Below are 72,089 nucleotides of genomic sequence, written 5' to 3' on the forward strand. Positions count from 1 at the left end.
CTATGTAGAATAAATGTATAGTTGTATATAATGTTATTCAGGAATTTAATTTTGATGAACTATTTATTAGTGTTGACCATGTGATGAACTTTCATAGTGAGCGCCTTGAAGAGTAGGAGTATGTCATATATTTTATAATTTTTTTTTAATCTTTGTCAGGATCACTGGACTGGAATGTTGGGTATGATTCCAAGGTCTGTTTTCAAACTTTAAATTTCCTTTGTGCATTGAGCTTATCTATGTGATCTTTTCTTTTCTTTTTCTTCTTTTTTTTTTTTTTTTAAGACAGAGCAAATTAGAAGAATGGCCATGCCCTTTCATCTACCGAAGGGTTTGGAATTCAATTTTGGCAGAATTCTCTTAAGCCGGTGGATGCATAGGTCAAAGTCCTTAGAATTATTGCAGAGGCAAACATGAAACTGAAAACCAACACATCAGGGAGGGGCTCTTATTTAAATGCATCTGAATTCAATAGATATAGAAAAATTAAAATACCTTTATCAGAAATATTGACCAGTAGATCTCTTATAGTGCCCTAAATGGTTTATAATTCAGTTAGGTGAGTTAAAAAAATATTCACTGAACTAGAGATCAAATTCTAACAGGAGACTCATGGTAAAACCTGTTAGCATCACAACTCACACAAGACACTATTTGATTTAATGCACCATACACCCCAGACTCCACTCATGGAAAACGATGCTAAATTCCAAGCCGTTGATCTTTCTAGCATTCAGGGAATCTGTGAGTCTTTTGTATTGGCGACTTTGGACTTAGAGATTAGGACTAAGTCTGCGAAAGTGCTGTGGATTGTGAATTACTTGGTATGTCCCAATCTCGCTCCATATTTTGACAGCATAGGCATGTCAGTTTCATGGTGGTTCTTTTTTTTTTTTTTTTTTTTTTTTCTTTTTGCGGTATGCGGGCCTCTCACTGTTGTGGCCTCTCCCGTTGCGGAGCACAGGCTCCGGATGCGCAGGCCCAGCGGCCATGGCTCACGGGCCCAGCCGCTCCGCGGCATATGGGATCCTCCCAGACCGGGGCACGAACCCGTATCCCCTGCATCGGCAGGCGGACTCTCAACCACTGCGCCACCAGGGAGGCCCTCATGGTGGTTCTTGTACCCTCACTATTTCATTCCAGGTCTGAGAAGAACACCTTCTACGACTCAAGGGCCTTTCCCTGACAGAGAACCAGTTTGGTGTTCTTCAAACCAAGTGGCAAATCCTCGGAACGTTTTTCCATCTGCAAAGCTAGAGGTAGAGAGAAGGGTGGAACGGAGTGAGGTCAGGGAGTGACCCAGAAAGGAGAGCAGAAGAGAGGCGTGGGAGCATCTTGTCCTTCCCTCAGTCCCTGTGAGCTGCCATTTCCATCGTGAAATTAGCATGTGTTCAAGACATATGAAATTAGGCAGAGGTTTTGGGTCAGGAATTAAAGAAATGCAATGTACAGAACCTTGTAACATCACTTTTTCTTGGAGGAGGTGTACTTTTGGAGATAAGGGCTCAATGACTGTGCTGCAGGAGAACACTTGTATTTAACAGTCTCAGGATTTGAGGAATAGTAGAAGGAGGAGACAGGGCTCAGTTAAATTTGTGCACAATCCATGGCTAATTTTGCAGGCCAATTTTAAGTAGGTGTTTATGGCCCTAATGATAATGGAGGAGTGTTTGCAAGCTTCCCTTGTCACTTTAGATGTGAAATCTATCATGAGGAAAATGTACCTTTTCAAAGGAAAAAAGTCTGCATTGTCTATTTATTTCATATCCACATGGTCTTTAATAGTTAAACGTCAACACAGGAAATTGCATTTCTCAGTTTGCAGGGGGATTTATTATAATTAATTTTTCTTTTCTCTTCAAAACGCTTTGTGTATCCTGTTTATTTGGCTTAAGAGCTTAGAGCATTATACCACTGATAGATTCGAAACCTAAATCATTGCAGGCTACTTACATCTCAAGTACTCCATTTTTTTAATGGTTCTCTCTGAAATTTCTGAACAGCACCTAAGAAGTCTAACAACAATAAGCCATTCTTCCCTCTCTTTCAATTATCCAGCCTATGGAATATCTGTGCATAAAACTTCAGCTTTAGACTTTGTCTAAACCTCTTAAAAATCAGTTTAAAATTATTGTGGGTGCCAGTGCTCAATGCAGTGTTACAAATAAAATTCATTTTGACTCTTTAGCTCCATAATGTTGGGGAACAATTTCAGCACAGAATTGGACACCATGAGAGATGAATTTTGAATAACACATAACGTAACATTAACACAATATGATCTGTGTTAAATAGACCTTGGCTATCACAAGAGTGAAAGACAAACCAGATAATCACAAGGGGATGTGTTTTTTGCAAGATTTTGTGGTTTTCCATTCAAAACCAAAAATGAAGAATAAATTTCATGTTACTTACTCATGGATTCTGTCAACTTGGCCATCGTTGAAATTTCTTCTTTGTGCTTTTCCTGGAGGTGAGAAGAAAAGATCATTATGTATGAAGCACATCTTAAATGTGAGGCAACACAATGGGTCTGTAACAACAGCTCTCTCTCTCCCTTTCTCTTATGTTAGAATTTGGTCACCAATGATGAAATGAATTTTAAAATCTCACATTTTTGCTATATGATCAGTCAGTCACTGAAAAGAGATTTTTAGAATCCTAAAAAAACTTGCCCGTGCTCTTGGAAATGAGCATCTGTCACATTGATCTTGGATATATATAATTGGTAACACAGGACCAGTTTTCAAAACCTCCTTGACACTGGAGTTTTGACATCCATATGCCAGTCTTTTGCTCTCTATTTTCTCTCTATTTTCTCCTGTTGAAGCATTTTTGGTATTTTTGGAGCTGGTATTTTTGTAGTCATTTGGTCTCATTTTTTCCTAAAAGCTAAATAGATTTTGTACATTTTTCTTTGTCTTACTTTTTTTGAATTCCTGGAGTTTTTTTGAAAGTCATCGCTTTTGATGGGTTTATGACCTTATCTATTTTGGGCTGAAAACATTTTGTTTCAACTGGGATGTAGGTTATAACCCACTGAGTCTGAGAGCAAGAATGATACATACATAAATTGAATCTGTCCTAATTAGAAGATTTCTTCAGAGCTATTAGGAATAATGGTCATCTCTTCTGAAAGTTCTCTTCAATTTCTTTAATTTCCTTAGGCTCCTAACATGTGTAGTAACTGAAACATTGACTGCTATTATTTTACTTTTTTTTTTACAGTCATTTCTTTTCTGATGATGAAACTAACACATGCTCATTATTTAAAAACTCAGAAAATATTGAAAAATTATAAATCAGAAAATATAGTTCTCTCATGATGCCACCTCACAGAGAAAACTGCAGTAATATTTTGGTGAAAATCTTTCTATTACCATTTCTATACCTGTAAATATATACAGATATGGAAATATAATCCCCTTTTTATAAATACAAATATCTATACTATACATATGATGTTGTAAGCTACTCTCACTTAACTCCGTATCATACATCTTTTATGTCAATAAAGGTAGAATACATCATCATTGTTTAGTGACTGCACAGCATTCATCATGAATTACACCATAATTTCCTCAACCAGATTCCACTGAATTTGTTTCAGATTGTCACTATTTTATAAAACGCTGTGATGAGCATCCTTGAACTCACATATTTGTGCCCTTGTCCTATCAACACTGAGGATAAATATTAGAGTTAGGTATGATTTGGTTAAAATGTATGACTATTAAGAATTTTGACACGTATTGCTCAATTGTCCCCTGCAAACTTTGGCTCTGACAATGTTCAAAAACATTTGTTCCTGTATATTCTTGCCAACTTGCCAGTGGCTTTAGCACTCCTCCTCAATCTTTGCCAAACTGATAAGCAAAAAGTGGTATCTTGTGCTTTTATACTGTCAATTTTCTTTCTCCGACCTTCTGTTTATGAACGACTGTAGCATGCTTTCACATGGAGTAGGTATGTCATTGACTCTGTCATGTAGCTGTCCTCTAGCTCCTGTGCCATCAACACTCTGGTTCTTAGAAGCCAAAGGTGGCATTTATTTTCCCCCATGGCCACAGTTTAGTGTTGAGTTCTTCACAGCTGCTTGGCTAGCGCTAGAGTCAACGTGTCATGGCTTGGGTGATGAAGTACAATTAGCATCATTATTCATTCTTCTAGAGCCACCATTCCCAAACTAAAAGGATCTGTGTTGAGTGTCAATAAACAACTTTGCACACCACAAGTACACTTGACTTGCACAAGCCCTGCAATAACGCAGTGAAACCAGGGCACTGCCTCTTACTTAAACTAATAATTGCCCTTGAGAACAGAAGGAGCTAAGAAACCATAATCTACAACCCTACTGTGGTGGCATTAACCTATGATGTTTAGCCTGCCATGTGATTTATTTCAAGATGTAAAGAAAAAGCACAGCTACTGGAGAGTCTAAGAGCGTTGGGTGGCAGAGACAAGACTGGCAGACTGGAACATCTCACAGCAACGCGGGTTCACAGGTGCGTGCACAGAGGCTGCTTCAAAGACGAGTCTACCCTAGTGGTTGACGGCAATTCATGCATAGATGCAACTCCGTGGTGAGAACTCAGTGAAATTCATCCTTGACCTGTAGGAAACTTGTTCTATCTCTGCTTGCCCTGTCCTTGACTCTCCACTTCACCTCTTAGCCTAGTTCTGCTGCTGGTTTGGCCTCTCTAGTTACACCATCTCTCCTTGTATCCTGGTCTATGATTTGCTTTCCCTTTGTTCCCTGTGCTCCATCAAGTCTTACTCTGGATCACTCACCTCTTCTGCTTGGCCCTCTTCTAATGGCCCCAGTGGTGAGAGTCCACAAACCACAAGCACCCAGATTCCAGGCATTATATCCTTACAAAGCCCTGTCAAGTTTGTCTGTCTTCTTGTGTGTGTGTCACTGTGTTATCTCTTATGACCCACGGACCCTGCCACTTTTTGTACTCCAGTCTTGCTGGTGGGTGCTCCTTGCAGCTATTTTTATCCAGATGTGTTGGATATCCTGGAGAAATCAAATACTGCTTGTGTCAGCATTTTCCTCTTCCCTGTGCCAGATTGAAACTTCTGACATTGAGAGGGGAGGAGCCCTTAAAAGTCCTAAATTTAGCTCTCCCAGTTTGACTCATCTATGGCACAACTTATGGTGGAAATCATGACATATGTTTCTGTGTAAGTGGTTTAGTCATTCGAGGAGATGCCTTTAAACTCCTTATGTCCTTCCCTCATTATCGGAAAGTTGAGGTTTGCAATTACATGACATGTATACTCGATAAAGGATTTACATTTCATTCAAGCAAATTCTCCTCCTTTTTCTAAAGCCAAGAGCTTCCTCCAAAGTAAAATTCCTGGTTATGGGATTTACAATACTGGAAGAGATTTGGAATGACAGCATGTTAAACCTGGAAGAGAATATTTTAAGGAATGTCAAGTCCAACTCCACAGTGATGCACTTGATGAAACTGAAGCCCATGCCAAGAAAGGAAGTTCCACCAAGCTGGTCTCTTCTCCTTGTCAACCTCTACTCCCCGAGAACCTCAAGGTCTACCATACAGGGATATATTGTGACAAGACTCCTTATACAACAATCCTGGTGCTGTGTTGGAGTTTCTCAGATTTGCCTTCTCTGTGTTCTTTCTTGGAGCAGTCTCATTCACAACAATGGTTCCAATATCCACAAATGGCTGATGGCTTCCAAATTTGTACATCCAGCTCTGACGTCTACATTGAAATATCGTCGACTGGACAGCACCACACAGATGTCTAGTGCATGTTTCAAAGCAACGTGTTCACGGTTACTCTGCATTCCCACACACTTTCCACCAGCCAACCCTCAGCCCCTCACACCTGGGCGATTTCTTCCATTCTCTCTTTGGTTTATGGGATCACAACCCACATTATACCTAAGCCAGAAATCTGGGAACTCCCCACCTCCTTTTTCTTCCTCACCCCCGATATTTCACTTAGCTTAAATTTGACCTCCTTTCACTGCCGTCTCTTAAAGGGAATGTTGATATTGCTTCCCTGTGTCTCCAGCCTTAGCTGCAACACTGAAGGTTTATCTTGAAACAATCCTGGGGGATCTATCTAAAATGCAGGCTTGACCCAGGCACCCCTGCTTGAAATATGTCAGTTCTTCTCTAGCAAGTAAGCATGCAATCCTTGTCTTTTAACCAGGGCAGGCTGTCTGGATGGTTCTGTCTTTACCTGTCACACCCTAGTTGTAGGTACCTTCCTGCCTTGGCAATCACCCAGTTTCCCTTTCCTCCTTGTGCTCCCAAATTTATCCCTAAGAACTTCCCTGGGTGCCAGTCAATCTCTGCAGTTTCCCCCTACTCCTCCTGACCATCTTTTCTGAGTTTTGTTTCTAAGCATGCTCATACGTGATCGTGTATCACTGCATAATTTATTATTTGTGTAAGGGATTCTGAGACCTTTGGAAAAGTCAAGTCCACATCCCAGTAGCCTCTTCCAGAGGCTCCCATTGGCACAACCATCATGGTGGGAGGAAGTGTATGGTAGACCAGAAGTCTCTGCCACAGAAGCACCCTAGGATCCTAAGCAAGGCATTTTACATTTTGGCCACAGTTTCCTGGCCTGTTCATTTCAGACATGGTTTGCTCTTTGCTGAGGTGCTCCTAGAAGTAGTCAGCTATGTGAAGAGGACACCTGTACACACTTAGCTGGGGAGAGAGTGTGAGTATTGGTGATATTTTAAGATGAAAAAGACAGATATGCTTGCTTTGAGTCCTTAAGCAATATCTTTGCTCTGGGAGCCAAAGGCTTTGACAGTTGACATAATCAACTGGTTTACTCATTGTAAAACTAAAACAATACAGGAATCTTACTGTCTTGGAGAAAAGAGCCTATTTGGTCTGAAAATGTATTGTTCTTATTTACTGTGTCTGCGCTGCTTGGATGTTATTATTTTGAGAATGTGAGTGAGTGAGAAGTGTAGAGGTTGGGGACTTTAAAAGGTTTTCGTGTTGGTTTTACTTCCTATCCTCTTACTATATTAACCTCTGGAAGCTTCAGTTTGCTTATCTGTAAAGTGGGGATAAGTAGTATCTATCTGTGTTTCTTCATTCACAGGCCCATTGTAAAGAGCAAATGAGAAAATGTGTATTAATGCACCCAAGTGTTATATCCGTGTGTGTGTGTGTGTGTGTGTGTGTGTGATCATTATTCCCTTTGGCTACCATGTGGGGGTCAGGTGTTATAATCTGTTCTTGTTATTAGAAGACAAATACTGACCTCTGGCATTTGTACCAAATACAACAGAGCAATTTTCCCTGAAACTAATAAGACCCAAGGCTGCCTACTTTCCAGGAGACCACTCATCATAAATGTCAACAGCTGGTGGCCATGCACCCCACACCCCATTTCTAACACCCTCCACCAGAACACAAGGTTCCAGAACCTTGGCACACCTCTTGGAAGAGCTGGGTTCTTTTGCTCTAAGAGGAATTCCACTTACAGTTGTGCTGTCATACATTTAATGGAATAACAGAAACATTTAGAGTTTGGGGGAATCATGATGATATGTTTGAGCAAACTATGTCCACAGATGCTGAAAAAAATCCCGATTGTCTTGTTAAAATCATACCAAACTCCTTGGGGAGAGTATTGACCCTCAGGGCCCGTGGGTATTTAATTTTCTTACTGTATGACTGTGTTCTCTCTACCCTACCTGGGAATATAAATAAAAGCTCAGCAGTTTGCTTGGGATGTGTGTTGTGTGTGTGGAGATTTATACCCATACTTCTGTTTCAGTGAGGGTGAATGTGGCTTTCTACTGGAACCATGCCAGATACATACTTCTCTCTGAAATGACAGACGGGCTTTTAATGAGGGCAATTATAACAGAGTTTGGCTGTAGCTCAAAGCTACAAGTAAGACACTGTGTGTGTATTGGGTGGGGGGGGTTGATTCATGAATGCCAAGTTTTAGAGAGGGTGGAGGAGGGGATTTGCTGCTGCATGGGGCTCCCTTGCACACAGAGGACAACAGTTGGTGCAGCTGAGTGAGGTCTGCGGGTTGAACAGTGCGACTGCATTACTTTCTGGAACCCAGAAGTAGGCTTTTAAGGATGAGGGGGAAACTCGTCATAGCTGATATATTTCAAACCAGTCATATTTGCATTTTGGATATTTTTATCTCTCTAAAAATGTACGCTTATATTCATCAGAAAACTGTGATTTTTTTAAAGTTACAACCACTTAAAGGAACATTTATATAAAGTGGGAAATGATAATGTTATCTTATGAGTTTGTATACTCATTGGACCTCACCTCCAGGTTAAAACAGGGGCCACACATCTCCCACCTTATTCTTAGGTTTCTCAATAAATGTGCCAGCTGTGGCCTCCATCCACAGCTTCCCTTTTCCACTTTCCTGACATGATGCCATAGCAGGTCACCGGAGGGCTGATGTAAAAGGGAAATGTCCCCATCCTCAGGTAACGAATCAAGTAAGTGTTCTTATAATGTGGTACCACATATTGCCTTGAGTTGCTACAGAAAAATATCGGTCAGAGGATTTAAGAAACACGAATTAGCTTTTTGCCTAATAAAAAACTCATGGAAATGAGTAGTCAGCATGCGGCTGTGGTTTGGGACAATAACATAGTAGTCTCTCACATTTATTTAACATTTATTACACCCTGGCACTATGTTAAGTGCATGGCTAGACTATCTCATTTAATTTCCACCATGACCCTATGAAATAAAGGCTATTACCCCCAACTTTGGGGATGGAGACATTGAGGCACAGAGAGGTTCAGCAAACTGCCCTGGGTCACAGAGCTGGGAAGGAGTGGAGTTGAATGTCAAACACAGAAGTTCTGACTCATGGAACCAGAGTTAGAGGAAGAGCTTTGCTGTGTCAAGAAGGGTCGAAGAGGGAATTCCCTGGCAGCCCAGTGGTTTGGACGTTGCCCTCTCACTGCCAAGGGCCTCAGTTCAACCCCTGGTCGGGAAACTAAGATCCTGCAAGCCTCACAGAGTGGCCCCCCAAAAAAGGGGGGATGGGGTCTAAGAGTGATGGGGGAGGGGAGACATGAGGCAGAATATTCCAGGTGGAGAAACAGAGGTGGGGAAACTTGGTACCCGAGGAAGAGCAGATCGCAGGTAGACTGAGGTCAAGAGCAAGAAGAGTAGCAGAGGGCCAGCTTAGAAAATTAGGGTGTAAACTGTGGAGGACCAAGGTGGGCAGGCTGAGTCGCTCAGGAGGGAGACCGGGGCTGGAGTTGGGGTGATGTGTGAAGCTGTGGGAGGAGGAGGCTGGTGCCAAGGCCTGAACCTTGGAGAAACCCAGAGAGCTCCCTCTTAGAAGCCAAGGGACAAGGTGGTTTGAGGAATTAATAAATTGTCCATTAGAGTGCGGTACAATTTTACATGGGACAGTTAGTTTTTATCCTTGATTTACTCAGTGAAAGGCTCCTAGGGTGATCTAAAGATAGGATATGGGGTAAAACAATTTGTAGGGGCGTGTTCGAAGGAGGAGGTGAAATTCATACTGGGCAGGCCACGCAGGAGGCTTTTGGAGATATGGCCTCCCCTGCACAAGGTGAGAGCCCCTGTCTCCCCTAGACACCCTTTCTAAGGTCCCTTGTATACAAGTCACCCTGTGGGGTTCCCTAGGATGCTTCACTGCAGCCATGTTGACCAGACTAGGGAGGGTTCTACTGCGTGGAGGCATTAGGATGTCTTACAAAAATAAATTAAATGAATTCAAGGTTGTGCTTGTACTCATATCATCTCAGTTCCCCTGTGCCCTTAGTCTTAGGTGGGAGGAGAGGATTTGGAACATCACCCTGGATTCTTTCTTGGAAGTATGCTGAGCACATGAACTTCTTTCGAGAGGGACAGGTTGTGGGGCTAAGGGTTAGAAACTGCTGGATCCCATGGCTGCAGAATTTCTCCAAACCTCTGCATGTGTCCTCCCCTGCTCGAAACCCCGTGGGCTACACTCTAGACTTCCTGCATGTACCTCCCAGCAATGTTTCGTGAATGCCCAGTGTGACAGGTTTCTTGGAATATTGATGAGTGACTCATTCCTCCTTTCCTAGAGCTCCTGGACATATCATAAAATATAAGACAAGCATTATCACCCACGTCATATCAAGAAGTTTCCTTTAAAGAGAATACTGAGCCAGCCTGCAGAGAGGCACCGAGGACACCTGGGCAGCTGAAACACACGGACACCGTTCTCATTGCTGCCAACTCAGGTAGGCACTCCTGTCCCAGGACGCACCTGTGCTAGGTTCACTCCAGCTTCCCAGGACTCAACTGCGAAGTACTGAATCTTGGAAGCAGCCTGGAATTCTCTCTTGGTCTCATTTCACTCAATCTATTGCCTCCCTTCTGGGCCAGCATCTCTCTGAGGCTCTTGTCACCTCCAGAGCTATCTTCCAGGAATCCTAGCCCTTATAGGGACCGATGCCTCTCCCATTCACTTTCATCAGAGGCATCAGCTTTGCTAAACCGTCTCTGTTCACAAGCGGAAAGGGAGAAGTTTCCATAATTATTTCCTTTCTTTTCCTTTCAGCCACCATACAAGTTCTGAGCCCAGTGAGTCCTCTAATCGCTGCTCTGCACTCCCAACTCTGCCCCATTTCGTGGTAAGTCAGGACACTTCCCTTGGAGACCTGGCTTCCACCTACCTCTCCAGGCCCAATCTTCATCACTCCTTGCTTCTAAACTATGTTCCAGCCAAATGAGCCCCTTTCGGCACCAGAACGCATTGCATTGCTCCATCCCTCCTCCCATCTTCTTTGCCTGCACACTGAACTCCTATTTGTCTTTGAGGATCAGTTCAGATTTGACCTCTTGTTTGACATTGTACCCAGCTACCCGTTTCCTAGTGACTGTTCTCTCTGTACCCCAGCACCTTCACATACTTCTGTCATAGGACTTCTCCTTCTCAGAGCCATGACTTCCAGAGGCAACAATGATGACAACTTCAGGAACAACTGGAAAACTGAAAGGAATTCATCCCCTGGTTTCCAAAGAAGAGAAAGCAAAATCTCCAAACAAAACTAAAGAATGAATAGAATGGAACAGGATAGAAAGCCCAGAGATAAACCCATACACATATGGTCACCTTATCTTTGATAAAGGAGGCAAGAATATACAGTGGAGAAAAGATAGCCTCCTCAATAAGTGGTGCAGGGAAAACTGGACAGCTACATGTAAAAGAATGAAATTAGAACACTCCCTATCACCATACACAAAAATAAACTCAAAATGGATTAAAGACCTAAATGTAAGGCCAGACACCATCAAACTCTTAGAGGAAAACATAGGCAGAATGCTCTATGACATAAGGCACAGCAAGATCCTTTTTGACCCACCTCCTAGAGAAATGGAAATAAAAACAAAAATAAACAAATGGGACCTAATGAAACTTCAAAGCTTTTGCACAGCAAAGAAAACCATAAACAAGACGAAAAGACAACCCTCAGAATGGGAGAAAATATTTGCAAATGAAGCAACTGACAAAGGATTAATCTCCAAAATTTACAAGCAGCTCATGCAGCTCAATATCAAAAAAACCAACAACCCAATCCAAAAATGGGCAGAAGACCTAAATAGACATTTCTCCAAAGAAGATATACAGACTGCCAACAAACACATGAAAGAATGCTCAACATCATTAATCATTATGCAAATGAAAACTACAACGAGATATCATCTCACACTGGTCAGAATAGCCATCAAAAAAATCTAGAAACAATAAATGCTGGAGAGGGTGTGGAGAAAAGGGAACCCTCTTGCACTGTTGGTGGGAATGTAAATTGATACAGCCACTATGGAGAACAGTACGGAAGTTCCTTAAAAAACTAAAAATAGAACTACCATACAACCCAGCAATCCCACTACTGGGCATATACCCTGAGAAAACTATAATTCAAGAAGAGTCATGTACCAAAATGTTCATTGCAGCTCTATTTACAATAGCCAGGACATGGAAGCAACCGAAGTGTCCATCAACAGATGAATAGATAAAGAAGATGTGGCACATATATACAATGGACTATTAATCAGCCATAAAAAGGAACAAAACTGAGTTATTTGTAGTGAGGTGGATGGACCTAGAGACTGGCATACAGAGTGAAGTAAGTCAGAAAGAGAAAGACAAATACCGTATGCTAACACATATATATGGAATCTAAAAAAAAAAAATGTCATGAAGAACCTAGGGGCAAGACGGGAATAAAGATCCATACCTACTAGAGAATGGACTTGAGGATATGGGGAGGGGGAAGGGTAAGCTGGGACAAAGTGAGAGAGTGGCATGGACATATATACACTACCAAACGTAAAATAGATAGCTAGTGGGAAGCAGCCGCATAGCACAGGAAGATCAACTCGGTGCTTTGTGACCACCTAGAGGGGTGGGATAGGGAAGGTGGGAGGGAGGGAGATGCAAGAGGGAAGAGATATGGGGACATACGTATATGTATAGCTGATTCACTTTGTTATAAAGCAGAAACTAACACACCATTGTAAAGCAATTATACCCCAACAAAGATGTTAAAAAAATAAAATAAATTACTGTTGTTTAAAAAAAAAAAGAAGAATGAATAGAATGAATAAGGTTTCCTTGAGCAGTTGTGAGTTTCCTGACATGGGATGCTGAGTCATCATTTGTCCTGAAAGCTCCAGAAGGATTTCTGCTCCACGAAGTGGTGCAATAGAATGACCTGTAAGAGCCCTTCTAAAATTGTTTCAAAGGGGAAAAAAATCCTTAATTTCTTTTGCTTTTGTTTGTATGGAGTTGTTTTTGTTATCTGATCAGAGGTGGGTGATGGAGGTGGTGGTGGAGGTGAAGTGGGAGAAATGACAGGAACAGACTGGAAAAACAACTGGTCCCTGGTTACTCTGCCATGTAAGGGATGTTTAGAAAAATTCACCTCACCCAGCAGGTTGAATCCTCTTTTAAAGACTAGCTCAAGTCCAATGGTGAGATACATATGGTCCCTAGAATGTCTTACGTTTGGCTAATGACTGAATGTTGTATTGGGGAGCCCTGTACAAAGGTACTGTGGCAGCTCTCCAGGCCCATTTCCCAGAGAAAACAATTTTTCTCCAGTTTCCAGTTTACCCAGATAAAACAGTTGCTCAGAGTTCATGACTTCCCTGCCTTTTAACTTCTACCTATAGTTTCCATTGGCAGGAATGAGATAGCTTCCTTCGCTAGGGCTGTGCTGTGTTGCCATGAGGCAATTTGCCATGTTCTCCCTCAAGAACTGGCTGGGTTGTAGCGAAGATCAAGGGATTCATTCATTCATTCATCCAACCATTCATGTATTCATTTATGCTCAGCTTTGTGAGGTACAATCATGAACAGCCTTTGGGAGGGCCATGATCAAGTTTTTTGAAAGGAGATTAATTCAATGGTGAAATTTAGGACTAGGCTGCCCAATATTGGATAACCCATGTGGAAATTCCCCAGTGATATGGGGAGCCCAGTGGATCATAGTAACAGTTCCTTCCCAAGCCAGGCCACTCTTGGGCACTGTTGGTGTCCAGGGAAGTGGTGTGGATGCTTCTTTTCAAAACAGACACCATCCCTGCTGGACTGGGTCTTAGGGGAGCCAAATGGGTAGCTGAGAGCCCCAGCTATTGGAGTCACCAGGAGTCAGCCTGTTACTTACACATGTGTGAGAAAGGATGCAGGGGAAAAGGAGATGCGATACTTCAATCTCTCATCTGTGTCAATACTAAGATACTAAGTCGGAGGAATATTTTAAAAATGTTATTTTGCAAAATGCAATTTCATAACCAAATGTGACATTTACAGGGGTGGAGAATGCAGGAACATTTGCTGACAAAAATCATATCATATTCTTGTGCTTCTTGCCCATTTTCAGCTTGGACTTCTGTTTGGGCAGAGGAGGGAAAGGAGAGATGGTAACCCCTTCATTAAGTACCTCATGGCTGATTCTAGGCAGCACACATCTCTGAGAAGAAAGGAAAACAAGAAAACACTAATTTATCCTTTGTCTTTTGTTCTTTGTCCTCCTTTTTTTTTTCTCTCTATTTACAATTAATCATCCAAATTGAGCTTCTGGGAAAATGGCATATGTGTACTTTTCTCTATTCTTCCCACTAAGTACAACTAAAAAACCATGAATATTACAATCATACCTCAGAGATATAGTGGGTTAGGTTCCAGACCACCGCAATAAAGTAAATATCATAATAAAGTGAATCGCACAATTGTTTGGGTTTCCCAGTGCATATGAAAGTTATGTTTACACAATAATCTGTTAAGTGTGCAATAACACCAGGTCTAAAAAAATACACATACCTTAAGTAAAAAAATATTTTATTGCTAAAAATGCTAACCATCACCTGAGCCTTCAGTAAGTTGTAATCTTTGTGCTGGTGGAGGGTTTGAAATATTGTGAGAATTACCAAAATGTGACATAGAGACAGGAAGTTAGTAAATGCTGATGAAAAAAATGGTGTCAATAGACTTGCTTGACGTAGGGTTGCCCCAAACCTTCAATTTGTAAAAAATGCAGTGAAGCACAATAAAACGAGGTCTGTCTGTATATATATCAATACATATAACAAACATAAAAAGTGGAGAGAGGATGGCAGAGTAACCAGGGACCCTGAGCCTGAAGAACAACATGGTGGTGAGTTTCCTGTGTTTTGTTTTTGTTTTTCCTTTTTGCTTCTTATGTCCTAGACCAGACACTATAGAGGCTGGCAACTTGGAAATGTCAGTAGATACAGACAGAAATGCCACCCCCCAAAAGTCTGCCTTCTCTAGCCAAAGGACTATGAAAGAGGTAGTCTAGAAAGACAGAAAACTTTTAGATAATAACAGCTGTACTCCAGCCAAAACTACATGGAAAAAAAACTGTGACATCACACTGAGAGCAGAGGATGAGTGGGGAGGCTAGACTCCTACCCTTGCCAGGCTGTAGCAAGGCACCCCAAACCTCCTGCCAGGGGGGTATCAGAGAACACAGAGTGAGAAACCCAGATTTTCATTCTTTCTGAGGGGTAATAGCTTCCCCCTAGAGACCACATGGGGAGCCTGGACTTCTCCCCAGACTCAGCAGTAGTGAAGCAGCCCTCCCCATCCCCACTGAGGTAGCATTAGGAGAATCCTAGTACAGAGTCAGGACTTCCACTACTACTCATCAATAACAATGCCACTTCCACAAAGTGTAGTGGAGACTACAGGGGAAGCATCAATGAGGTACCCCTCTTGTCCAGGGTGGTATCACTGGAGACTCATTGGGGAGCTTAAACTCTCATTCCCACCCAGTAGTAACAAGGATCCTCCCTCATCCTTATGTCAGTGGAGACTGACATCATACTAGGTAGTAATTAGGTGAAACCCCACAACCACCAGAGTGGTGTCAGAGGAGAACTGCTGTAATATGGGATGTAAATAAGATCCAGAGTCTTACAGTCCTTCTGATGCCGAGGTTTCAATTAAAAAATTCACTTGTCACAATAAGAAAGAGAAAGAGCTCAGACTGAATGAGAAAAGACAAATACCAACATTGACATGATACAGATTTCAGAATTATCTGAGAATTTTAAAGCAGCCATCATACAAAGGATTCAACAAGCAATTACAAACATGATGAAACAAATTTTTAAAAAATCTTAGCAAAGAATGGTAAACTTCAGCAAAAAATTTTAGCAAGTGTAGAGAAGAACCAAATGGAAATACTAGGACTAAAAATTACAGTTCCTGCAAAAAATGCTCAGTGAGTGGGCTCAGCAGTAGAGTGAAGGGGACAGAGGAAAAAAGCAGTGAACTTGAAGACAGAATAATATAAATTATTTAATCAGAACAATAGAGAGAAAATAGACTGAAAAAGGCATGAGCAGAGGCTTGGGAACCTGTGGGGCTATAATAAAGATCCAAGAATTATGCCGTAGAGTACCAGAAGAAGAGCAGAAAGAGGCTGGGACTAAAAGAGTATTCAAATCTTCCCAAGTTAAAAAATAACCTACAAATTCAAGAAGCTTAGTAAATCCAGTACAGGATAAATCCAAATAAACCCACACAAAGACACATCATAATCAAACTTCTGAAAACTAGAGAAAATCTTTTTTTAAAAACATCTTTATTGGAGAATAATTGCTTTACAAAGGTGTGTTAGTTTCTGCTTTATAACAAAGTAAATCAGTTATACATATACATATGTTCCCATATCTCCTCCCTCTTGCATCTCCCTCCCTCCCACCCTCCCCATCCCACCCCTCTAGGTGGTCACAAAGCACCGAGTTGATCTTCCTGTGCTATGCGGCTGCTTCCCACTAGCTATCTATTTTACATTTGGTAGTGTATATATGTCCATGCCATTTTCTCAATCTTGAGAGAATCCAGAGAAAGGACACATTACTTACAGGGGAAAAAGAATTCAAATGACAGCGGATTTCTCATCAGAAACTATGGAAGCCAGAAGGCAGTAGAACAATGTTTTTCAGTTACTGAAAGCAAAGAATCATCAGCCCAGAATTCTATACCAGCAAAAACATCCTTCATGAATTAAGAGGAAATCAAGCCATTCTTAGATGAAGGAAAACAAAGAGAAGTTGTCAAAAGCAGACTCACTCTAAACGAATGATGAAGGAGGTTATCTAAACAAAGAGAAAATGATAAAAGAAGGATTTCTGGTACACCCTAAACTGAGAAAAGACATAGAAAGAGCAAATATGGAGGTAAACACAGTAGACTTTGTTTCCCATAATGGTATAAATATGTTGAAAGTAAAAAAGATGGAAAAAGATATAACACACAAACATGAATGAAAAGGAAGCTGGTATGGCTTTATATTAGCATATAGAATAGGCTTCAGAGCACAGAAAATACCAGGGATGAAGAAAAATATTACATAGTGACAAAGGGTCAACCAACCAAGAACATGTAGCAATCTTAAATGAATATACATCAAACAACAGAGATGTAAAATATGTAAAGCAAAAACTGATAGAACTGGAAGGATGAATATGCAAATCCACAAGTATAGTTGAAAACTTCAACTCCTTAACAGTTATTGGAACAACTAGAGAGAAAATCAGCAGAAATATAGAGGAACTCAGCAACACCATTGACCAATAGGATCTAATCAACATTCATAGCGTACTCTACCCAACAACAGCAGAATGTACATTCTTTTAAGGTGCCCACAGAATGTATACCAAGATGCAACATATCTTGGGCCATAAAACAAACCTTAACAAACTTAAAAGAACTGAAATCACATGGACTATGTTCTCTGACCAAAAGAGAATGAAACTAAAAAAAAAATTTTTCCTCTGTTTTTGTCTTTTCTATGCATTTTTTCTTTTCTTCTCTTCACGCCACCAACTTCTTCTTCTGCCACTCAGGCCTGCCCTCATTCTAAGTGTTGCAGTGAGGATGCAGTTAATGAAAAGATTTTGGAGTGGGATGTGGCTTTCATGTTCTAGGGCTTTAGAGGAAAGAGAGAAATGGAATTTTCATTCTCGTAAGCCTCTCTATTGGAGAGGCTCTCCTTTTGGAGAATGAATATGAGCTTCACCTTGTTTTGTTCTAACTATCCCTGGGACCTTTCTATACAGAACCAGAGGAGAGAAGAGGATGGTTGAGATTCCTAGTCTGTGTCACTGAAAATGGGTTTGCATCATTTGTGCAGTTTAAGCCATTTTGAGACAAAAAAAAAATGTGGAGCAGAAAAAAATAGCTTTCTTTATGCCTTATGGGACCTAAAAATTCGACCGTAAATTTCCAATTCAAAAGGCAGAAGCCGAGAGTGACTGCATCTGCTGGGGACCCTCTCTCCCTGTGGACCAGTCATTGCATAATTTTGTGCTGTGTTCACATGGGCCTCTCAGTGCTGCTGAGCTAGGAAACCCAGTCCTGCACCCAAATAGTGAATCTTTCTCTAAACCATGTATTCCCACTAATGGGCTTCCCACTGACAATTCAGTGATCCCCAATTGTTTGATATTTATCCATAGGAAAAGAAAATGACTCCTGCCACTATTAGTTACAAGGTGGGCTGTTTGGCCCAGCACAGCCAGGAGCCTCAGTTTCTGACAGGCAGCAGATGCTCAGGCTCCCTGTCCCAGAGGACAGCAGAAGGCAAGGGGGAGGGGTGGAGGTAGGATTCAGGGAGCTCAAGGCAAAAATTCTTTCCTAAGTCTGGAACCTCTTTGGGGCTGGGCATTGGGCAGATGGTGTTTGCTTTCTCCATCAGTCAGGGAGTCACGGCCAGAAGCATGGGGGATGGGGGCATCCAAACATCATTTTTGAAGCTCTTCAGGCTCCCTGCATTTTAAAATCACTCAAGTTTGCTTTCTAAATATCACAGAGGCAATTCTATACAATATTGTGGCATTCACTGGATCACGTTCTCTGGTGTAGGGGTGGGGATAGAATTACTCAACTTAGAGCAGTAACCAGCTTAAACGTTTTCAATTCCTTCCTGTGGCCTGGACCCTTTCCCCGGGAAGCCCTGCTAGCATTTTTCTTGCCCTCTCCCTAATTCATTCTTTCACGTCCTGAGCTCAGGGTGATTTTGTGCTTCTGGCTCCTATGTGGGAATCTACCCTTTCTGTTCCTGACTCCCTATCTCTACTGAGATCAGCAAGGGAGCCTGTGGAGCAGGTGGTATTCAAACCAATGTGGAGAATGTCCTTGTTCCCAGGATATTCATGCTAAGATACTTAGGGGTGAAGTATCTTGACATCTACAACTAATTCTCAAATGGTCCAAAAGAGAGAGAGGGAATCCACAAATAAGGCAAATGTGAAGGGTGAAGGGTACAAGGACGTGTACTGTATTGTTACTTTTGTGACTTCTGTTCGTCCAAAAGTTTTCAAAATTAAAGCAAAAATGGGAAAGACCAGCATGGTGACAATAATCCACCTCTCTTCAGTCTTAGGTCTGATCAATGGTCTCTGCACTGGGGGAGGTGTCTGGCTAGGGTGCTGCTATGGATAAATATGACGGTTACTTGATTTCCTTCCAGTGTGAGATCACCTTATATGGTTCATCAGTCCATACTCTGAATAGGAGTACCATTGAGTGGCATCTTAAATGCTTCAGATTCTTTGCCTGTGGGCTCTTTCTAAGCCTAGAGGTGATTAGGCTCCATTGCAGACATACTGACTTGAACTCTCTAGGGGTAGAAACAAAGAACAAGTAGTATTTATTTAAACCATTGTTTGTGGGGACACCTACTTTTAAGATGATAAGACAAGGGCTTCTTTGTCTCCTTCAGAAAACAGCACAGAGACAAAGAAACTAAAAAGAATTGTATTATTTTTTTTGTGAAACTAGGAAATGTCTATAGTCTCAAACTATGTATAAAGGATATGCACCATATGCAGCAGAAATTGGATCACACAACAAAGCAAAGGAAACCTAGACCATAAAATGGAAGATAAAGAACAATAAAAATATTTTAAAGATTTGAAGGCTTAATGTAAAATAATAACTCATATATGAAAGATCAAAATATAGCTCTAGGTAATTATCATGGAAAAATCTCCAAGATATATAGTTAAGCAAATCCTTAATCTTAAGTGAATCCTTAATTCTTTCTCATCTGTAAAGTGGAGGTAGTGTGACACCCAGTTTATGGGACTCTTGTGAGGGATGAAAAGCCCTTAGAAGGGTGGCAGGCAGAAGATGAAGACTAAGTAAGTATTTGTTATATTATAAAATTGGTATTTATTTACTCACAGTTGCCTCAGTCACTACCCTAGATTGCAACTCTGGTGTTTTAGTTTGCTAGGGCTGCAGTAACAAAGCAGTGCAGACTGAGTGGCTTTAACCACAGAAATTGATTTCCTCACTGTTCTGGAAGGCAGAAGTCTGACATCAAGGTGTCAGCAGGGTTGGTTTCCTCTGAGGCCTCTCTCCTTGGCTTGTAGATATTCCTCTTCTTGTTTCCCCACATAATCTGCCTTCTGTACCTGTCTGTGTCCTAATTTCCTCTTCTTATAAAGACACCAGTCATACTGGATTAGCACTCACCCTAAGGACCTCATTTTAAATTAACTACCTCTTTTAAGACCTTACTTCCAAATATGATCCCATTCTGAGGTATTGCAAGTTAGTGTTTCAGCTTGTGAATTCTGAGGGGACACAATTCAGCCCTTAACATCTGGAGCTTAAGGTTTACAGCCTGGTGAGCTCCGCACGTCAGCAGGTAGAAGTATGTTTAGCATATTTCAGTTTGTCCATAACTATCTCTTGAACGAATGGGAGTGCTTCTTCCCTCCGGTCTCTTGCTACATCTGGTATATTCAGTTTCTTCATAACCATCCCTTGAAAGCACAAGAGTGCCTCCTACCCACGTCTCTTGCTCTGTCCTATGTCCATGAAGCACAGGGCAGCCATGAACCCTGAGCAGAGGAGGCATTTGAGGAACGAGCTGAGGGCTTGTGAAGGGTCCACCAGCTTCACTGAGGAGCTGGTGCTGCTGGGCTCTTTGGTGGCTTAGAGACTGGGAAGGATAGGGAGGCACAGAGAACCCTGAGCTTTTGGTAGTGTGGCTGCAGGTCAGCCCACGGTCAGCAGGTGGTTCAGCCCTCCAGCAGGACAGATCTCCGTTCTCATCAAAGGAACAAACCAAGTTCAATCCTTGGCTCTCCTCTCCTGGACTGAGGCTTGGAAGACAGCCCTTCTTGGAAGCAGCTTCTGATCTTACGTAAGGTGTTGGAATCACCAGTGGTTGGAATTTCTCCTGTGAGTGCTGTGGAAAAGGGCTATATTTTACTCATTTATGATCAGGTAAACCTCACTCTATACTACTGTTAAATTCTCCAAAGGTTGGTTGTGAATTTTAAATCCAAGTTTACCTTAAATGCACAGGGGTCAGGTTTGGGGGTTGGGTCACTATTTAAAGCAAAAAACAGTCAGTGTACCTCTTTTGGCAAAAGGAAGCCTTCTAATTTGTGTTTTTTGTTTGTACATGTGGCCTTTATACATGTATACAAACACACAGCTACACCACACACACCACACACACACACACACCACCCACAGACACACCACACACATACACACACACCACACACACACACACCACACACACACACACACACCACACACACACACACCACACACCACACACACACACACCACACACACACCACACACATACACACAACACACACCACACACACACACCACACACACACACACCACACATACACACACCACACACACACCACACACACACACCACACACACACACCACACACACACACCACACACACCACACACACACACCACACACACACACCACACACACACCACACACACCACACACACACACCACACACACACCACACACACACACCACACACACACACACACCACACACACACCACACACACACCACACACACACACACCACACACATACACACAACACACACCACACACACCACACACACACCACACACACACCACACACACACACACCACACACATACACACAACACACACCACACACACCACACACAAACCACACACACCACACACACACCACACACACACACACACACACACCACACACACCACACACATACACACACCACACACACACACACACACCACACACATACACACAACACACACCACACACACACCACACACACACCACACACACCACACACACACACCACACACACACACCACACACACACACCACACACACACCACACACACACACACCACACACACACACACCACACACACACCACACACATCACACACATACACACAACACACACCACACACACACACCACACACACACACCACACACACACACACCACACACACCACACACACACCACACACACACACCACACACACCACACACACACCAGACACACTCACACCACACACCCCCCACACACCACATACTACACACCACACATACACACATCACACCCCACACACACAGACATACACTCACACACACACCAGACACACTCACACCACACACACATACACACACACACGCATCACCCACACCACACACACACCACACATACACACAACACACAACACACACACAACACACACCACACACACACACCACACACATACACACCATACACACACCCCCACACACCACATACTACACACCACACATACACACACACACCAGACACACTCACACCACACACACACACACACCACACATACACACACCACACACCACACACACACAACACACACCACACACACACACCACACACATACACACCATACACACACCCCCACACACCACATACTACACACCACACATACACACACACACCAGACACACTCACACCACACACACACACCACACACACACACATACACTCACACACCACACATACACACACCACACACATACACACCACACACACATACACTCACACACGCATCACCCACACACACACACACATTTTTGCCTTACCTCTGTAAGGACCTAGTATCTAAATCAGGTCTAAAACAGGAAGGCTTTATTAAGTAGTTCAAACTGCAGAAAAAATTATGATCCTAGTTTAAGCCAAAATACCACAAAAAACCTAAAGACAGCATCTGTCAGCTTTGGGGATCCTGCTTTACTCTGGGCACCAATCTGTACATTTTGACTTTGAAATAGAAGCTACAGGGACTGTAGTTACCAGGTATGGATGGTCAGGGGAATGTGAAATATTAGGTTTTCTCCTCTTATATTTGTGCTGTTTGGTAGGGTGATTTAGTTGAACATACTTTGGTGGTTTTGTGAAAGAGTATAAGCCCCTAAAAATGTAAGTTGCTGAGTCATTCTCATAGACAGCCTCGGGGTTTAATTGGAAAGTTAGGGCAGGCATCTTGACTGGCATGTGACATTCTTTGTTGCCACTATTAAAAAAAAGCAGAATTGAGGCAAAGATGAAGCGGTCAGATTTACACAAGAATAACCACAGCTGGGAGATTTTCCAGGATGTAGAACAGACTCTTAAAAAGGAAAAAAGATTCTGACAAGGTGAGCTCAAGACAGCGAACAGCAGAGCAGTCCCCTTGAGGAATTCAGATACTTGACATTAAGAGCTGGGAAGAAATTGTTGCTGAATCAATCCAGGAAAACTGAGGGGTGAGGCAAAACATGTTTTGAATTCTTTTCTTCAAAAAATGTGTTTTATTTTGTATTATTTGAGTCATTAATATTTTAGAGAAATAATTCTTTATCTCTTAGGTTCTCTTCATTTAAATTAGTTAGAGTTTACTGATTTTGAATTAATACTCTTTTAGGTTCAAAGGTTTTGAAATTCAGAGATGATTATGGCTGGACTGTGCCTTCAAAAGTAAACAAGACAGTGATATCTGATGATGAGCAGAAACTGAATGGCTCTTTGGCCGTATGCTATGCCCTCAGCTTCTTCATTTTGATGGCTGTATCACCAGTAGTACCAGCTTGGATTTACTGAAGACCTGGTTTAGACTGGGTGCAGAGAAAGAGCCTGTGTCTATTTTATAATTGTGTCCTTGAGAGTTTATTCTTCAGAAAAAGTACATCTGGTGCCCGACATTCTTATTTTTAATGTTTTGGACTCAATTTTGCTTTATTCACAATGTGTGGTTAACATCTAAAATCAATTTTTGTGCATAAAGAAATGACATTATTAAAATATTATTAAAATAGGTTTTCACAGGCACTTGGCTATTTGTGACAAAATGCATAATTAGCAGGATTTAGGAGCTAATGGGTTTATAAGCCCATTATACATAAAAGCTCCCCTTCTAAAATAATGTTCAGCTTGTACTTACATGACTTGCTGTGACTTGTGTAAGAAACAAATTGTTCTATAGATTACCAAAGTCTTATTGTTTTGTATTATTTCTTGAAGCAATTAAAAAATGTGGAGCTTGGTATTTTTTGTGGCAGGGCAGCAGAGAGGGAAGAGCTTACACTATATTGGCAATTTGGAGCTTGAGCTTAAACTGCTTGAAATGACTGGACTCTCAGAGAAATCCTTTGAAAATGTGGGCTTTTTATGGCCAGTGTGTCATCGGGCATCACAAGCCAGGCTGTAGGGCTGAGGCTGGTGTGAAAGCCATCTGCGTCGATGCATCAATCCACACCTGATGTTTGATATAGGCATGGAAAGGAACCTTCCACTCTTTAACAGTTTTTCTTTTTAAAATGTCAGCATTCAAATTAAATATTTACTCGCCATTGTTCAACACATTGCAAGATGAGTCAGGGAAGAGATAAAACCTAAACGGAAGTAAACAACAATTTACCCAGACTTGTAAGTTCTGTCTGTGGTTAGGTACATTAAAATACGAAGATTTAAAAACATGACTGGGCAGGACAAAGACAAATACCATTGGACATTGCTTATATGTGGAATCGAGAATATGACACAAATAACTTATCTAAGAAAGAGAAACAGACTCATAGACATAGAGAACAGACTTGTGGTTGCCAAAGCGGGGGGGAGGGATGGACTGGGAGTTTGGGATGAGCAGATGCAAACTATTATATAGAGAATGGATCAACAACAAGGTCCTACTGTGTAGAACAGAGAACTGTATTCAATATCCTGTGATAAACCATAATGGAAAATAACATGAAAAAGAATGTATGTATATGTATAACTGAATCACTTTGCTGTACAGCAGAAATTAACACAACATTGTAAATCAACTATACTTCAATACAATAAATTAAAAAATAAGTAATAATCCTGTAGTCCTATTTGAATTAAAGATATCATTAACTCATGAGAAAAATATGACTGGGGTTCAGGGGTGGGAGGGTGTCAGGCCCTTCTGCTGAGGTCATGTGATTGAATTGCCCTAATTTGGACTATCACAGGAGTGTCTCTAAAAAGGCACTAGTTTCCAGCAAATATATGCCTTACCAATGTCCCCTCTCAAAATGGAGATGACACTTTATTTTACTTCTACTGAAGTGATGGTACCAAGGAATGATTTTGGGGTCTTTAGCACACCCATGATTCCATCAGCCTACAGTCTCCCCCAAATAAACAAACAGAAAAGTCAAGCACACAAAAAGACATTCTCTAGGCCCATGAAGCTTCAAGGATGTTGGTTTCCTTGTGTTCATTTCTTAGAACTAGATCCTAAGTGTCTCCTGGATAGAGAGCCCTAGCCCTAACCCCAAACTTAACTTGGGCAAGAGAACTCGATGGGAGTGCAGGAAAAGCTGGAGTCACCTTTGACCAGGTGATTTGCATATAATTTGAATATTTGAATTCAGATACATGTTCAAACTGTTGTTTTTGTGCCAGGTGAAAGAGAACTGTATCTTCCATGTGATACTGAAATAGCTAAGACATATTCTACTTCAGCTGACATGAAAAATAGAAGTGACCGTGGTACAGAAAAAAAAGTGGAAGAGGCCTCATGCAAACATGGTCAGATAACTGGATGTTGTTTTTTGATACCCACATGCTACTCATGTCTACCTGCAGTTCTTGGCCATTTTGCAGGGGACAAGAAGAGAAGAAGAGAGAGAAAGGCACAGGGTCGGGGAGGAGCAATGCGTCTGACCTTTCAGAACTCGCATTTCTCCTTCCATGGAATGCGAATTTCAGCTCCTCTGCTGGAAAGCCAGAAGTAGAACCATCAACCTCAGCTGACCAATTTAATCATTCTATAAGTGTGGGAGCCAGCTTAGAAAGAATTTGAGAGTTAGCTGGGACTTCCCTTTAAAGAGCTATGCTGTTGCTGACACTTTAACATACAATAACTGAGGACCTTGGCCCCATTCCTTGTTTCTTAGGTCTTAATGGTAGGTCTTATAATTTAGTGATTGAGTTAAAAACCAAGGGTCTATGTTGAAGGGAGTGATGAGTTTTATGTTGAGAGTAAGTGAATTTTTTCAAGCTAGGACTTATTTCAACAATGGATTTTTTCAACACCTTAGAGATGAACCAGTGAATATCCTCCAATTTGATCAAGTCCCAGTCCCTCCTTTTTGCAGCCTGATGAGATTAGAAGAACCATATGCCGGAAGTGTGAGCTCTAATTTTTCATGATTAAAGAACTGGAAGGAAAACAAAAAACCTCTCCAACTCAACTGTGTGAAAGACAAAGTTTGCAACATGCAAATTCTCCAAATTGAGGGTCTAACCAATTCCCCTTCTTAGGGGGCTTATCCTCACAATCTTTGAGCTTCAAAGTAGGGGAAATGGTCAGGAAACTTCTCTCTCTGCTTGGTTGGTATTTGCATACCACAAAGCAAGCTAACACAAACTGGGGTTTAGAGTTTTCTTCCTAACTCCACATAGCGCTCACTGCTCTGACTCTGAACATGTCAAAGGACAAAGAAGTAAAATGCTCTTACTGTTGCTCTTCTGGTTCTCGTCCTTCCTGTTAGGTCTAAAGGCAAGGTTTCCTCTGCTATTCCACTCCCACTCTAAGGTAATTTGTTAAAACTTGAAGTTGTCTTATTGAGAGTAAACCAGAAGACATACGCAGTGTTTCCAATTAGTTACCTAGAAGCATATTCGTAACAACCCCTCACAAATATAAAACATCACGCCCTGACTAGCTCAGTAGACCAGGAATCCTACCCAGACCAGATCTGACCATTTTACAAGGGAAGGAATGGATGTACACGGAGCCTGAATGGCTCCAGGCACAGAGACAGGTCAAGAGCCCAGGGTTTGTGACAACTACTCATCAAGTGTGTGTTTGTTTGTTTGTTTTTGCCACAGCATAACCTGACTTGTGTCATTGACACACTTGTTCATTTCCCAAGTGGTGTGTTAGTTTGGCTGGGCTCCAGTTCCTGGCTATTCACTCATCACTAATGGGGGTGGTGCTGTGAGAGTACTTCATAGAGGTAATCAGTTGACTTGATCCTACATTACCTGTTTGGGCCTGACTCGATCAGTTGAAAGGCCCAAACGGGAGGGTTGAGACTTCCTTGAGAGAAGAAATTCTCCCTGTGGATGATAGCTTCAGCTGCTGCCTGAGAGCTTCTGTCTTCCCTTCTTGACAGCCTGCCCTAGAGATTTCTGACATGACCAACCAGCCTCTTAATCATGGAAGCCAATGCCTTCCAATAAATCTCTTAATGTATATCTCCTGCTGGTCCTGGTTCTCTGGTTGAACCTTGACGGATACACCAAGAGAGCAATTGTAGTTAAAAACTGGATCTGATGGGGAATTCCCTGGTTGTCCAGTGGTTAGAACCCTGTGCTTCCATTGCATGGGGCATGGGTTTGTTCCCTGGTTGGGGAACTAAGATCCCGCAAGCTGTGTGGCAGCACAGCCCCCAAAAAACAAAAGTGGATCTGATGTGCTGAGGGCATCTCATGAGGTTTCCGTATATGGATGGAAAGAGAAAGAAAAGCCTTGAATGGCCACAGGCCACTTATTCTTACTTCATGGAACCAGAAGCCTGATTGTTCATATGCTTTTGTGCAACTCTTGTTTCAGAAGAAGACCTGGCCCTGCTGGGACCTTGAGGTCTGGATTGCATTCTGATATAGAGACTGATGGACATTGGTTCACACCTACCGGGCACTGGTGGGAAGAGAGAGAGAGGGCAAGAGACGTGTAGATCAGGAACCCTGACAGAAAGGAGTTGGAATGATCAATTGGTGATTCTTAGGGAAACAGAGCATCAGCAGATTTACCTGCCACCAGGTCATGGTCAAGATGAGAGGTCACAAGATGAGCTTAAGACAGCCAACGGCTGCCAGAAAGACAAGGGAAGATGGAGAACAGGAAGCCAGACTTTGGGTGTGGACATTTAGGAATAAGCAATGAAGATAACTGGGTGTTTTCAGTGGAAAACGATGCATTATTTAGAGCACACCCTTCTGGGTTTTCTGATTTGAGCTGTTCATTGCCGTGGAGATACTTTTGTAATTTGTAAATGGTAGAGAACTGATTGCAATGCAATTATAATTACCAATCAAACAATTCTTGTATATAGACCTACAAATAAAGTCTGCCAGGTGGAGGTTCAATCAATCTCTTTCCTGATGGGAAAAAACAATTCAACATTACTTTCCTCCATATAAATTTGTGGTTTGACTGCTTTGAACCTGTTGTAACATCTGTATGATTTCCTTGTTTAATTAATGAGTTAAATGCAATATTCGGTCTGTGTTCATTTTATGTTTGAGGGAAGCTGAAAGGTCACCAGGCCCCAGAAAGGCCCATGCAGTCATGCTTGAAGCACAGACAATGTAAATAAAAGTAAACTTTTTAATTTTTCTTTTTAAATTAGGGTAACATTCAGATCCTGTATCCTTCCCTTTGAGATTAACATCAAGAGATGCTTGTATAGTTTTTGGAAGAAGAGTTAAATGCGCCCTCTGTGTTTCATATTTTTAGACACATTTGTTTATGTAGGTGTGATTTCTATCTTACCTGCTTCCAAAAACCACGTTTGAAGTGGAACAGAGGGTAAAAGGAGAAAAAATAATAGATTGTCTAGCAGGCCAGACCTCACCTTACAAAGAGCAATGTCATCTGCAGAACCACAGAGCAGATGGTGAAAAAACATATGATAAAAATAACAGAAGGCTACATGGTAAATACATCATAACAACAGGCAGGCAGCTAATGAGACCGATGAACAGAAAGTAAAAGATGAGGAGGGAGGGCATCACCCAAGGTCACCAGGTCTGAAATATTAAGGTACGTTGCAGGTTGGATCTATGTCAACAGTCTCCGAAGAGCCAAGTGTGGTTTCACTTTCAAGAACACTTGGCCTTCCACTTGCAGGTGGCGGGGCGGGGGGGCGCAGAAGAGTGCAGGCGTGGGGCAACAGACATTGCTAATTCTCCCCTCTGAATGGATACACTGGAGCAGGGATAGGGACCATCCCTGCCCTAAGACATCATTGGAACATTGGAGCACAAGTCTCCCACTTGGCCGGTGTCCTGTCCGCCATGCTGTCTCCGGCACCATGGTGATGGTGGGGATGGCAATGACAAGGGTCAATGAGCACTCTGTAAACAATGCAATCAATGGAGCAGAGAGGGGCACTTTCTACTATTTTCTTAATATATGTCGTTGGGCTGAGAGAGATAATTACTGCACATTTCAAGGTGAATGGTATGAGATCAGTGAGTATGGAGATTTATACTATCCGGAATGTAATTCTAAAAAACTTTCCTAAAGGTCTTTTTAAGGAAAATATCACAGAATTAAATTGAATACGTGTCAATAAAAATATTGTGTGCCTCAGGAGGTAAATTACACATTCTATCAAGAAAAGCATTTGGGAAACTGAGATAATATATTAACATTCTATCTAGGGACAGCTGTTAAGAGAAGGATCTAGACTAAAGCTGAACTCCAGACAAAAGAGGAAGAACATCTCCCTGGGATATGTGGGGAAAATATAGACAGAACTGGAAAAGTCCAGAGGTAGCAGCAGTGTATGTGTTTTGAGCCAGGGAAGAGGGAGTTGGACATAAATGGTGGTTGGAAAATTAAGAGGACCAGCCTCAGAGCCCTGGAAATGTACCAGTCAGGGGACAATCTCTGTGTGGATCCACGTAGCTCAAACCCCGTGTCATATCCTAAGAGTAGTTACACTGGGCTCCCACCATGGGCAGGAGTGGGGTGAGTAAGAAAGAGGACCTGGCAATTTTCAAATAGAACTAAAATGTTCCTCAGAATTCATAGTACAGAAAATGCTTGGAAGTCTTTTATGTGAGTGACAGTTTTAAAAAACATGGTTCTCAAGCTGTGTGCTTGCTATCTCACTCATAGTTTAGAAGAGGGAAAAAGGAAAGTAGGTACCAATGAGGTCTTTTGCAGGTTGTGCAACAAATTCACAGTGGCCCTGGGATGGGGGAGGGGGGAACCAGACTTTGCAGATCCCTGAGCTGAGCACGAGGCAGTGAATTGTTTCTTGGGATTATCAAAGCAGCCTGAGTCAGTCCCCTGGAGGGTCTGGGAGTAAATAATGAATCACATATTGTGAGGGCAGGGAAGGAATATGGTTTCCTGAGTGTGATGAGCTACTATTGACACAGGCCTGCTATTGACATATCTGGAGCCTACAAAGCACGTTCTCCATACTGGTGACCCCTCTTCTGATCTTAGTCATGGCTAACATTTATTGAGCACCTACTATGTGCCAGGCATTTCTTTCCATGTATTAATTCATAGAAACAATCCAGGAGGTGTTTTTACAAACTAGAGTGGAAAAACTCATCAGGTAAGTTAGCTACAGTTTGTGTTTTCAACGTATAACCGTTTTCCTGAGTTGTCAGGTTCAATAATTCGTGGATCTGCTTAAGCAGGGTTCTGATGGGAACATTTGCCTCAGGCTTTCACATGTTTGTATAATTTGAGTTTAGCTTACTCTGCTCATTTTAAGTCCTGTCAGGAGTTGGAAGAATTTATAGATATGATGCAGGGGGTTGGTGACTTGTAGTGATTTGAAGGAAGTAAATAGGTTCTATCTTTCCCTTTGTAGCTTCTCCCACCATTCAGATAACATGGCACCTTTATCCTTCTATATGTTTTAAATCTATGATGTTGTTCACACTTACAAATAAGGCAGCAAAGTCCTATTTAGGACTCTTTAAAGGATGAGCTGGGAAAGCCAACTCATCTTCTTCCATGAGCATGCTGGTTGACCAGATGGCTGTGGCACCTTTGCTAGGCACTAAGTCATAAAGTCTGGGTTCCAGGACATGGCAATTTAAACGAGGGACTGAATTCTCCTGAGGTCAGACTTGAGGGGTGAGGTGTTATGGATAGCAGGAGTTGAAAAGCAAAGCACCAGAACAGGCAGAGGCAAGCCAGGCAGCCAATGGTACAGATCTCTGGGAGAATATTGGGAAGAAAAAAAGCGAGATCACAGTTCTCCAAAGGGAGCTTCTTACATAGCAATGTCTTACATCCTGGAAGCATGGGAGGTGGGAGCCCTCACTAGATGCTGAGTTATCCCTTTTCTGTTGCTCATGTGTGTTGCAATAACTAGGAGGCCACACAACTGATGGAGTTTCTCAGGCCTACGGAAACACGGGAGGTCATGTGGCATTATAAGTCTGCTTAGATAACTTAAAAATTTAAGAATAATGTCAGCAATAGCCACCTTTAAACAGATATCTCAGGAGTGGAACAGACCATTTAAGCATCTGTTTTACTTGCGGCCCAGTATTTATCTCTTTGGCTCAGGCCCAAGTACCTAGCTGGCAAGGACCCAAACCTATCCCCAGAGTTGCCTCTTGAGATCTAAAAACTCCAGACGGCCAGAATTGAAAGCTGTCTCTCTGGGTTTCAGAGGTCTGTTAGAATAATTCTGAGCTATTCCAGATAGTGCATTAGAAAATGGAAGCAATTCAAGAATTATTTGTCTTGTTTTGTTTTCAAAATCAGCTCTTGGGAAGTGATTTAAATGAGTTATAAATCATTTCAGGGAGAACGCATACACAGTACAGTGTATGCCTGCATGTTTTGGTTTCTTATTATCAGATGTTTATATTTGATGAAGAAATATGTAAATTCTGGAGTGACCCTTCAAGGGTCCAATCTAAAAGGTGATCCAAAGGTGGTCTGATGAGGCCATTGTCCACTGTGGTTCTTTGTGTCCCTACATGCACTTCACCTGGTGCTTGGCTGGGTTCTGCTTCTGGCACTACAGCTTGGCCTGGGCACTCATGAGAGCCTCGTAGTAGGAACTGGGGAATTCTTTGTCGATCTCGTAGACTCAGACACCATTTCCACTGGGGGATGCACCATTATCTCTGTCACTCCAGATTTTTTTTGTCAAGCTCAAGGCTTCTTTCTACTTTGCCAGCTCTTCTTTCTCATCCACTGCCTTCCATTCCCCATTTTTATTTCCCCTTCTGTCCTTGAGGGCTCCAGTGTCTGGCACTGGCTGTCCACTGGCACATGAGTTTAATAACAGTGGAGGGGAGAGTCCTGAGTGGATGAGAACTAACACAGGGAAGGGCAGGGTGGGTGGACTCAGCCAAGCTGTGGGTCCTGGGCTGAGGACATAGCTTGGGGGACCTCACAGCCATGATTGTCATTGGATGTAAGTTGTGTATATTCCTCTGACCCTGCTGTTCTGCTCTGCTCTGCCTTGTGTCATAACCTCAGACGAATGCAGGAGCTCAAACCAAAGTCTGGGGCTGAGAGTTCTGGGTGGATGGGAATTGAGAGGTGAAATGCAAGGCTGATGTGGACCCTGTGCACTCCCACTCACCTTCCTAGCAGAATGTCCAGGTGGAGGGCCAGGTGAGGGCCAGGTGAGCGTCAGAGGCCAATTCTACCCTTGATAAGAGGACAGGGGTCTGGGCACAATCACATGCTGGGCTCTGAGACTTTTTCCTGAATAACAGCAGGATTTATACTCTTGGATATTCTTCACATGTGACTCATGGCTCCATCCTCAAATCTGGAAGAAGTCATTCAAAGAACAATGTGCTGGACTTCCCTGGTGGTGCAGTGGTTAAGAATCTGCCTGCCAGTGCAGGGGACATGGGTTTGAGCCCTGATCTGGAAAGATCCCGTACACCGCGGAGCAACTGAGCCTGTGCGACGGAACTACTGAGCCCATGCACCTAGAGCCCATGCTCTGCAACAAGAGAAGCCAACGCAATGAGAAGCCCGCACACTGCAATGAAGAGTAGCCCCCGCTCACCACAACTAGAAAAAGCCTGTGCACAGCAACAAAGACCCAATGCAGCCAAAAAAAAAAAAAAAACCCAACCCCACCCCCCCCCAAAAAAACAATGTGTTTCTGCAGACAGATGAGTAAACTGGCAGACAGATGGGGGGACTGTAGATAAACAGAGATGGAAAAAGGTGATCCTGTAGAGTAAAATGTGTCCAAAGCAACAGACGTTTGGTGTTTGGATATAATTCTGACTCACAAAGTTTAACCACCTGTTTCTTCTTGTATTGTTTAAAGAAAAGCTTTTTAAAAAGCTATTAAGAGACATCAAAATGATTCTTGGGCATTAGGCCACTGTTAAAATGTTTTGATGGATTTAGAATAAATAAGTTGGAAACATATGGATTTCACTTTTCTTAAATTGAATGTGTGAATTTTAAAATAAAAGTAAAATTCCCCATGAAAATAGAGTTTAGCTTTTTTTTTTTATTGGGTGGGGGGAGTTTATTAAGCAAAGGTTTACATGCAAATCAAAATAAATATTTGTAAGGCATGGACACCCTAAGGGCTTCTTTTAGGCACAACCCAGGCCTAGAAGTCTCATCAAGGCTACCTGGATGTGAAAGGGACCTGGAGAAAATATGTGGATAAACCTAAGTAAGAAGATTGTCTGGAGTCTGGACCTGTGGACCTCAAAGGGCAAGTCTTCCTTTGTGTCACTGGCATCAGTTAGGGAACAGGGCACCCTGGCTACTGGCAGAAAGTTGTCATTCCACCCAAGAGACCCAATCTGTAGAGACAAAGGGTGGATGAGTAATTATTGCATCCTGATGACATTCATTCATTCACGTTACTCAACCAGACTCTTTGAACAGCCTTCTGATTATAACTTGGCTCCCTCAGTAGATTTTTCTCCTGGCAGTGATGTTTCCTAAGTTGGCTTTCTGGTTTATACATCAGTCTTCTGTGAGTTTAGTTCATGTGAGTTTGGCTCCCTGAGCTCAACATTCTCTACAGACCTGACAAAGTCAAGTTGCTGCTCTTGGGGCCTGAGGGCCAGACCCTGGAACACGGCAATAACTCCAGTCATCACTCGCCAGGCTCGTCTAGGACAATATCACCATCCCAACTGTGCGCACACTGCAGTCATTTCTTATTAATGTAATTATACCGAGAGTGATGGTGATGCCTACCATTCTTTCCTGGCTTATCATGTGCCATGCACCTTACATGAATCCTTCCAGTAAATCCTCACAGTGGTTCTATGGGACTAGTATCAGTCATAGTTTACAGTTGAGAAAACTGAGAGTAAATCAAACAAATGACTTTTCCCAAAATCACATAGCTAACAGTCAGTGGGGACGCTTGGACTGAGGTCAGCCAGGGCAGTGCAGAGTCCATGTGTCCAACCATACACTGACTGACCTCCTAAACTAGCTCAGGAAACATACCAGCCGTAAACAGCCAGGGTTTGCAGACCTGTCTGGACTGATGTCATTTAATTAACCTTGATTTATAAGTGTTCGTGAATTCAAGAACCTTCGTTAAGAACCCATTATGGGAACTTTCCTGGTGGTGCAGTGGTTAAGAATCCACCTGCAAATGAAGGGGACACAGGTTTGATCCCTGGTCCAGGAAGATCCCACATGCTGTGGAGCTTCTAAGCCCGTGCTCCACAACTACTGAGCCTGCGTTCTAGAGCCCGTGAGCCACAACTACTGAAGCCCACATGCCTAGAGCCTGTGCTCCGCAACAAGAGAAGCCACCGCAGTGAGAAGCCCGTGCACCACAAAGAAGAGTAGCGCAAGCTTACCGCAACTAGAGAAAGCCCGTGCGCAGCAATGAAGACCCAACACAGCCAAAAATAAATAAAATAAATAAATTTATTCCCATCTTCATTAAAAAAAAAAGGAGCCCATTATGTAGGGACTAGAGATGATAAGATGAGCAATGATCCACTTTCCCACTCTCTTTTTCCTCTCTCCTCAAACCTCCAGCCCTCTCCCCATCCTCACTCTCAGCCGAAGACCCAGCTTCCTCTTTGACTGAGAAAGCTGATGCCCTCATAGGGAAACGCCCACAGGTTAACAGGTGCCACCCGCCCACCTGCCCGCATCCTTGCCTATCTCCTCTGCCCTCGGTCCTCTTACTAGCCAGGAACTACCCAGGCTCCCATCCTAGGCAGCCCATCCCCACACTGTACTTCTGATCCGCCCCCCTTCCCTTTTGCCTTCTAACAGACACCATGGCTCAGCATTTCTCTTCTTTCTTAGCATTTTCAGCTTCTTCCCATCTTCTGTCATTACTTATCCTAAAAAGAAAATCTTTTCTTGTCCCCTTCCCCCGTTAACCTCTACCACCATTTCTCTGCTCACTTTTACAGCAAACTCCTTAGAAGACCTACTCATACTTCGCCCTCCATCTCTCTTAAACTCATTGCACTTGGGGGTTGCCCTCTCCCTTCCCTTGTGAGCTGCTCCTGCCTGGTGGACGCCACCACTGGCCCACGGGACCCATCCTGCTGAACCATCCGTGGCAGGTGGCACACTTGATCACAACCCTGTCCCCCCCAATGCCCTCCCCTCCCCCCGCCACTGACACATCCTCTTCACATGGCTTCTCATTGCTATTGTTGCGCTTTTTCTTTTTTTCCTTGGCTGGTTCCTCATTATTTAGGATGCCCCAGGGCTCAGCCCTCAGACCTGTTCTCCTCTCCATTCTCACTCTGGATTTAAATACCTGACTGTGTGCTGATGATAACCAAATCAGCACACAGTCAGGACCACCTGGACCTCCCTTGAACTCCAGACTCACATGTCTGACAGTCTCGGCTCCCCCGCCACCTTCCTCCTGGTTCACACCACCATCTCTGCAGCAGCTTCATGACCAACCTCTCTGCATCCATCATGTCCCTGAAAATATATTCTCAACACAGGGGTCCTTTCAAAACATAAGTCCTCCTCTTCCCTTCTCTCAACAAGGCCAAAGTCACACTAAGGCCTGCACTCCCCCTCCTGAGGTCCCAGTGAGCAGGGACCACCTGAGGGTGGACATGTGCTCCCCCCACTGCCCTCAGCCCAGGGCAGGCTCAGGCGGCAGCTCCATCTCCACCACTGATTCTAGAAATGAAGGTGCAAGGTTTGTGGTGCCCTTTCTGGACATGGTCACCCCTTCCAGGGTGAATCAGTACTCTCTCCAATGAACAGGCAGTATTTTTGTAAAGAAAAAAATCTTCTTAAAAGAAAAAGGAAGGTGAAAGCAGAAATCTGCCTTCCAAGAACTGGAACTGTGGCTGCCTGACTCTGATTCCCCAGGCCCAGCTCTCAGTGGGGCATCTTTCCTTTCCAAGCATTCCTTTCCTAGGAATTCCAAATGCCAATCCCCCCGTCCTGTGTCCTCGTCTTTCTCCAGCCCAGTGCTTTTGTCCCCGAGCTGACCTGGAGAGCCTGGGGTGGGGAGTGAGGGTAGATAGAAGAGCAAGTGGCCAGTAACCCCCCCGAGGGACCAGGCCACTGGGGTTTCCCACCTTCTGCTCTGGGCTTCCTTGGCTTTCACTGCTGGAGGCTTTGTGCATCTGAGATTGCTGCTGCACATGCGGCTGCTAACAGCCCATTGTTTCGATTTTTCCTTATTACAAAGGATAACCTTGGCCCTTTCCAGGACAGACACCTCAGGGCTGGTGCCTGCCAGCAGACTGTGCCCCATCCTCCCCATGTTTGCTTGTAGACGCTTCAGTGCAAGGACATGTCTGGCAGACCGCTTGGGTTCTAACTTATTTTTAAATTACTAAATAATTCAGAGCCCTAACGACATTGCTGGATGGTTTATATAATTAAAAGGTAATTAGTAAAGATCTGTGGTTTTGACTGTGTGTTGAACTTGGAAATAATGAAGTACCAGTAGGGATGATTGATAATATCAACTAACATTGACTGGGCTCAGGACAGGCTGCAGAATTTGCAGGGCTCAGTGCAAAATGAAAATGCTGGGCTCCTTGTTTAAAAATTAAGAATTTCATGATGACAGGAGAGTGGTAAACTAAGCATAGGGCCCTTCTGAACACCGGGCCCTGTGAAAATTCATAGGATGTGGCCTGTGACTGGGCACCGACCATGTAAGCCTTGAGGGTCCATACTTCATTCTCACCAAAACCCTTCAAGAGAAAAACTTCTCTTATTTCCATTTTACAGATGAACAAACTGAGGCTTTTAGAGGTTAAGTTATTACTTGCCCAAAGTCACCCAACCCAACTAATAATCAGGAGAGCCAGGGTTCAATTCTAGGCAGTGAACCCAGAGCAACAATCCTCAAAGGGACAGCTATCTGTCTATATATGAAAACGACCATGTGATAAAGCAATTCTACCCTGAGCATATATCTAAAATAAAATCTGGGCTTCCCTGGTGGCGCAGTGGTTGAGAGTCCGCCTGCCAATGCAGGGGACGCGGGTTCGTGCCCCGGTCTGGGAAGATCCCACATGCCGCGGAGCGGCTGGGCCCATGAGCCATGGCCGCTGAGCCTGCACGTCCAGAGCCTGTGCTCCGGAACGGGAGAGGCCACAACAGTGAGAGGCCTGCATACCAAAAATAAATAAATAAATAAATAAAATAAAATAAAACAAAAACGCCAGTTCAAAGAGATCTATGTACCCCACTGTTCTTAGCACCATTATTTACAATAGTCAAGATATTGAAACAATCTAAGTATCCATTGATGAATGAATGGATAAAGAAGATGTGGTATATGTACACAATGGAATACTATTCAGCCATAAAAAAAGAAATTTTGCTATTTGCAGCAACACAGATGGACTTGGAGAGTTTATGCTAAGTGAAATAAGTCAGACAGAGAAAGACAAGTACCATATGATATCACGTATATGTAGAACCTAAAAAATACAACAAACTGGTGAATAAAACAACAAAAAAACCAGACTCACAGATATAGAGAACAAACTATTGGTTGGTTACCAGTGGGGAGGGGGGGAGGGGAGATACAGGAGGAGTGGGAGATACACACTATTGAGTGTAAGAGGCGCTCAAGGATATAGTGTACAATATGGGGAATATAGTCAATATTTTGAAAACTATAAATGGAGTGTAACCTTTAAAAATTGTATAAACATTTAAAAAAATTAATAAAGAAAACCAAAAATCCCAGTCACAGTTTCATATGTCTGTGGGTTGATAGTTGGACAAACACACAGTAGGAAATGTACATGGTGGACCCAAATGGACTCAGTCTGGATAACCCAGCAGCAAATGGATAAGGTGGCCAAGCCCAAGCTCAGAGCAGCATTTTGGATAATTGAATTCATGAAATCACGTATTTTGGAAAGACCAAACAAGAGCCCAAAGATATCAGACCCGAGGCAACCTCAGTTCAACTACCTAAGAAATCATCCAGTGGAAGTGCTTGAAGCTCGACCAGCCCACCTGTAAATGCCCGTAGCTTCACTGTTTAGTTTATCTCATGTGGTCCAAGGTCAAGGAAACTTAACGTTTTTATTCTTGTCATGTTTCAAAGTGCTCAGCTCTGGAGTTGATGGTTTGATAGAAACTGTTTTGCACCTGGGTGCCAGTCAAACACTATTTGCACATGCTGTACCCAAAACAGTGACTCCAGGGTGGAAGATTAAATAAAAAGACAACAACTGGTTTGAAAACAGCAACTGATTCAATCATGATGATTAAACCATGGACCACCCCCCTCCCTGCCGCCCCTTGCCCTAGCCAGTCCTCCTCACATTCCTTTCCAGGTTTCTCGTGACAACTCAGAAAGCCTAAAGCAGGACTACCCCTCTTCTCTGCAGATAGCCTACGGGCATCATCTGCAATTTCTACACCAGTCAAGGGTTGTTAGGAGAAGCAACTGCATGAGAATATTCCTGTGGTTTTTATCTAATGGCGTCAACACATCTCTCTGCAGGATGTGTATGGGGAAAACATCGCTGACCCAAGAGATGCTTCTTCCCCTCTAAACAGGAAAACTTGAGGCTCAAGTATAAAATCCAGCTGAATAATTTGCTTTCCAAATTAAGGGAAAGAGCCGGGATGTTTTGTGAAGTCATCAAACCTAATGTGGAGTGAGTGACATGAGAAATTCTGGTTAGGCTAAAGGGCCACTGAGATTTAACCCCACAGGGGAGTTTGCTCTTCCTTCTGGAAGGTGAAACAGAGAAATGTTGCTGGACCCCCTGGGTTTCCACCCATCCGCAGCTGGGCGTCTAGAGGTGTGCTCTGAGGCTGCTTGGCCCCCTTACTCTCCCTGTCCAGAGGCCTTATTTCCTGGGACTGTGGATTTAGGCACTGGTTTTAGTTTGAACTTAACAGAATACCAGGTTTCAGAACAAACGTGGGTGTGTATTGTCTGTCTCTTTCTCTGGAATGCACCAGAGGTTCATAAACTTAATTTGTTTGACATTTTGCAAGATAAAACACAAGTTGGAGAAGAGAAACTCAAAGAAAGAAAGGGGATCATGAGATTTTCTTAAAGAAAGCGTAAGTCAAAAAAAAAATGACTTACATCTGACAATATCCTCAATAGAAGTGATGGCTAAATGGTTTCATTTAGGGGCTGAGCTCCTTTGGGGATTTCCTGGCTGCTGTCAGTCTGCATCGTGAGAACAAAAAGCATTCAGCTTTGAACAGCTGAGGCTTGAGAGACAGAACACAGCAAAATGCTCGTTTAAAACTAAGTAACCTTCAAGGATAATTGAATTATTCCTGTGCCTGAAGTTATAATGTCACATCGCATTGTGACTATTGCTGGGTTTAGAGGGAGTTTTTTTTTTTTTTAATTACCTTCCTTAAAGAGGAACAGAGGTAATAAGTATTTCTTATAATATGCTCATCTTCTACCTCTTTCCTTGAACTGTGACTTGAAATTCCAAGCAAATAGCTTTGTGGGATGGCAACAATTTATTTAGCAGCATTGTGAGTTGGGTGAGTGGCAAAGCAGGTTCGATACATAAACTCTCAAGAAGTTCCTGAACGGGTCAGGCTTCCCTCCAGCAGGCTGGCTGGTCAACCAGCCTCCTCCTTCAGTACAGCTCAGCTCCACAGCCAGGAGCCAGGACTGGCCAGGGTGATGGAAGGTGTTAGCATCAGACCCTTGCCAAGAGCTGTGCCCAACATCAGAAACTGGGGAACCAGTTTGTTCCAATCATGTTTGTTTGCTTGTATTTTTGCTCAGGTGAATTCGTATCAGGGCACCTAGAGTATCGAGTAAACTATGCCTACCACTGAGTCACAAAGGGAAAAGTAAAGGTGAGTAGGATGGGAGTCATGGGGTAGGAAGAAAAGGAAGGCCGAAGTGGCATGTTGGGAGGAGGTCAAGGGAATAGGGAGGGTCAGCACTGACCCCATCGCAGGGCTGTTTTCTTTCTCAGGCACCCACTCTGACAATGGTGACCCTCCATGATGTCCTGATACGCTTAGTTGTGTCTTGCATACCACCTACGCCTGAATCCAGTGCTAGACTGTAAACTCCTTGAGGACAAGCACTGTCTATTGATCATCTTTCATGCTCACATATGGCTCTTTGGTAAGGTCTGTAGAAGGAATGACTGAGAAAGCAAAAGGAATCTGTTCTTCACAGCAAGTGAATTCAACAAACATGGATTACCTCCTGCTGTGGGTGGATCAGCTACTGATGGTTAGCTGAGTGCTGAGAGATGGGAGGAGAGCAAGAGCAAGACACCATTCCTCCCCTCAAATTGCTCACAGTCCAGATAGGGTCATAGCAGGTTTATGGACAGCTCCACAGAAAATGTGTACGAGTCAGGGTGTTGACTACAGTTTCCTCTGAGGACAAGGCAGTGTGCGATGTCCCCAGAACAAAGTTGGGCTGCATTTTCAGACTGCAACAGCACTTGCATTCTCAATGGCTTCCTAGTGGTCCTCTGTTTAATACCAAGCTCTTAATTATGAGTCTTCCCTGCACCAGAACAAGGCAGCTTAGTGGCGGTGGTGAGGGGTCAGCTGTGACAAACATTGGCTGCTCTGACTCCACCACTGGGTCAGTTAAGGACAGGACAGCTTTAAGCTTATTGTGCCTTGGGTTCACCCGAGGTCATTCCCAGGTACAGGGAAAGACCTATGGTCCAAAATAACATCTCCTTCCCCCCTCCTAAAGTCTGGGCTCTGTGGCTTATAGTTTAGCATCACAGACAAAGTGACATCAGAGAGCTCGAAGCAGAGTCCCAGCTGTTGGGAAAAATCAGTGCCTGCCTTACAAAGAGGTGTGTGTGTGTGCACGTGTGTGTGTGTGCATGCATGCACACTTGTTGGGTTGGGAGGAGACACAGTCAGTAGCTCCAGGTTGGATAAAACCAAGTTCAAAAAGAAGCAGAACTCTCCCAAGCTTGGATTTGAAGGTGACCTGGGTTTTGTAGAACTCCAAGCAGCAGCAGAATAATGTTTTGACTGATGTATAGGCTTCTTGGGGGTCCTGAAATGTATAGCTTTCCATTTCAAAAGGAAAAACTACAGGCATTGTCCATGAAAAAGGGGTCACACCAGATTTTGTCAAGCACCTTGTATACCACCTCCCACTTCTGGAGAGAAACAATGAAAGTCTTGGTTTGAGGGAAACTCAGAGTGTGCTATACAGGGAGGGCTTGGGCCACTCTAGGGCTACCAGTCAAGGTCATCATCTTCTTACCCCTCAAGGGAAGTGGGGAAGGTGGGGAGGATGGTCCTCTGGATTTTAATTCTTCCCCCAAAAGTAGGCTTGGTTGGGAGCTTCATGGAATGTGATTCTGTCAGCTGAAGGTTTGCAATAGTGAAGGAAGAAGAAAGGAGTGTAGAATGAAGCAAGGGTTTTGAGTTCCATGTTCCGTCAGTCCTTCAAGGTTGTCTGCAGCAAGTTTTTTGAGCAAATATATTTAGATAATTCTGGGTTCAATGAAGTAACTGTTTTTACTTGGGCCTTTCCACTTGTGGAGTGTTTCCCAAGCTGGTTTGACTCTGAAATCTTTTTGGTGGGAAACACTGAGAGCTCACAGACCACATGCTCCAAGGAAAACAGAGTGAGAACTGGCTCTAAGTTTTCAGAAGGCAAACTTCTTTCCATATTTTTTCTTTGCATTGACATTACAGACATCATCAAATCAATTAAAAAATGAGTGTGAAGGGAGAACAAAGGTCAAAATATTTTTAAAAGATCTTTAAAAATAATATCTCTGTCTTGCATACCAATAAGAATGCATTGATATTGTGAACATGTGTGATACATGTATTAAAAGAGTCATTACCTCCCCCAAAAAAGGAATTCAGAGAATGTATGGAGAAGAACCCATGAGCAGAGATGGCTCAGGAAGGAGGAAGGGTTTTAACACGAGAAGCTCGCTCTATTGACACCAATGAGGAAGAAGATTTGAAGCCACGACAGTTCATGAAAGTTTGAGTTACTTGAGTGAGTCTGTGCCAGGAACTGAGCAACATGCTTGAGATGCTTTGTAAATAAGACACCACTTTGTGTTTCAGAGTTTGCAAACTGCCTTTATGGATGGAATGTTTTGCAGGCCAGAATGAAAAAGTAGTATCACACTGCTATAGTTGAAATGGATAACAAACAAGGACCTACTGTAGAGCACAGGGAACTCTGCTTAATATTCTGTAATAACCTAAATGGGAAAATAATCTGAAAAAGAATAGATACATGTATATGTATAACGGAATCACTTTGCTGTACACCTGAAACTAACACAACATTGTTAATCAACTATGCTCCAAAAAAAAAAAAAAAAAAAGACGAGAAAACAGTAAAAACAACAAAAAAAGAAAAAGTAGTAGCATTATTCCTGAATCGTAGGTCCTGATGCAAAGTTCTCAGGGTGTCTCTGGAGCCTGCGTGTGTACATGAGTAGGTCGTGTGTGCATTCATGTGTGTGCATGAGGATATGGTATGTGCATGATTGTGTGGACATTTGTGTGTGCATGTGTGCACGTTTGTGTATACATGTGTACTCATGTGTGACTATATATGTGTGTCTCTATGTGCACGTGCATGTGAGTGTGTGTGTTCACATGTTTTACACCCATGTAGGCCCTCCCTCTAGGTAGTAGAAATAAACTGCTTGGGTCCTGGTTTCCAGCTGTCTCCAAATAGCTGGGTCACCTTCCAGGAGTCTCTCCACCTCCCTTGTTCATTGGCAATTCTTGGAAATGTAGGCTTGCCCCGGAGTCTAGGGGTTGGCAAGCTTTTTCTGGAAAGGGCCAGCTGTCAAGTATATTATTCTTCACAAGGCACACGTAGTTTCCGTTGAATATTCTTTTTTCCCTCAACTTTTCAAAACTGTAAAAGCCACTCTGAGCTCAGGCCTTGTAAAAAGAGGTGGTAGCGTGGCCTGGCATAGCTGCAGGACCCTGCAGAGGACCCCTTTCAGTTCCAGCATGGCCGGCTCCCCTGGCCCAGTGAATCGGTTGCTGCCAAGGTAGATGTTTCACCCTCCTGCGGAGTTTGTCATCTGATGCTCCCATTTGACCAAGCGGTCAATACAGGGTGGCGGGGACACAGCTCTGATTTGGGGGCCGGGAGGCTGACACCCTCTGCCTCTGTTTCTGGAGGGAGGGTTGAATCCTCACTTTGCTCCCTAACTGTATGGCTTTGCCCAGGTCAGTTCACTTCTCTGGTTGCTTGGGTAACTGTGTTTGAAACTGTTCAGATTCCTTCTGGATATGAAATCGTGCAATTTACCCTTAGTGCTGCTTGAGAGCAGGGTGTTTTGAGTTCCCTTGTAGCTAAACACTCAGCTTGCCCAGTCCCTCCCACACTGCACCCCAGGGAGCCCTTGCCCGTGGTCCAGGCCTGGCCTCAGGACACTGGCCTGAAGGAAGCTGCCCATCTGCTGGAGGTCGAGCTGTGACCCTCAGAGCCATCCCTGCTTCTTGGTTCACCTGTCTTTGTCTTTGTGATTCATGGGTTGTCCATGGTAGAAAGATTTCCCTCAACGTTGGCATCTATTTAAAATGTCTAAAGTGATGGGGCCACATTGCTGCTTTGCAGGCAGAGAAACCTTTCTGCTCAGGGAACCGCTTGCAGGATTCTTGATTCCCAGCGTGTGTTGGCTGAGCAGAGGCTTGAGGTGTCAGAGTCCGACATCGTGGGCATGTCGTCCAGGCTCAATGAATGTCTCTGCATCTCTCCTAAGAAAGCCTCTGGAAGTGCATTATGGCAATGTGGCTCTGGAGGTGGACCCAGGCACTCACTTGTTACTGCCCCCAAGTTCACAGGCTCTCTGTACAGACCCAGAGTTACCCGCGAGTGAGTCTTGATCTCCATCCCGTGCCCCCCTCCCTCCCTGATCTCCTCTCCCATCTCCACCTTGGGGAGCATCAGCTCTCTGCCTTTCTCTTTCCTCTTCGGGCAGAGACCCAAGTGTCTGCCCTGTTGCCAGATTTACCTTCCAAAGGTGGCAGTTTGCTCACTGAAGTCACAAGTTTTCCTTTACTCAGAAAAACTTCACAACTGCCCAAAGCCAAAAGCAAAATCCAAACTTCACGAAAACTCTGACGTCTATACTCTCCTAGTCTCCCATCTGCGTCTTTATTTTTATGTCAGAAAGTCGTCACAAATAAAGCACATATGTATGGAATTTAAGAAAAAAAGTGTCATGAAGAACCTAGGGGTAAAACAGGAATAAAGACACAGACCTACTTGAGAATGGACTTGAGGATATGGGGAGGGGGAAGGGTAAGCTGTGACAAAGCGAGAGAGAGGCATGGACATATATACACTACCAAACGTAAGGTAGATAGATAGTGGGAAGCAGCCGCATAGCACAGGGAGATCAGCTCGGTGCTCTGTGACCACCTGGAGGGGTGGGATAGGAAGGGTGGGAGGGAGGGAGATGCATGAGGGAAGGGATGTGGGAACAGATGTATATGTATGACTGATTCACTTTGTTATAAAGCAGAAACTAAAAAAAAAAAAAAAAAAGATGTCTGGATCTCATGCCCGGTGCCTGGGTTCAATGGGTCAGGACTGGGCCCAGTTACTGGGCTGAGAACCACAGCCTCCAGGAACACTGCTCAAACCAAGCTAGTCTCATCAGCCCTTGAATTTGCTAAATGACAATGCATGTTACTTCAAGAGTCAGAATAAAATAGTGAAGGTCATTAATTATAGAGGTTCCCCCCTCCACCCCCACCATGCCACACAGCATATGGGATCTTAGTTCCCTGACCAGGGATCGAACCCGCCCCCTGCACTGGAAGCATGGGGTCTTAACCACTGGACCACCAGGGAAGTCTCCAGGTCATAAATGATAAATAACCCAAACTATACCATGCGCCCTCTTGCCTCTCAGCCTTCTGCTGCTGCACAGCTTCCTGCCCTCTTTTCTCTTTGTTATTCTTCCATGTGGGCCTAGAGTTTCTCATCCTCAGAGAAACCTTCTTCCAATTCCAGTTCATCCCTGGGTCCCTGAGCACAGCAGAGGATGCCATGTGTTGGATTCCATCCATCCAGCACATCCACTCATTCTGCCTGTCCCATCCCCAACTTGACTGCACCTGGACAGCTTGGCAGAGGGATGGATTAGAATTAATTCTGAGTTGAGACCTGGTTCTTAGAAAAGGTCCCTTCTGCACACACAGCAAGGCTTACTGAGTCCTACTTTCAGGGTGGGACTGGTGGGGAGCGGAGGGAAAGTTTTAAAACAGGCACAGTGGGTTGATATACCACTGAAATCTTGAAGACATGGACAAAGGTGCCAGTGTCTTGTGGTTGGCAGAATTCCATGGTGGTCCCCCAGATCCCCCTGGTGCCCACACACCTCCTCCAAGTGATCCATTCGAATGCTAAACTAGATGCTTCTGTGAAGGGATTTTGCAGATGTAATTAAGATCTGAAATCAGTTGACTTTAAGGGAGCGAGATGATCCTGGGTGGGCCTGAACTAATCAGGTGAGCACTTCATAGAGATTGGGCTCCTCCTTACAGGAGAGATTCGAAGCAAGAGAAGGATTCAAGGCTGAGAGGGCACATGGACAGGGCTACATGGCAAGGAACTGTGGGCAGCCTTTAGGAGCTGAGCCCAGTCCTGGGCCTGCAACCAACAGTCCTAAAACCTCAAGGAACCAAATTCTGTCAACAACCACGTGAGTTTGCAACAGGACCCAGAAAGGACTGCAACCCCTGCAGACACCTTGATTGCAGCCTTGTGGAACCCTGAGCAGAGGACCCCACTAGGCTGCACCTGACGTCCGACCCCCGGAAACCATGGTATAATAAAGGAGTGACGTGGAAGCCTCACGGTTTGTGGTAATTTGTTAATTGCAATAGGACTACCGCATGCTTTCTCCTCTCTAAAACACGCTTTCTCAAGATCATTTCCTTTGTGATTTATTTATTTATTTATTTATTTATTATTATTTTGTTACGCGGGCCTCTCACTGTTGTGGCCTCTCCCCTTGCGGAGCACAGGCTCCGGACGCACAGGCTCAACGGCCATGGCTCACGGGCCCAGCCGCTCCGCAGCATGTGGGATCTTCCCAGACCGGGGCATGAACCCGTGTCCCCTGCATCGGCAGGCAGACTCTCAACCACTGCGCCACCAGGGAAGCCCACCTTTGTGATTTATTAATACTCTGCCCCTGTCAGGCTCCCGAAGTCCTGGCAGGGCTGCCATCTCCTGGCAGATGAAATGACAAGAGGGGCAAGTTTTGTTATGGATGAGACATTCTCCAGAACAGAGTGGGGTGGAAGGAAAGGGGATCCTACATACATTCTAAGAACTCTTTTTGCAACCTGCTGCCAAAATTCCTAATATGTTGGCTGCAATCCTCTGAAAAATTGAACAAAAAGGTTAAATAAAAAAAGACCCTTTATCTTTTTTATCAAGAACTTCAAGGGAACCGAACTCTACAACAGAGACAAGGTTATGTTTTAAATAATGGATTAGGATGTGTGGTTGCCCACCTGCTTACTGTGATAGCCTTTGCTCCCCAGTCCTGGGTGGTGACACCTGGGCACCATCCCTAGTGTTCCCACCCGGCCTCTGACCAGTGGCTTTTCCCTGAGAGCAAGAGCATAGGGTCAGGGATAATGTGGTCTTGGGGGTGGATCATCTGGGTCTTTTCAAGCTTCTTGAAGAATCTTGTGTAATTAGAGCTAACCTGCCTCAATTTCAAATCCAAAGGCAACATGATTAATATCCTCTAAAAATAGTCAGTGAAAGGCACTTTTAATAAGGTGTCACACATGCAGGCTACTTTTAAATATAACCTGTGATTAAGTCTGAGGATATACCCACTGGAGGAAGCTGGAATCAAGAACCTGTCCCAGCAGAGGGGGAGCTGCCGGCCGCTCCGCTGTTGCCACTTTGCTACAGTTCAGCCTCCTCAAAGCCTAGCTCTCACTCTGGCCTCACAGCCATTTCTAGAACCTCTGGCTTATGCTCCTTGAGGGCTGGAACTGTGACTTTGGGGGTCTTCTTCCCAGTCCCAGCACTGTGCCGGAACAAAAAGAAGCCTTGTGGTATGTTGATTTAATTAGTTAAAATTCACTAATGTTTTCCCCTGACGGATCCAACCGTGGACTTCTAATTCTTTCCTAAATTCTACTCTCTCTCTGTCCAGCTTGATGGACAGGAGCATGGACCAGCCCCACCCCCAATCATTCTCACCCACAAAGCAGTTTCCTCCATGCCCACCCTCTTGAATGAATACTCTCACATTCCTGAGCTTGTTTGAGGGCTCAGCGTGGTCTCCTTTTGACGGAGGAGTTTCTGACGCCCACGGCCCAGATACTAGTGGAAGTTCTGTGTGTGGGAAGCTTCCAAGGTGAAAGAACTCTTAGGCCAACTTTGTAGGGCTACAGTAGGATTATCCTGTTTTATAATCATGCCTTACCCCCGAGTCAGCATGGGATCCTGTGTTTACTAAGACAACCTCTCCCTCAATGATTAATCACAGGTTGGCTTGTTGCAAAGCCGAGCCCCATTCAAGTTTGGTTATGCTTTCCAGTGGGTGCTGTCCTCATTCACTTATCAAGTCTTTCTTAAGTGCCTACTCTATGTCAGTGACTGTTCCAGGTCCTGGGAACACAGCAATGAGCAAGACAAAGTCCTACCCTCATGGAGCTTACATTTTGGTGGGAGATCAAAGCAGGAACTAATAGCTGCATATTATAGGGGTCAATTTCAGGAGATAGTATGTGCTATAAATTAAAGGGTGTAAGAAGATTAAGAGTAATGGGGTGGTTTTAGGGTGGGATTCCCTCTCTGATGAGATAGAAAGCACATTTCTTTGAGAAGAAATAAGATGCACATTTCCTGGGGGTGGGGGGAAAAGGATGTAGGCAGAGAGAACAGTAAGTGCAAAGGTCCTGAGGTTAGAAGTAGCTTGACTTCAAGCACTTCACCACCTTAATGCATTGATGATTTGGATACAGCTTCTCTTTTCTTTACCCCTGGAAATACAGGAGGAAAGTCAGGTGAACTGGGATAAAGCAAAGGAAGGCAGTTGTGAGGAAGGTTAGAGTCCTCCACTTATTTGACCATAACTGGTAGCCCCAGCTGGGCAGTTGGTGTTTGGGAGCTGTGTGGGGCTGGGCCAGCCACAGCAAGTGTTCGTCTTGTGGCTGCTCTGGCTGGATGGCTGAGGACTGAGCAGAGAGTCTGGGGAAGGGCTTGGTGGGGTCCACGGAAACTGGGATAGGCAGTTTGCACTCTTCTTGTGACAGGCCTGTGAGGACAGGGCTGGCTTCTCTGACTCAGCAGTGTTGATGCTGGGGGTGGTGAAAGTGTTGCAGGCAGCTTCTCTACAAGGTGAGATTTTAGGGTGTCGGTAAACCTTTGTGATCCCCTCTAAACACCTCATTCCCTCCCAGCTCCTGAGGCCCCCCCCACCCTGGCATCCTCCTAATTCCTTTTTGCTCTTAGCTTTCCCACCCTTCAATCCGCAGGTGAAGAAGGCTCCTCAGCCCAGGGAAGGGTGACAGAAAAGAACACTGCAAGACAAATGGTGGCATTCTTGGCTTTGACCTCCAGAACAGTCTTGGGGGCCAGGGTTTTGGAATTCAAGAGCCGGACAGACTTGTTTTTGTGAGTTCTCCCAAGTTTGGCTTCAGATACCAGGCACAGAGCCTGGGCAGCTTGGGAGAGCAGAAAGCCTATACGCTCCTGAAGAGGAAAGGAGATGTGATGACACAGCAGCTGTTCTGTTCTGCCACCCAATAGGAGACAAGAAACCTTACTCTGGCGGCGGGGGGAAGGCGGGGAAGACTTGGCCAGGTGAGAGGAGAGTGTGGGGTCGCCCCCCAGCTGTCTCCTTGAAGCTGGAAACCTGGAGGGGACAGGGGATGAGTTTGGGGACCACAGTGCAGAGGAAACTTGCAGCTCGCTTGCTCATGTTTGGCCCAGGGAATTGCAAACCTGTTTGAGATCCTGGCATCTAGACCTAGACCAGCATTGGGAGTTGGAGGGTCCAGAGGCGTGTGGGCTGGCAGAGACCACAGGGCTAGGAGGCGGAGCCAGGTCCTGTGGGGACCAGGCAGCAGATGGAGCCGAGACCTAGGGCGTCACTGTGCCAACCTTCCCACTCCCACCGCCAAGCCCACATGCTCTGCAAGGGAGGGGGGAGCAGTATGTGGGCTCAGGCCCCTGCACAGACCTAAATCATAAGGGACTGAGTTTACTGTCAACTGGCAAGAGTTTTCCTGCTACTTCTCATTCACAGGGGCTCGTGTGGGCTCAGGTCTAGGGAAGTGGACTTTCTCCTCTGAACGCTTTAAGTTTTGTCAATCAATCAATCAATTAATTAATTAATTTTTGGCTGCTCTGGGTTTTCGTTGCTGTGCACGGGCTTTCTCTAGTTGCGACGAGTGGGGTTACTCTTCGTTGTGGTGCACGGACTTCTCATTGCAGTGGCTTCTCCTGTTGCAGAGCACGGGCTCTAGGCGTGCAGGCTTCGGTAGTTCTGACACGTGGGCTCAGTAGTTGTGGCTTGCAGGCTCTAGAGTGCAGGCTCAGTGGTTGTGGCACACAGGTTTAGTTGCTGCACGGCATGTGGGATCTTCCCGGACCAGGGCTCGAACCCGTGTCCCCTGTACTGGCAGGCAGATTCTTAACCACTGCGCCACCAGGGAGGCCCACTTTAAGTTTTATGATGGTGAGATTCTTATTGCGATTTCTTACAGATTATTTCAACAGGCAGAAGAGCCTTCCATTTCACCAAGAGAAATAAGGCTCAATGTGTGACAAGCTCGCTGGAATACCCATGTCAGGGTCCTTGGAGAAGGTGGTCTAACGCAGAAGGAAGGGCCAGAGTGGGATCAGGGCAGAGCTGTGAGAGATACGGTTTTGCTCAGGGCTGGCTGCCTCGTGAGAGGAAGGTTCTTGGATAGTGTATCTGTTTCCTAGGGGGCTGCGGTAACAAAGTACCACAAGCTGGGATGGTTTAAAACCACAGAAACCTAAAACCTTACGGCTTAAAACCTTAAAGCCCTAATAGTTGTGGAGGCCAGAATCCCAAAATCCAGGCGTTGGCAGAGCCAGCTGAATGCTCTAGGGGAGAATCAGTTCCATGCCTCTCTCTCAGCTTCTGGTGTTGCCGGCCATTCTTGGCGTCCCTTGGGTTGTAGACACATCACTTCAGTCTCAGCCTTCGTCTTCACACGGCCTCTTCCCTCCCTGCCATCGCATCATCTTCTCTGTTCTTATAACGACACCTCTCATGTTGGATTAGGGCCCGTCCTAATGACCTCATCTTGACTTGATTATGTCTGCAAAAGCTATTTCCCAATAAGGCCACATTCACAGGTACCAGGGTTAGGACATCTGCATGTCTTTTTTGAGGGACACAGTTCAATTCATGGTAGTAAATTAGGTTGCAGAAACCCATTTCTTTAGTTGGTTTCCTGGTCGGATGCTGGGTTTAGAGAAATCAGATGGCAGAACTTACATCTTTCTCAAAGGTGTTTTATAATCGATTCACATTTCTAAGGCAAAGAGTTGAGACCTATAAATCTGTTCATAAACTCTTCAGGGAAGGCCCATTTCTTTCTGAGAGTAAGGAATTGACAGCACACAATCCTTCTGCTTCTAGGCAGCCGCTGTGGCTCTAGAATCCTGACCTGGTGAGATGTGCAGGTCTGTGCAGCACCCCCACCCATGATCGGGCTCACACCTCCTGTAGGGGAAACTCACCCTGAGACTTCTGATTTCTGGGGGCTGAAAAGAACCATGCATAATAGGTGGCAACCCTTTGTGTCAAAAGGTTTCCCTGCACGCCCCACAGACATGGCAAGCACACCACGTTGGTATAATTCAGGAGAACGCCAACTGTAATTCTCCCCACCTCCTCCACACTCCAGCAAGCAGCGAGCGAGCCAGCAAACAAAACAAACCCCACGTGAAGCTGGAACCTACTGCCTTTTCCCCCCAAAGCTTTGCAAAATCGAATATAGCAAGATGGCGTACGGGGGCAACTTCATAAAAATGTTTCCTGTAAAATAATGTGTATTGAAAGTCTGGTGAGAAATTCGAGAAATTTCTCCCTGAAGTTAAACACAAGGAATTCTGAGGGTATACCCTGATCTCTTGACTCTAAGTAAATAATGTTCAATTATCCTAGAAAGGTGAGTTATAGACAGAATACGAGGAATGGAACGCTCAGGGCAGGAGATTTTTCTCCTTTTTTGTTTTTATAGAATAGTTTCATAGGCTGGACCTCTCATCAGGACACTGAAGAGATTAAAAGGTGAACATCGCTTTTACTAAAGCAAGTTACTAGGTTAAGGGAGCTCACATCCACACACACAGTTTCTCTCCCCCTCTCTCTCTCTTCCTCTGTCCACTCTGCACAGTATGTCATTTTAGTTGTAGCAAAAATACCTTTTATATATTGATCAAAATTTGGCCTTTCACTTATCAAAGGTTCATACTAGTTGGAAAACCAAGGATTTTTAAGCATCGCTTACACATGTCTCTAAGAGTTACAAATAAAAAGCTTTAATGCATATTTTAATTTTGTAAAAAGGAAGATTGATAGATCGATTACTTGTATGCTGTTTGGATAAGCGAAACTGTTTTCACAGTTTCTTATACCCAATGAAAGCTAGAAATACCCTTGGGGGCCCAGGTTGCAATGTTTTTTTAGCTCCCAGCTACCACCTCCTTCCATGGCCACTACTTTACACATTTTAAAGGTTTGAATATCCAAATACAAAAGCTGATAATTTAAGATAAGTGCCTCAGCTCTGTATTTTGACCTTTTTGTTGTTTTCAGTGGTGGTGGTGATGATGCTGGGGATGGTGATGCTGTGGGATCGGGGGGGGGGATATCCATCACATGAGTTTTAAATGGTTCTAGGCAATAAGAAAAAGATAAAAGATTTTCACGTTGGGAGTTTAAATGTTTAATAATTTTCAGGTATGTTTTTAAGGCATCCTAATGGTTATTCTTTAAACTAATGGTTCTCAACCCTGGCTGTCCAGTAAAAGCATGTGGGGAGCTTTGAAAACATACAACGCAGAGGTTGCTCCCCTCTGTGATTCTGATTTAACTAGTTTGGGGTGAGGAACAGATGTGGATATATTATTTTTTTTTTTTTTTTTTTTTTTTTTTTTTTTTTTGCTGTACGCGGGCCTCTCACTGCTGTGGCCTCTCCCGTTGCGGAGCACAGGCTCCGGACACACAGGCTCCGCGGCCATGGCTCGCGGGCCCAGCCGCTCCGCGGCATGTGGGATCTTCCGGGATCGGGGCACGAACCCGTGTCCCCTGCATCGGCAGGCGGACTCTCAACCACTGCGCCACCAGGGAAGCCCCCGGATGTGGATATATTATTAAATCTCCTCCGGAGATGCTGATGTGCAGACGGGGTGTTGAACCACTGGAGGTCAAACAGAGCATCCCAGTCAGCCGCAGGTAACAGAGAGGGGGACTCAGGTCCCCCTACCTCCTCTGAAGGAACAAGCTTGTTGTCAATCTGGTCAATAATAAAGCCACCCACTTCATTTCTCTTTTTTTATTGAAGTATAACTTCATTTCTTATTATTTACTATAAGATATTATAAAAATTTAGGATGGGACTTCCCTGGTTGGCGCAGTGGTTAAGAATCCGCCTGCCAATGCAGGGGACACGGGTTCGAGCCCTGATCCGGGATGAGCCTGCGCTCTAGAGCCCGTGAGTCATAACTACTGAGGCCGCATGCCACAACTACTGAAGCCCACGTGCTTAGAGCCCGTGTTTCACAACAAGAGAAGCCACTGCAATGAGAAGGCCGTGCACCACAACGAAGAGTAGCCATTGCTTGCCAAAACTAGAGAAAAGCCCTCACACAGCAACAAAGACTCAACCCAGCCAAAAATAAAAATAAATTAATAAATTTAAAAAAATTTAGGAAAGGACACAGAATAACCAAGCTCTCACTCCAGATTTAATAATGGATATTAGTATTCTTCAATATTTCTTCTGTATCAGTTTTGAAAATGTGGCTTTTCTGGTAAGTATGAATGGATTCAAAAATGTGGAATATATTTGGGCAAATGTACTTAGAAGCCATGCTGCTCATTTAGAGCCCTTCTATTTTAGTATAAGTCAGAAAACTGGGTAGAGGCAATGGTAGAGACTAAAGGCTGGGCAAAGATGGGGAGACAAGATGAGAAAAGGGGTGCAGGATGGGCCTGAGGCTTAGGATGTCTAAGGCAACCTCCAGTTTGTCTACTGCTGGTCCTAACAATGGCTTACGATAGTTTTATTAAGAAGTTTTTTTAAGAAGAAATTACAGTTCAGGAAAGTGAGCACTCCCAAGAATTTTCCCTTTCTTTTGTCACTCATCTGGTTCCTTCCACAGCTTTTCACCAAGTTCCTGGGTATTCTTTTGATCTTGTCCCCCTTTTTGCAGAAACACGTTGATTTCTTTGTTCAAAACCTGCACCAATACACCCCTGTGTAACTTGTTATTTGTGTGGTCTGTTCCCCATGGCAGAGGGAGGGCTTTCTTTACTCCACTCTGCTGACTGTCCTTCCGTATGCCTTTTGACATTTCTTTCCAACAAGTACTACCTTGGGTTCTGCATTATATTCCTAGGATAGCAACTGAAGTTTCCTTGGTCCTTCCACTTAGAGATGTTTGTTTTAAAAAGATTGAAAAGGGTAGAATTTACTTCTAAAATACTTCAATAAATAACCTCTTCCAAGTTCCCGTAACTCCTTTTTGCAGAGACACGCTATATACATAACCCAGAGCCGTGTCCAAAATAGACACAAAGCAGCAGAGCTGGCCTCTTCCTCTCTCTCTCTTCTCTCGGATCCTCTTCAACATCATGCCCTCCAAAATCTTAAACTGATCTGTTAACTTATAGTGTAATCAAAACCCTGTCATCCTTTACCACTTTTTAACTTCCGGAAGCCTTGTGATTCTTGCTTAACCATTCAGAAACAAAACAAAAGAAAACAGAACAAAAACCAAAGACATAAAGGAGATGACCTGGGAAGCTTGGTTCTAGAAGCGGATTATTCATCCTTCCTTGAAGTCTGTCTAAACTCATAAAGGGAACAAGGCACTTGGCCAGTCAGCGGAAGTTACTCAGAGCCTTGCAGCATCCGCATCACCAGGGAGCTTGTCAGAAAGGTAGGACCCCAGGCTCCAGCCCAGAACTATTGAATCAGAATCTGTATTTTAATAAGAGACCCAGATGGTTCCTGAGCACATTAAAGTTTGAGAAACATGAACTCATGACACAGAATCAACACTTGGACCCCTTGACTCCCATCGGCAATATTAATTTAACTGCCTAGAAAATCTGGCTTACAACTTTGAGACCATTCTTAAGCAGTTTAAGGAAAATAAAGCAGCAATATATCGACATTTTCTCCAACTTTCTTTTGTTAACACTGGAGCGATGATTTCCATTGCATGTTTTTCAAAAGAACCTAGAGAATATCACTTTATTTTAAAACTGTGTTCACAGTATCCTGTTTACTAATTTCTAACTAAAATTACATATGCCAAACAAGGAAGAGAAACACACACAACTTCAAATTATGCCAAATCAACTTCTTTCTGAATCCCGAGTTAACGGTCTTGGCGTTTAGAGATGAGGAAGAGAAGGGCTTTTCTTAAAGGTTCATGAGGCAACATGGCTTTGTCCCCAAAGACCCACAAGATCAAGAACCACAAGTTCAGCTGCTGGAAAATGGGAAGAACCTAGAATCAGCCAGGATAGAGTGGGAACCTGGACATCTTTTTTTTTTTTTTTTTTTTTTACATCTTTATCGGAGTATAATTGCTTTACAATGGTGTGTTAGTTTCTGCTTTATAACAAAGTGAGTCAGCTATACATATACATATATCCCCATATCTCTTCCCTCTTGCGTCTCCCTCCCTCCCACCCTCACCATCCCACCCCTCTAGGTGGTCACAAAGCACCGAGCTGATCTCCCTGTGCTATGCGGCTGCTTCCCACTAGCTATTGGTTTTACATTTGGTAGTATATATATGTCCATGCCTCTCTCTCGCTTTGTTACAGCTTACCCTTCCCCCTCCCCATATCCTCAAGTCCATTCTCTAGTAGGTCTGTGTCTTTATTCCTGTCTTACCCCTAGGTTCTTCATGACTTTTTTTTTCTTAAATTCCATATTTATGTGTTAGCATATGGTATTTGTATTTCTCTTTCTGACTTACTTCACTCTGTATGACAGACTCTAGGTCCATCCACCTCATTACAAATAGCTCAATTTCATTTCTTTTATGGCTGAGTAATATTCCATTTTATATATGTGCCACATCTTCTTTATCCATTCATGATCCCTTTAATAGCTCCTTTGGGACGTCTGCTCCTAGTGGAGGAGCATTAGCACTCTTAACTAGAGCAGGCTTTGTTTCTCCTGAAGACAGCATCCCTGCTTTGAAGACGGTAACCCCCGTCCTCACACCTCCTCCCCAGGACTCAGCATCTCTATCCCCACTCCCGCCTCCCACCACCTTCCTGAGGTGCTGACCTTCCCCCCTCCTGGAGGTCCTTCTTTGGACAGTGTCTGTGGTTAACAATGCACAGCCCTCTCTGCTTCCATCTCTCCCATCACCCCGTAACATCCTCCATCCTCCACTGGCTCCGTTAAGGCAGGGGGAGTTGTTGGAGGGAGGGGATCAGAGACAGAGGGGCTGTGAGGCAGAGACCAAGGGCGTCAGAGACCCACCCTAAGCCTGACAGTGGTACCCTGTTCCAGTTCCCTATTTTGAAAGATGGAAACTCAGGGTGAAGTCTCAGTTTAGAATCTTGAAGTTTCTCAGGGTAAAGTCATACCCCTAAAACCAGGACTGTCTCCGTAAGTTTGTTTTCTGCATCTGTAACTCTATTTCTGTTTTGTAGAGGGCGTAAGGTAGGGGGAGGGATAAATTGGGAGATTGGGATTGGCATATACACACTACTATATATAAAATAGATAACTAATAAGGACCTACTGTATAGCACAGGGAAACCTACTCAATACTCTGCATATGGGAAAAGAATCCAAAAAAGAGTGGATATATGTATATGTATAACTGATTCACTGTACAGCAGAAACTAACACAACATTGTAAATCTACTATACTCCAATAAAAATTTAACAAATAAAAAAAATTAAATAAAAATTAAAAATTAAAAAAAAAAGGACCGTTTCTCTCAAACGTCAGAGAAGTTCCTGTTGGTCCGTAAAAACTGCTGACGTTTCCAAAGTCCTTTGGGATGGCCAGTGATGTCACACATCTGTTTTTACTTGAAAGAATAAGGCTCGTGGGGGGCTTGGGGCTTCTTACCAACCTGACTGTGGGTTTGGTTGTGGTCATACCTCTGTTGGGTGGTGCCTGGTGCGTCGGGTGGGAGGTGTGCATTTCTCGTGGGTCATGAAAGTGCAGAGGTGACCTTTCTTAAGCCCCAAGGTGAACCTGGAGACCACAGCATGGCTAGGAGGGCAGGACCCTGCCCTCCCGTGTCCTGGAGGAGACTCAAGGGTGGCATGTGGACCGGAGGTGAACAAACTCACCAAAGCCTTGTGGGAACACTCAGGGTTTCTCTCTGGCAGGAGCTGATGTCTATCAGGGGAACAGAAAAGCTAACAGCCTTTGGGGAGAATCAACCAGGGTCCCAGAGGCAGTGGGGATACCACGCTGGCAGACACATCCCTGCCAAAAACAGAGGCGTGCAAAGGCAGTGCCTGGAGCACAGGATTTGCCCTTTAAAAAGGAAGAGAAGAGGCAAGTGTCTGATGCCAGGACCGCTGGGAATTCATCTCCTGCCCAGGCTCTCTCCGAGGAACGGACAGCAGGCTGGGATGAATCACAAAGCCAGCAGGGAGCTGGTTCTTGTGAAAGCCCGAGATTTGCCTGCAGGAACTCACACTGGCTCCTTCATCTTGCTAAGGGATTTAAACCGAATTTCTAAATGCTGGGAAGACAGATTTGGAGAGAACGGGGTTCTCTCCACTCTAGGAAGCTGATTTAGGTTGGAAAATCTTTTGAAGGCAGCCCTGCAAGGAAGCTTGGTCTGCTGTTATCTTGCAGACCCCTGGTTGGGGTGTGGGCCCCCATCCTGTCTCTGTGTTCAGCCATCCCCAAGGGGGCTGCCCAGCGAGGAGGGAGAGCAGTAAGTCAGTCACAGGACTGTGTGAGGACAGTGACTCCTGTGACGTCCACCCCCATGCTGGTGAAGCCGTGGGGAAGGGGAGGAGAAGCCCAGTCGGGGCCGCCCATAGCAGGAGGGATGACCTGCCACGCCAGCCGAGGGCCTGCTCACCTGGAACCCACACGCATAGGTTTCACGTCCACTCTCATGCCCGGTGAGAAGCCCTGAGATGTAAATCACATGGAAACGGCCTTCAGGGTGTGGTTTTGGCAGAAGTGGGGTCAGCTGGGGGCACCAGGAAATGGTGGATCTAAAAATAAGCTCTATTATTCCTCACAATGGCCTGTCTCACTGACAAATTAAGTATTGCTACTGATATTGCCTTTAGATAAACACAAGTATCATTTTTCTAGAAGCAAATGTGTCCCTTCTGCTGCCTTGCCTAAGGTCTTGCTTTGGCTTTCGGTTGCCTCTGGGATGAAAGCTAAGGTCCTGCTGGTGGCACACCGGGTCCCTGTGGTTTGGCCCTTCACCCCGTCTTCACATCCTCTCCCCTGGCTCCCTCACCCACCTCCGGGGACAGTGATCCCACGCCCACCAACACTATAGCTGTCATATTCTCTCCACCCCTTAGTAGGAAAAGCCCTTGAGTGGTACTGCAGCACCTAGGACCCAGTAGGACCCAATCCCTGTCTACTGAGGGAGTGACGATCAAACGAGATTGTAGATGGGAAACCACTTCCTGTGCTGGAGCTCGTGAGAAAGTTTAAGGGAAGATTCCTATTATTGTCATATAGTGAACCTTGAATTCTGGGCTGTGTGCACTGGCTGTTGTGGGTTCTTCACCCTGGTTGCCCTTTAAAATTATTTGGGAGGCTCTGAAGTGGTACATGTGTGTGTGTGTGTGTGTGTGCGTGCATGCACCACAGACCTGTTGAATCTGTGTGGCTGGATGGCCAAGGTTGTCCAGAGCATCGCTTGTTTGAGTATCTTTGGCTGCTGATTCTAGCCTGGTTCTGTTGTCTTTCCTTAGACTGGTCATCAGATTTGCTTCAGAGTCTTTACTGGTCATGGAAAATTCCACTCCAGATCAGCCACTGCAAAATGCCTTTTGAGAGTTGTTCCCAGTGGATTTCATTTCTTTCAAATTTAAAAAATGTCAATAATGCGCTACTAGTTTTTTTTTTTTTCGGTTTTTGTTTTTTGTTTTTTTGCTCTAGAAAGGCTATGGTGGATGGAGAAGATATTTCCTTCTGAGCCCCAGTCTTACCATCTGTAAAATGTGGGTAAGTCACTAGATATCAGAGACACTGGAAAAACTGAATTGTTAAAATATCTATGAAATTGTATTTTTATAAATGAAAGACATAGCCAGGGAAAGGGATTTCTTTTTCTATTAGCTTACACATAATTTACAGATGTTGATGACAATTGTTATCTTTTTGCTATTTCTCGGTTGAAGTTTTGAAAACAAAACTTTTAAATATCCTGCTTTGATAAGAAAGCATTTTTCAATGTTTTAAAATAAGACAGGTAAAAATCTCACATAGTAAAAAAAAAAATTTTTTTTCCCTTCTGTTAAAAAGCAAAAACCTTCAGTCCTCAAATGAGTATACTTTTCTTAGGTTTTAAGGGGGATATCAGCTAATAAAGGGAGACATGACTCCGTCTACTGAGATATATTATGCTGACTTGCTCCTGGGTTGGAGTGGAATGATGGGGGCAAGAAGAAGGGACTTTTTTTTTTTGGCTGTGCCCCATGGCTTGCAGAATCAGTTCCCAGGGCCAGGGATCAAACCCTTGCCCCCTACAGTGGAAGTTTGGAGTCCTAACCACTGGACTTCCAGGGAAGTCCCTGGAGGAAGGGATTTTTATCTTTTGTGTATAATATCAGCAGAAATCATGGCATCTCTTTATAATGATATTCTTACACATGTGAAACTAATAACAGTTTATGAACTCAGAGGGAAAAACTCAGAGCCATGGTAGTCTACTATGGCCAAGCAGACTACAAAAGCTATTGTTAAGAAACTGCCCTTAGCTGGATTGTTCTTCTCTCTTTCTCCCTCTCTCCCCACCAACTCCCCTTTCTCCCCATCCCTCAAGTCTACAAGTTATAACAGTATTTCAGTAAGTTAATATACTACTACAGTGTTGCTGAATCTCTTAAAATCACTTCTAAAGTACCCATCTCGGGCACTCCTGGCCAGTGTGAATGTGGATTGAAGAGTGGATCTTGGATGTTGAAAGAGCAAAGGGGGAAAGAGTTCAAGGCCAGAGGCCTGGAATCCTGACTCTGATTACAAATCCTGGTGATCACCTACCATGTGAACTTGGGTTTGGTTCACCATCTACCAATGGGTCAACACTGTGTGCCATTCCTTAGTGGGTTCTTGTGAGGATCAATTGGCTTAATGATTGGGATATTATCTCCGAAAATTGTATCAATCATCTGAGTTCCACCCTAGGAAAGTTTTGCCCAACGTCTGATATTAGTTCCTTCTTTATAACTGGCCCAGTCATGTGTCTGAATGGCTCAAGTGGTCACAGGTTCTGGCAGCTGAGAAAGACCTGGTCCAATTCTTTAAATGTTCTTGCATCTGGTTCGGTTGCTTATGTGGTCAGTGGATTGGACCTCTGGTAGAATGTAAATAGGGGCAGCCTTTCTGGATGGCAATTTGGTTGAATGCTGTAAGAGCTTTAAACAAAAAATGTGGACCCTTTTACCCAGCAATTACATGTATAATAATTTATGCTAAAGAGGCATTCTCAACTGGTGTGTACAAAAATGCTTATAATAGTAGTGTTGACAACACAAAAAGGAAAACAACCCAAATGCCCAAAATAAAGATGAAAAAAATTCACAGTAAATAAGTTTTAGAATTACTTACAATGTAGCCGTCACAAGTATATATTTATTCAACAATATTGCGTACCTATTATGTTCTGGGCAGTGCTTGTGATGCTAAGGATGTGCCAATGCAGTGGTTAATTTTATGCATCAACTTGACTGTGCCAGGAGATGCCCAGATCAAACATTATTTCTGGGTGTGTCTGGGGGGTTGTTTTGGGATGAGATTTACATTTGAGTCAGTGGACTCAGCAAAGTAGATTGCCCTCCCCACTAGACGTGGTAGACATCATCCAATCCATTAAAGGCCTGAATGTAACAAAAGGTGGAGAAAGAAGGAATTTGCCCCTGTTTTCCCCGCCTCACTGCTTGATTGGAAGATCTCATTCCATCTTATCCTACGTTCAGATTAAGATGCATATTATCAGCTCCCTGGGTTCTCAGGCAAGTACAGATCATGTTAAAGGAATAGCCGGGTGGGCTGTCGGCAAGGTGGTTAAAGTGCAGGGACTGAGTCCCACAGCAGAAGGGAGTAAGGTCAAAGATATCTACAATCTGCTCCTAGTTACTGACTTGGGAAGAAGCTGATGATGTATCATCAGGTAAGAAAAGAGCACAGCAAAATAGTGTATACTAAAAGCAGTGATCCAGTTTTAGTTACAAACATAAATAAACTCATATATTTCTGTACGTGCTATTTCCTTCCCTCTTTTCTTTCTCCTTCCTCCCTTCTTTCCTGCTTGCTGCTTTCCTGACTTCCTTTTTTTTTTAAAGCTTATTTGAATCATTACAATTTTCTACATTGAATGTAACTTACTGGTACAATGAATAAGTGAGAAATGCCCAGGTAAAAGACATTGACAGTATTTTATTGTCTTTAGTTAAGCTGTCTGAGCACAGGTTTCATTAATCTCAAAATTTGTTTAGTTTTCGGAATCAGCTATAAATATTCCTTGCTTTGTAGAAATGTTAAAACAATGGGGGAGTTAAAATTGGCCAGTTACTTTAAAGGTAAGTGTTATCCCAGGGAAAGAGAAGTTTGGTTTCCAGAAGTCTGGCCACACCCAAGATACAATTTCTCTATATTTCCATTGGTAGAAGTTTCACCAGGGTAGCACCAAAAAGTGCCACCTCTATGGAAACCACACAAAAAATTGTTATACAGGTTATACGCTTATATAGGTACAAATGTGAAGAGCTTTCCTGATCCATACATAAGCTTATATACATTTTGAAACTCATTTGTACTCACAAGATTCAGTATTGTCTTTGCTGTAAAATTTTGTTGATTGAAAGTGCTTCAGGAATGGGGTGGTCTGGTTTAAGTGAATTACCTGGATTATCTCTTCCACCCAGGAATAAAGAGAATTTCAACCAATGGTTCCTAGAAATTCAAATTCAGTTGTTAAACATCTTTGTAGCCCATGAGCTCACTTCCCTGTGTTGGTGACTGTGCAAGGCTGGGCACAGTTCAGTCTTTGATGATGTGGGTTCCCATGGTGTATCTGGGGCATTATCCTACCCATAAACTTATTTCACCTTCAGAGGCCTATAATGAAGCTGTAAGTAGCATCTGCCTCCTGAACATATTCACTTGGCATTTAAAAAAAGTGTAAAATCATTAAATTGCTCATTATAATTTTCTATACCCTCTTAGAAGCAAGGTATGGGAAAAATAGCTCACTAATCTATTGAGTTTATTTCCCTGAATTATCCCTACTCTATAGCTGGGAAACCTGACAGAGAAAGAAGTTCAAAAACCCATCTAACAGAGCCTGGTATCTGTCAGAGCTCATTCTATAAACTGCATGCCTCAGTGTTAACTCCAATCTCTCAGGCTTCTTGAAAGGAAGTGTGTTATGGTTAATAGCATGAGGGCTTAGACCAGCACAGACATGTCAGACTCCAGTGACCTGGAAATGACTGAGCTTCGATTTTTATATGATTCAGAGAAGTGAGAGTGTTACTCACCTTGTCCCATCTGAAACCCACACTCATCCCTTTTCCTGGTCATTCACATACTGTGTTTGAGTGACATCCAAAACAGACGTTTTCACTTGTACAAGTTACAAAGGGAAGAAGATGATCTTTCCCTCTTATGTCTCCCCTCTGGCCTCCATATACAAAATTTGGGTGCTTTATTTCTTGTTTGGGTGGTCTTTACTGAACTTTTGGAGATGGCTACAACCTGACTACATGGACTGATACAAGCTGTGTTCATCTTCCGAAGAGAGCTATTTTTAAATAGTTTGAACAGTTTCTGTCTATTGGAATCAGAAAACTTTAGGCATCATAGAAATGTTCTTCAAATACCACATATGGAATTGCTCTTCCATGAAACTCTTAGGGAGAAACACAGAGGGGGTGCGGTGATGTCTAAGTCTAGCCCTCGTTGGCGAGGAGGTTCGAGCCTGGCAGAGCAGTAGAGTGTGCAGGTACGCAGCAGCCCATGAAGTGGCTGCAGGACAAGGCCCACGGAATAGTGTTCACAGAACAGTGGCCACGGAACGATGCCCCTGGAATGGTACTCACGGTGAGAGGAGAAGGCTCAAGCGTGAGAGCACAACTTTGAATTTTGGTGGTATCTTCCAATATACTCTCATTGACATCTTCAATATAGTGACCTGGACACTGAACTTAAGAAGTTGTCTAGTTTATCATTTTGACTTCTCAGACGACAGCACAGAAGTTTCCATCCTTTCCTTTTAAAGCCTTTTTAGGGTGTCAGAACCTCTGGCTCCAGCAAGGCCACCGTGCATAGATCTCAGGCCCATTTTCTCTCTCTGATGATTAGAAACCACTGCCCATCCCCCCTCCCACGGCCTGAGATTCCTTCTCTTGGGCTCAGGGCTTCAAGGCCCTAGTTGGCAGTTTTCCTTTCTTTGCCAACTGAATGGGATTTCACTTGTCTTTTCTCATGTAATTGAACATTTATGAAATTTGGGGATGTTCTAAGGGCACAGAGTGATCTGTTTTTGGTTACAATCCGAGGCACACATGATTCAACCAGTTCCTCTATGTCTGGAACTGGGCATGGGAAAAAGCCAGGATGGGTGTGGAGGGCTTGTCACTTAAGTGACTGCTCTGCTCGCCGACCTCATGTTTCCAGGGTTATGGTTCTAGCAATACCAACAGTGAACCTGGAAACTTAACAGGGAAAGAAGTAACTTGAGTCCAGATTCCTTACAGGAGTAAAGGAATAAACTAGAGCAATACTTGCATATTGCAAGAGCTTGAGCAGTCAGATGAGGATTACAATTTCTCACAAGGACACCCAGGCTCCAATCTCAGGGCTAATAGCGTTCTGACACTCCTTTTGCCACAAAAAGACACACTTTGGATTGGTTGGGGTAACCATAAAAAGTTAGTATAGTTTAACAATAACTTTCTTTAAGAAAATATTATTAAATAAATAACAGAAATTAGAGGTTTATTTGAAAATGATCGGTGGATTTTAATTAAAGTTTCCTCTCCCAGACTAGTTTTGTGTGTCACCACAGTGTCATTTTTCTCTGTGAGTTGCTCTAAAATCCAGGATCTACACACCTTAAGGGAGGGCTATTGTAGATGACTTTGGTATTGTTTTGAAGATTAGATGATTATTTATAACCAGGAATTTTCAGGGGATTTATTCTTTCTGATCTGAGAATGCCACATAATCGCCTTCATTACCCAGTGCCCAACATAACATTTTTGTTCTCCCCATGAAAGCGAAATCTCACAAAAGATTCAGCATTGCTAATTTAAAATAAACTCCACTTCTGCACACAACAGGAGTGAAGGATCAAGACTCTTATCTCCATAGTGTAGACCAAATAAACTATCTATCTTCCTGAAAAATAAAGTTCACTGAAAGAAACATATTTTAGTTCACTATTTTTATTATTTTGAGGTCTTGTAAAAAAGATCTTTACTCATTTTGCAGCGGTAGATCTGACCCACGCCTCTCATTGTGCCAAAGGGGGGCATGCCATTTAGGTTATTCCCAGATGATGGTGGGTCCATTTTATATTTATTCTTCGGTGACAGCTCAGTGGGAACCCTGGGTTGGTGGCAGGCACTAGTAGGATACATCCTAAAACTCCATGTTTCCTGGGGGCTCCATTCATGCTGTTCAGAGCCAGACTGAATCCCCAGTGACTTCCATAAAGTCTTCAGTGAGTTTTACTCCATGGAAAGAGAACAAGTAGGAGTCCGACATACATGAGTAGGGATGACTATGAGATGAATCTCAAGCTGCACTGGTTTTGCAAACAAGAAAGGAGTTAAAGGAGGTCTTTCTTCTCTCTGCTCTGTATCACAAAATAACACGGTCCCACCGCCTGCAGGATTAACAAATTTCCCATTCATAACCCTGCACATACTTGTCCCCATGGTGTCTCAGGAACAAGAAATCCCCAAAGACACATTTTGGAATGCTGCAGCCCAGTGTTTGCACGTGAAGGTGAGAATGAACCACCGAGCCACAACTCTAACCTCAGCTCTAACTGCAGCCCTCGCTCAGCCTCCTTCCCAGTCGTGTTATTTATTCACTGGAATGACCTCAACACTCCACACCTGGATGGCGGCCACGTGCAATCCCTCGTGCTCACGGAGTGCACGACGTTGGAGCTTCTTTGGGCTGAATCTACCTCAGCCTGGTCTCTCCACTCATGAGTGATTTAATTCCAGTACTAATGAAGGCACTCAAATGGGACCATTTTTCTGTTGCTGGTTTACGACTCTGAGCATACCTAGGTCTTCTTCCCTTCCTATCCATGTCTGGCTCTCTCCTGATCCCAGTTTTTCCTCTCTTCCAAGTCTGCCTTGCCCAAGGCTGCCAGATTAAAATGGCAGAATAAAATCTGTGTATCCTCTCCTTTGCCCCCAACCCAAGCCATTACTTGAGATTGAAGACTCAAATTCCATACTGATGCCTGGACTCCATTTTCTCCATGGTGAGGGACCCCAGTACCCCTGTCTGACCAATCCTCATTGCCAATGCTCCCTCCATGCAGACTGATTTCTCATTTGAAAAGCACTCTCTTCCCCGTTTCCCCATCAAAACCCTACTTCTTCCAAGATTCCTTTACCTTCCACCATAGGCTTTGATGTTTCCTACCGACACCAGCCCTTTTTAACATGCCCCTTCTTTACTCAAAGCCTAGCACTCTCTTGTTTAATGCTATGCTTCTTTGTCTTGTGCATTACTGTTTCACTGATACTCATATTTTCGTAAAGTCTAATGCCTCTGAAGGCTGAAATGAGGATGCTTTTTCTTTTTCCTCCTTTGTCTGCTTTATATAGCAGTTACTCTTAAAGATTTGTTGACAGACTGGTTCAAGGAGCCATGATGATACAAGGGTAGCTATTAAAGGTCAATTTCTGGAAATGTGCTGACGGTCAAGAGATGTTTTAAACAAAAGTGAATGTTACATAACTCTAATTATTCTTCACTTGTTTGCATGAAGGTTTGCCATGATAAGCCCGTTATTCAATTCTTGTAATGTGGCTTTTCTCCAGAGTACACCGTTCTTATTTCCTGATAGCATCTTTTATTTAAAGGATAATAGATGAGACTACTAATTTAAAATAAGAACTAAAAACCTTCTGGATGGATTATCTGGAATTCCAAAAGACTAAGCAGTTTATTTACATGAAGAGAGCAAGAGAGAAGCCCTTGCTTGCCATACTTTTCCCCACTTAGTACGATTGTGCATATTTTATCTGTTGGAACAAAGGCCTTTTGCTTTTGTCCTTTTCCCCTGGGCATTGAGACCAGGTTAGATCTGCACCTTCAGTAGAAGATAAAGACAGGCATTCCATCTCCAGTTATGACTTTGCATGGCTCTCAAGTGAGCAGACACCTGGAGGTCTTCACTACAGGAGGAAGCCTACTAGAGGGGCTGCATTTGAGAAGAACCTAAGCCAGTCATTCCCAAAATTTAGTGTGCATTCGAATTCCTGGAGGAGATATGCAGATGGTTTGCTCCATCCCCAGAGTTTCTGATTTAGTGGGTCTGGGGTAGGCTTGAGAATTAGCCTTTGTAACCAGTTGCCCTGGTGATACCATTGCTACTGGTTCAGGGACACAGTTTGGGAACCATTGACCTAAGCTGACTTCTGTGAGCTCTGATGCTTCTTCTGTTCACAGCGATCCACATGTGGCCAGCAAGGAGCCATGAGGGGGGCTGGCTTGGGGCTTAAAACTCCTCAGCTGCTGATAAGACAGAGGGCCACCTAATTCATTCTCCTCAATGAAGGAATCCCTTTTATGACAGCACATCTATAACAGATTCTTTATTTGCTTCTTTCTTTGTGTCCTCTCTCTGTATATGCCTCACTACAATGGGTCTGGTCACCCCAGGAGGGTGAATATATATTTAGGGTATTCACTGGTGAGTCTTCAGGATACAGCTGAAAAGGAAGGGGTCCATTCCTTCTTTGTTATTATTGAAACTGGATTCCTTAAGAGTAGGAATTTTATCTTATTCACACTATATTTTGCACAAAAGAAATGTCTGCAAATCCGAAATGTACTCTGGCTGATGATATGTCATGGAGTCCTGACTCTGAAAGCAACTTGGGGCTTTTTACAAATAAGAAGGTTCAGGGTGCCATGAGAAACCTCCAAAGGGGTATTTCATGTCCTATCTATTGATGGAAGATAGAGAGGTATTGACAACGTAAAGCAGCAGGGTAAGTGTTTTCCTTGAGTGATGAATCCTGTAGATGCAGCCTGGTCATGTGGTCCCTGCATTCCAGACCTGCTCGCACTAACCACACATTTTGTATATGGACTGAGATGTCATTTTAGTGAAATATGACTCATTTCTCTCATAGAGAAATGATGGTTCCCTCATAAAATGATGATCAGTCCATCATAGCCTATTCTATGGACCTCATAGAGGTCCAGTCTGATTTGTTGACTGAAACTGTAGGTCATCACTGTCCTCTTAGGACTTGGAACCTCTTTGTCTTGGTAGAGACTTTAAAACACATACCCTTCAGCCCAATTTCTTAGCTCCTCCAACTTCTTTGTGCCTTCCAGTGATGGGGAATTCAGAGCTATGCAAATGGAGAGGACAGATCATATAAGCCCTGCCCAGCTCTGACTACAGAACATTCTTTCTTATATGAAACAGAAATGTGTCACTTTGTAACTTCTACCACTAGGTCCTAGTTGTATCCCTTAGAGTCCATCAGAACAACTCTAATCTATCCTTCATCTTCAAATATTAAGACACCTGAAAACAATGATCTTGCTCTCCTGTCAAGAATTCTTTAGGGTAAATAACCCCAACTCCTTCATCTACCTCTTATACTACATGGTTTGGACTTACCTACCATCCTAATTGCTCCCTTCTGCATGAGACTGAGTTGAGTTATATCCCTTCTAGGTTGAAATGTCAGGAGGTGGCAGTGAAATACACCCTCTCTTCAAAAACACTCTCTTCATTAAACAGAAGCTCCACTATGAGATGTTATTCACTTTGGAATGGCAAGATATTTAAAGTGTTCAAGGGGTCTCTAATCCAGTATAAATGCACTATGGAAGGATGAACGCACATTAGTGGTAGGTGTTCACTGTTTCAGGCTGGCAACCTTGGGCCCTGCATGAATGGGCCAGGGCTTTGGCACCTAAGTTGGAGGAGTGGAATGACATAAGAGGCTGGAAGCATTATGGATCACCACTACATTTCTTCTGGCTCTTTCTCTCATAGCTTTCTGACATTTCTCCTGACATTTCTCTTTTCTAAATGTATATTTGGCATTAAGTCTGATCTCTCCCTTCTAATGAAAAGGTATAGATTTTAGTTTCCAAGGGTACCTGCTCTCCTTGAGGCAGGCAGGAGTTCTCAAAGACTACTTCCAAATTACATGGTCTATTTTCAAAAGAACACTGACTATGGTCAGATTAATTCAACCTAAACTTAGAGCACGTGTCTAACCTATATGCTATTCAAAACAAAATGCACATTGCTAGTCAACAGCAAGTACTAGATACTGGAAGACAGCATCTAATGCTTCAGCCTTCTTAGACACAATGTGGGTGTAATTGTCAGGATTAGAAACTTGCTCCCAAGCTTGGGTTGTGAAGTCAGCTCTTCTTTGTGTCTACTTAATGGTTCAGCTACCAGAAGTCAAAGAATATAGATTTACATCTCTTTCGTAGGCATCACATATGCCTACCCCTAGAGTCAAATGGTTCCCAACTAATTTATTTTAAAAAATACGCCACTTGGGGCTTCCCTGGGGGCGCAGTGGTTGAGAGTCTGCCTGCCGATGCAGGGGACACGGGTTCGTGCCCTGGTCCGGGAAGATCCCACATGCCGCGGAGCGGCTGGGCCCGTGAGCCATGGCCGCTGAGACCGCACGTCCGGAGCCTGTGCTCTGCAACGGGAGAGGCCACGACAGTGAGAGGCCTGTGTACTGCAAACAAACAAACAAACAAACAAAAAACCACCACTGGAGAATGATTCAAGAGCTCAACAAAATACTAGTCCAACTGGGGATCTTTTCACCATTGGGACAAATCATTTGCTTTGCCCCACTCCATTCCTGACCCACACTAACTGTATTTCTTTGATGCCAGACATTTATATTAAAGTAGTCAAATTTGCATGCTTAACATTGGGTATATATGCCAAAGACTCAAGTGTGTTCACCCTACCAGTTTGCCTTCCTCCTGGGCATAGAGCTAAACTACAATTTCCAGCTACCCTTGCAGTTAGGTGTGGCCATAGAATATGGGCAAGATTGATATGATTACTTCCAGGCTTGTATCACTGAAAATCTCCTGCATAATCATCTACTTCCTCTTACCCTCTCTGCCAGCTGCATATCAACTCTAAGGAGATCATGGAAGCCAGATGTTAAGATGAATAAGTGTCCATCAGCCTGGGTGCTGGTATGGCATCAGCCAAATAGACTTATAGGGATGAAAAATAATCTGTTTTGCTAAACTGCTGAAATGTAGGGATTTTCTGTTGCATCAGCTACCTAATTAATAGAGTTCACATAGCCTCATTGAGGCTATAATGACACATTATAACAAATAAATAATAGCATCTACTATTTATAAAGTGCCAACTTTGTGCTGGACATTGTGCTAAGAACCTCATTATCACATTAATCCTCATAACATCTCTGGAGTAGACATTATTATTATTATTTTCATTTTACAGATAGGCAAACCAAGAGCTTGAAGTTGAGCAAGGTCACCCAATTAGTGTCGTGGATTGTATCATTGTCCCCAGTTATTCACTTCCTTCTCTGTAAGAAAATTATATGTCTCTACCTGTTGTTATGTGACTTGCAGTGCCCCACTGTGGGAGAAATATACATGTCAATTTCATGGACCATTGGCATTGGTGTGACAAGTGACTTGTTTTTGGTCAACGGAATGTGAGTGGATAACTTATGTCATATCTTAGCAGGACTTTTAAAAGCTATTGCTGAATTTGGCATTCTCCTTTCCCTCTGATACTGGAATGGGAAGTCCCAAGTCAGACTGGTCCTTCAGTCTGGATTCCAGAGTGAAGAAGACACTGAAGGGCACTCACGCTGAGCAGCAAAGGCATGTAGCTTGAGGGAGAAATAAAGCTTTGTGGGTTTTTTTTTTTTTTTGCGGTACGTGGGCCTCTCACTGTTGTGGCCTCTTCTGCTGCAGAGGACAGGCTCCGGACGCGCAGGCTCAGCGGCCATGGCTCACGGGCCCAGCTGCTCTGCGGCATGTGGGATCTTCCCGGACCGGGGCACGAACCCGCGTCCCCTGCATCGGCAGGCGGACTCTCAACCACTGTGCCACCAGGGAAGCCCTAAACCTTTGTTTTATAGGCAACTGAGAGGTTGTAATGGCTGTTACTGCACCAAACCTACTAAAAGCTGATGGATACATCTAGAACTTGAGGCAAATGCAGTTAGTTAGACACCAGAGCCTGTGCTCTTCATCACCAAACACCACCTGCCAGGCACACTGTCCCACCTGCACACGTTCCTGTCAGATGATACGATGAAAATTTAAAGCATCATTAAAAAAAAAGTCTGTTCTCATTCTGGGTAGGAAAAACGTGATGCCTGAGAGTTTGAAGAGAAAACTGCCACAGCACCGGGATTAAAACTTAACTCATAGCTTTGTCTCTCACAACGCATACAAAATGTTCAGATTTAGTGCCCCACAAAAAAATTGTTGGCAAGGATGTGGATCTTATAGATTCACTTGCTGGTTCATTTTGTAAAGTTTTCACACTGGTAATCACATCTCTGTGACTGGGAGTTTGGAGGTGAATATTACCCCAAATCTATCCACTAAAAGAACCACCAGTACTGGGCTTCCCTGGTGGCGCAGTGGTTGGGAGTCCGCCTGCTGATGCAGGGGACACGGGTTCGTGCCCCGGTCTGGGAAGATCCCATATGCCGCGGAGCGGCTGGGTCCGTGAGCCATGGCCGCTGAGCCTGCGTGTCCGGAGCCTGTGCTCCACAACGGGAGAGGCCACAGCAGTGAGAGGCCCGCGTACCGCAAAAAAAAAAAAAAAAAAAAAAAAAGAACCACCAGTACCATATGGTCCCTGGTCCTAAGCACAGCCATCAACAGGAAACATGAAATGGGAGACTGAAGGGGTTACTGGGATTAATCTGACCTGAAATCATCTGTAAAGACATGAAATAAATAGCCATTTCATTAAAATTTGGGGTTAACTTCATACATTGTAAGTAGGAAAGTTGATTGATGGTCTTAATGCATCTGGATAAAATAGAGATTTGAATAGCCACTTGAACACTGTGCACTGAGCAAAATCAGCTTGTGAGGTTTTGTTTAAATAACTATTCAATTCAGTAATAAATAAGTAATTGGGCCTCTACAGTTGGTTAGCAGGTATGGTTAGATCAAGGCTATAGTTTAGGAAACACAGAATATTCTTTTTAAGATGACATTGTCCTTCTTTATTGAAAGGAAGTAAAGTTGTATTATTAATTAGTGCTAGTAAAATGTTATCAAGTATGGGTATATTATATACTTTGTCAGAGGAGAGGCAGAATACCATTCAGGCACTAACTACAGTTATCATAATCTCTTCTTTCTATAGGATTCTGATTATTTCTAGGACTAATTATTTTAAATACATTTTAAAATGTATTTTATCCCAAATGACTTTTTTTTTTTTTTTTGCGGTACGCGTGCCTCTCACTGTTGTGGCCTCTCCCGTTGCAGAGCACAGGCTCCGGACACGCAGGCTCAGCGGCCATGGCTCACGGGCCCAGCCGCTCTGCAGCATGTGGGATCTTCCCGGACCGGGGCATGAACCTGTGTCTCCTGCATCGGCAGGTGGACTCTCAACCACTGCGCCACCAGGGAAGCCCCCAAATGACTTTATTTTATTTTTATATATCTTTAAATACTTGAAGTACAATTAAAGAAAAATATCTTAATTCAACAGAAGTGTCCTGATAATTTTTTAACTTTACCAATTCCTCTTTCATTGATACTACCAAATTTAATAATTTTATAAAAATCGAGATGGAACCAATTCTTTTTTGGTACTTAAATGAAATTATTAAAAATAAAAGAAACAGTAAGTGTCATCTTAGTAAGCCAAATCCAAATTTGTTGAATTTAAACATCTCAATTCCACGAACTTTAAAGTGCTGATACAATGAACTAAAAAAACTACCTTGCTTTGAAAAGTATCATGACTTTAAACCTGGTAAAAATAAATAACTGCCTTTTTCCCAAGCTCTCTTCCTTCCCCTTATCCTGACTCTCTCTGGTCCATTTCCCTTATTAACCAACATATTACTTACATAACATTTGATTAAGGAATAGTGAAAAAAAGAAAAGCTTTATCTTGCCTACTTGCTCATTTTGAAAAAGAGGGTTTGTTTTGTTTCCATGAAAATTCATTTTATCAACATTCAACCCTTGAAGAAAGTAATATTTTCTACCCGTGAATGGGGTTAAGCTTCCATAAGGCTGTATTTGCTTTCTTTTGAAAAACATTGAAGTAATGTCGATTTACAATGTTGTGTTAGTTTCAGGTGTACAGCAAAGTGATTCAGTTATATATATATGTTTTATATAAATGGATGTGAAT

This window comes from Mesoplodon mirus, assembly GCF_964341445.2.
Source record: "Mesoplodon mirus genome assembly, chromosome: 6".
Lineage (NCBI taxonomy): Eukaryota > Metazoa > Chordata > Mammalia > Artiodactyla > Ziphiidae > Mesoplodon > Mesoplodon mirus.